General features: G+C 38.0%; 2 protein-coding genes and 1 pseudogene across 2 annotated transcripts; 2 read left to right on the top strand and 1 right to left on the bottom strand.

Annotated features, from left to right (window-relative positions):
• The first annotated feature begins 26,526 nt into the window (after positions 1–26,526).
• Positions 26,527–26,988, top strand: LOC130867127 (uncharacterized protein C9orf85 homolog; annotated as a pseudogene).
• A 20,209-nt stretch (positions 26,989–47,197) lies between these two features.
• On the top strand, positions 47,198–62,255 carry LOC130866853 (zinc finger protein 431-like). Its single transcript, XM_057758467.1, has 7 exons — positions 47,198–47,255; positions 51,690–51,879; positions 53,959–54,007; positions 59,153–59,279; positions 59,483–59,543; positions 60,872–61,053; positions 61,138–62,255. Exons 1-7 carry the CDS (start codon positions 47,198–47,200, stop codon positions 62,253–62,255), a joined length of 1,785 nt encoding a protein of 594 aa, XP_057614450.1.
• Positions 62,256–64,364: 2,109 nt separating this feature from the next.
• Positions 64,365–64,802, bottom strand: LOC130866943 (40S ribosomal protein S19-like). The gene has a single exon (XM_057758604.1). It carries the CDS (start codon positions 64,800–64,802, stop codon positions 64,365–64,367), a length of 438 nt encoding a protein of 145 aa, XP_057614587.1.
• Between the last annotated feature and the right edge of the window lie 7,287 nt (positions 64,803–72,089).

Genomic DNA, 72,089 nt, shown 5'->3' with positions numbered 1-72,089 from the left:
TGTGCTTCAAAACACAGCACAGTGTTTCCTTGCCATTCCCTCCCCCATCAAAGATCTTTTCTAGATCTCCCAAGGATGCATTTCAATAGCACTTGCCCCTGATTTAAATCAGACATTGTTGTAATCTTGCACTCCATAGGAACTTTCCATTTTTACTCCTGGACAAAATGTGGTTAGCTAGATTGTACAGTGCACTCTACTAGGTGGCTGGAGTTATTCCCTGTAGAATAGGTGGAAGGAAGCACTGAATATTAACAAACAAAGAAGTTTTCAGGTCACAAAAGGAGATGTTTGTTCTGGGGCTTCATGCTGAGATCGGATGTACTGAAGGTAATTTTTACCTGGTATCAGCAATTTCAGACAACCATGAGAGAAAAGCAAGAACCAGATCTCAAACAAGATCTTACCCCAATCTGAAGGCTAGATGATGGATCCGTGGTGTTTCAAGTTTAATACTGAAATGCAGAGCAATGTGGAAACTTGAATATGTAGAAAATAATGGTGCCAGGAAGAATGACTTACGTGTACTGTTCTTAGCCAGCACATCTTCCTCCATGGACTGCTACATAAAAATGTGCAGTTGCATTATTCAAGATTCTCTACATGAACAGGACTGGTAGAATGAATCTCACCATTAAAGTAGAAAGTGGGCTTAATAGACTGTCTCCCAAGCTCTGTTCCAGGTCACTTAAAAATAGCTGCCTAGCAATGGAAATTTGAAGGATACAAGAGATTACTTCTCAGTCTTTTCTCTAAGATCAAGTGAAGAATGTAGCAGTTCAGTCCATGAGACTCTATGTCTAAGTTGATTTACAGGATACATCACTATTCCAAAGAAGTCGGCTCTAATGCTAGTAATGGAATCAACATGGTAGCCAGAGCTACTGGAAGGAGGCAAAAAGAGAGAACCTTCTTCTTTAATATCCTTTATATGTGTCTGCTGCCATGAGAAGGTGAGATCCAGGTTAAAGGTGGATCATAGTCATTGTTTGGTTCATTATTTTTTTTTTGTTTTCAACACAGGATTTATCTGTGTAGCTGTGGAACTCATTGTGTAGACCAGGCTTTCCTCTACCTCCTCAGTGATAGTGTTAAAGGTGTGCACTACCACCAAGCAACTAAGGGTGGATCTTATCATCTCAAATAATCTAGATCAATAAAAGGTCTACCCATTTCAAAAACTTCAATTAAGTAAAGCCCCACTCAGATATAACCATTTTTGTGTGTGTATGAATTAATCCCAGAGGTAGTCAGTTTGACTACCAAATATAACCATCTCAACTGCCAAATGAGAAGAAATGAGAAAAACCTCTTGCCTGCATGGGAGTTGTTTCAAAAGCAGTTTTTTCCTTGACAATGGAAGCATGGGGATTTTACTTAGGGAGTCTGAGCATGCTCATATAATGTTCTTCCTTTTCTTTGGCATGCCCAGTTAACAAATCTACCTCTGCACATGATGATAATGTAGAGTCATTTAGGTGCATTCTTACGTCAGAGTCATGGAGGAACATAGGAAAATTACAAAAACAATAGAAAGAAATATCTCTATGTTCATATTGCATCAAAAGGTCTTAGTTGAAAATCAAGTAATTGACGCTGTGAAAAGTAGACTGTCAATCTTGATGCTTGACCAAACAGAAATGTGCCAACATCATAATTCTCACAGACATAGAAGATAGAGATCAAAAAACCAGAAAACTTCAAGAAAAATTGCCTAACAGCCCTCTATATAATGCTCCTGGATGAACGGTTATGATGACCTCTATTAAATCCAATGCAAAGCTGCTTTTGCTCTGAGCAGGGTTACTAGCAGAAGGCCACAGTTGTTTCCATGCAAGACAAGAAGCAGTCCATTTTTAACTAGCCCTGGCTTGTAGTTTGCCTCAAGGGTATGACATCAGTGTAGAGAATTTCATTCATTCTTTTTAATAACTTTTAAAAATATTTGGTTAATTGGTGTTTTCACTAAATGTGCCTGTGCACAGTATGTACAGAGGTCAGAAGAAGGGAGGAGATGCCTGGGGCTGGAATTAGAGCAAATGGCTAGCTAAAATGCAGGGTCCAGGAACGGAATCAAGGTCCTCTGTAAAAGCACCCAGTGCTCTAATTGCTGAGCCATCTATCAAGCCCCCATTTTAATTTAAAAGTTATCCTCATGAGTTGTTAATTAAAAAATATTACATCACTTTTTGCTTTCATCTCTTCATTCCATCCCTGCCCCCAAAACCTTCCAACGTCATCCCTGTCAAATATGGGTGAATAAGTAGGCTGAAATACATGAATGCAACCTCCTTCTTCCATTTTTTGTTGGATGTGTATATATAATGCACTAACTACTCATATTGGTTTTTTTCGAGACAGGGTTTCTCTGTGGTTTTGGAGCCTGTCCTGGAACTAGCTCTTGTAGACCAGGCTGGTCTCAAACTCGCAGAGATCTGCCTGCCTCTCCTCCTGCTGGGATTAAAGGTGTGTGCCACGACTGCCTGGCTGACTACTCATATTGGATAAACAATTAAGGAACTATTCCCTTCTTCAGGCTAATTTTCTCAAATGGAGGAGAATTGTACTTTTTAATCATCTTCAGGTTTCTGACCTTGACTAGGCAACCTTGGACAAGAAACATAACCAAGAATAGAAAACGTAGGATAGAGAATACACTAGCTAAGAGGTATGCTACCTGCAGATAAGAGCACTGGGTATTCTTCCAGAACATCCAGCTTCTATCCCAAGTACATACAGAAGCTCTCTAGTATCTTTACCTCCAAAATCAGGGGTTCTGAGACCTTCTTCCAGATTCCCTGGCTTCCATAAGAAGAGGAGACTTGCACCATAAAAATTATTTTCCAAGCTGTGTGTGGTAGTAAAGTTTTTTAGTGCCAGTAATCTGGACACAGAGGCAGGAAGATCACTATGCACTTTAAAGCCTGTGCTACATAGTTTATATGCAAACATAAAGAGAAACACACAGGAAAAAAAACTGAATAATATACAAGAAAAGAAGCACTGGAGAATTGGAACAAGATTTTTCTTGAAGTCATCTCAAGTGTCTGCTACTGGTGCCCAAATAATCATTTCCAAAACTAAATATGGTCAACACTATCCTGAGTGAGGTAACCCAGTTCCATAAAGGTGAATATTGTATGTACTCACTCATAAGTGGATTCTAGCCATAAATAAAGGACATTGAGCCTATAACCCGTGATCCTAGAGAAGCTAAATAAGAAGGTGAACCCAAAGAAAAGATATTGGAAGGAGACAAGATTGCCAGGCAAAAATTGGAAACTAGGGGGTGGGGTTGGGGTAAGAGGATATAGAAAGAAAAAAGTGAGAAAGGGGGATGGGTTCAAATGATATTAAAGCAACAGAATTAGAAAGGAATAACAACCTTTGGCAGTGTGGTATTTCCAGATTACTGTGAGGAAATTGAATTGCCTCAATGTGAGGGAAGTAACAAGGATTATGTCCAGGATGCAGCAGATCCTTTGGGGTGTCTCCATCTGAAATTGTGCCTTGTGATTAAAGTTAATGGGAGATGACAACAATCTAACACAATAAGTATGACAAAGGTCACATATTCATCAGGAATGAAGGAATAGGTCACTTCTCTCGGAAAAGGTGCAAGACCATGTGAAGTGCTTGCAGAGGGTGAAAGAAATACAGAATGTGTAGTAGAGATGGCAGTTCTAAATACCATCTAAGGCCGTGTGACCATTGCAGAAAAGAGAACTTTAACTGACCTGAGTGCTTCTGTTGTATTTTGTTGATAATGCATTTGTACAGTTATTGATATGTTCTTTTAGTTTTCTAATCATATGTTTCATTATCAATTATGAGTATATCTGTGGTATTAGAAATAATTTTTGAAATAAAAGAAAAATGTGCTCCAAGTGACATTGCCATTCTTCTAAAAAGATAATGCATTTGCTTATTTGATATGCTTATGCTATGTTTAGGCATAATTACAACGTGGTTATTAATTTTCATTTGGAAATTAATAAGTTGATATAATTGTATGCCAAATTGACAAGTGATTGATTATGAAAGCTGCTTTTGGTTGTTAACTTTGCTACATTTGGAATGATCTATAATTCCAAAAAGGAGAACACAGTTGTGATCTAGAACTTAAGGCAAGAAAACATGCCTTTGACTCAGATACTGAGGATGGATGACCCCTGCCTTTAATCTAGACCTTGAGACTGGAAGGCACATGCCTAGTCTGAGTTCATATTCTGCTCAAAGGAATGTGGGCTGTTATTTCTCTCTCTGCTTTCCCTCTCCTTGTCAGCACATGTATTCACTGTCATTGAAGTCTACTTCTTTGGGATTCCAGCATATACACTAAACAACTGAGACACCCTGTCTTGTAGGACTGAGTAACTACTAGATCTTGCACTTTCCAGTCACTGACAGCAATTGTTGGAGTGCAGCCTTTCAGTTATTCCAGTAAATTGCCATATGCACACACACTTAGACAGACAAGAGACAGACAGATATATAGATGGAGAGAGATATTTAGTCCTTAAGTTCTGTTACTCTAGAGAACACTGACTAATATACTGTCATTTTTAGTCAATTAAATTTTTAAACTTCTAGTTCCTAGCTTTTTTATTTATGCCATAATTACACACCAGAAGTACTTTTACCAAATACTTCAGTATTACATTATATACAAATGAAGAAAATAACCTTTCACGCAGTAATACTCAAAAGAGTATGGGGAAAATGAAGTGTAATATTGAGTGTTATTTCTGATGAAAAATTTATCAAACACTATGAGCCATTAGATCTATGGCAAGATTTAATCATTTGTTTTGATCAAATTGAAGCTTGTACATTCTATTTATCTTTAAATTTTATCTTGTTGTCATTTATTCAAGTCTATTAAAATTTAAAATTAAGTAAATGGATGCTTGAAAGGGATATACCACCACTAAAGCTTAAACCACAGCAAGGTAAAATCCACTGATATTTTTTATTGGATGTGTTGAATTAACAAACTGAAAATTTTTTCCAAGATAGATTTTCCTCATAATTTCTCAAATCCCTAGCTAGTAAATCATTGTATATTTAATACAAATATTTTAAGATTATTTTAACAGGCTCACATATTTAAAAGAGTGAAGAGTGCTTAGATAGTATTTCTTCCCTTGAGAATTATGAAGTTGGAATCTACAATAAGTGCTAATCAGTTCTCCGTTTTTATTTTAGGTATTGATTTCAGCATTCCCAAACAAATGGGTAGACCTTTGTTAGGTTTAAGAAACAGTAAAAAGAAAAGCAGTTTGAAACATTTGAGGAGGGGAAGTTTTCTTGACCAGGGTCTCACAAGATACTTTAGCCTGGTTTGAATCTATTGGTGATACTCCTGCATCAACTTGCTATCTACTGAATGAAATCTAAAGTATGAACCACCAAAATTAGCATGAATGATGTTTGTTTAATGTTTTTTTCATTTTTATTAATTAATGTATTTAATTATTAAAGATTTCTGCCTCTTCCCCGCCACCACCTCCCATTCCCTCCCCCTCCCCCAATCAAGTCTTCCTCCCTCCTCAGCCCAAAGAGCAAGCAGGTTTCTCTGCCCTGTGGGAGGTCCAAGGACCACCCACCTCCATCCAGGTCTATTAAGGTGAGCATCCAAACTACCTGGGCTCCCACAAAGCCATTACGTGGAATAGGATCAAGAACCCATTGCCATTGTTCTTCAGTTCTCAGTAATCCTCATTGTCCATTATGTTCAGCGAGACCGGTTTTGTCCCATGCTTTTTCAGACCCCGGCCAGCTTGCCTTGGTGAGTTCCTGATAGAACATCCCTTTTGCCTCAGTGTGTGGGTGCACCCCTCGCGGTCCTGAGTTCCTTGCTCGTGCTCACTCTCCTTCTGCTCCTCCTTTGGATCGTGAGACTTCAGTCCAGTGCTCCAATGTTGGTCTCTGTCTCTGTCTTCTTTCATTGCCTGATGAAGGTTAATATTCAGGAGGATGCTTATATGTTTTTCTTTGGGTTCACCTTCTTATTTAGCTTCTCTAGAATCACGAATTATAGTCTCAATATCCTTTATTTACGGCTAGAAACCAAATATGAGTGAGTACATCCCATGTTCCTCTTTTTGGGTCTAGCTTACCTCACTCAGGATAGTGTTTTCTATTTCCGTCAATTTGTATGCAAAATTCAAGAAGTCATTGTTTTTTACTGCTGAGTAGTACTCTAATATGTATATATTCCATACTTTCTTCATCCATTCTTCCATTGAAGGACATCTAGGTTGTTTCCAGGTTCTGGCTATTACAAACAATGCTGCTATGAACATAGTTGAGCATATATTTTTGTTGTATGTTTGGGCATCTCTTGGGTATATTCCCAATAGTGGTATTGCTGGGTTGAGAGGTAGGTTGATCACGACTTTCCTGAGAAACCACCACACTGCTTTCCAAAGTGGTTGCACAAGTTTGCATTCCCACCAGCAATCGATGAGAGTGCCCCTATCTCCACAACCTCTCCAGCAGAGGCTATCATTGCTGTTTTTGATTTTAGCCATTCTGACAGGTGTAAGATGGTATCTTAATGTTGTCTTGATTTGCATTTCCCTGATTGCTAAGGAAGTTGAGCACGATCTTAAGTGTCTTTTGGCCATTTGAACTTCTTCTGTTGAAAAGTCTCTGTTCAGCTCAGTGCCCCATTTTATAATTGGATTGATTAACCTTTTATGGTCTAATTTCTTGAGTTCTTTATATATTTTGGATATCAGACCTTTGTCAGTTGCGGGGTTGGTGAAGATCTTCTCCCAGTCAGTGGGTTGCCTTTCTGTCTTAGTGACAGTGTCCTTTGCTTTACAGAAGCTTCTCAGTCTCAGGAGGTCCCATTTATTCAATGATGTCCTTAGTGTTGTGCTGCTGGGGTTATACGTAGGAAGTGTTCTCCTGTGCCCATGTGTTGTAGAGTACTTCCCACTTTCTCTTCTATCAGGTTCAGTGTGTTCAGACTGATATTGAGGTCTTTACTCCATTTGGACTTGAGTTTTGTGCATGGTGATAGATATGGATCTATTTTCATTCTTCTACAGATTGACATCCAGTTTTGCCAGCACAATTTGTTGAAGATGCTCTCTTTTTTCCATTGTATACTTTTAGCTCCTTTATCGAAAATCAGGTGTTCATAGGTTTGTGGGCTAAAGTCAGGGTCTTCTATTCTATTCCATTGGTCGACTTCTCTGTTTTTATGCCAGTACCAAGCTGTTTTCAGTACTGTAGCTCTGTAATAGAGTTTGAAGTCAGGGATGGTAATGCCTCCAGACGATCCTTTATTGTATAAGATTGTTTTGGCTATTCTGGGTTTTTTGTTTTTCCATATAAAGTTGATTATTGTCTTCTCCAGATCTGTGAAGAATTTTGATGGGATTTTGATGGGGATTGCGTTGAATCTATAGATTGCTTTTGGTAGAATTGCCATTTTTACTATGTTCATCCTCCCAATCCAAGAGCAAGGGAGGTCCTTCCATTTTCTGGTGTCCTCTTCAATTTCTTTCTTCAAAGACTTAAAGTTCTTGCCAAATAGATCTTTCACTTCCTTAGTCAGAGTTACCCCAAGATATTTTATGCTATTTGTGGCTATCGTGAAAGGTGATGCTTCTCTGATTTCCCTCTCTGCTTCCTTATCCTTAGTGTACAGGAAGGCAACTAATTTTTTGGAGTTGAATTTGTAACCTGCCACATTACCAAAGGTGTTTATCAGCTGTAGGAGTTCTTTGGTAGAGTTTTTGGGGTTGCTTATGTATACTATCATATCATCTGCAAATAATGAAAGCTTAACTTCTTCCTTTCCAATATGGATCCCCTTGATCCCCTTATGTTGTCTTATTGCTATTGCTAGAACTTCAAGCACTATATTGAAGAGGTATGGAGAGAGTGGACATCCTTGTCGTGTTCCTGATTTTAGTGGGATGGCTTTGAGTTTTTCTCCATTTAATTTAATGTTAGCTGTCGGCTTGCTGTAAATAGCTTTTATTATATTTAGGTATGACCCTTGTATCCCTAATCTCTCCAAGACCTTTATCATAAAGGGGTGTTGAATTTTGTCGAATGCTTTATCAGCATCTAATGAAATGATCATATGGTTTTTTTCTTTCAGTTTATTTATATGGTGGATTACATTGATAGATTTGCGTATGTTGAACCAGCCCTGCATCTCTGGAATGAAGCCTATTTGATCATAATGGATAACTTTTCTAATGTGTTCTTAGATTCGGTTTGCCAGTATTTTATTGAGAATTTTTGTGTCGATGTTCATGAGTGAGATAGGCCTGTAATTCTCTTTCTTGGTTGGGTCTTTGTGTGGTTTTGGTATCAGGGTAAATGTAGCTTCATAAAAGGAATTTGGCAATGACTCTTCTGTTTCTATATTGTGAAATACATTAAGGAGTATAGGTATTAGCTCTTCTTGGAAGTTCTGGTAGAATTCTGCATTGAAACCATCTGGTCCTGGGCTTTTTTTGGAAGGGAGATTTTTGATAACTGTTTCTAATTCTTTGCGACTAACAGGTCTATTTAGATCATTCACCTGGTCTTGGTTTAGCTTTGGTATATGGTACTTATCTAAAAAAGTATCCATTTCTTTTGCATTTTCCAGTTTTGTGGCATACAGGCTTTTGTAGTAAGATCTAATGATTCTCTGAATTTCCTCTGTGTCTGTGGTTATGTCCCCCTTTTCATTTCTGATCTTATTTATTTGCGTGTTCTCTCTCTGTCGTTTAATTAGTTTGGATAGGGATTTGTCAATCTTGTTGATTTTCTCCAAGAACCAACTTTTTGTTTCATTGATTCTTTGGACTGTTTTCTGTGTTTCTATTTTGTTGATTTCTGCCCTCAGTTTGATTATTTCCAGTCTTCTACTCCTCCTGGGCGCGTCTGCTTCTTTTTTTTCTAGAGCTTTCAGGTGTGCTGTTAAGTCCCCAATGTATGCTTTCTCCGTTTTCTTTAAGTGGGCACTTAGTGCTATGAACATTCCCGTTAGCACTGTTTTCATCGTGTCCCATAGGTTTGAGTATGTTGTCTCTTTGTTTTCATTAAATTCCAGGAAGACTTTAATTTCTTTCTTAATTTCTTTCTTGACCCAGGTGTGGTTCAGCAGTTAACTGTTCAGTTTTCATGAGTTTGTCAGCTTTCTGGGGGTAGCATTGTTGGTGCCTTCTAACTTTAATCCGTGGTGATCTGATAAGACACAGGTGGACACTGATATTTTTTGTGTCTGTGGAGGTTTCCTTTGTTTCCAATATGTGGTCAATTTTCGATAAGGTTCCATGAGCTGCAGAGAAGGTGTATTCTTTCCTATTTGGGTGGAGTGTTCTATAGATGTCTGTTAAGTCCATTTGATTCATTACCTCCTACAATTCTTTTAATTCTCTATTAGTTTTCTGTCTGATTGACCTGTCCATTGGTGAGAGAGGTGTGTTGAAGTCTCCTACTACTAGTGTGTGTGATTTGATGTCTGCCTTGAGTTTTAGCAGTATTTCTTTTACATAAGTGGGTGCTTTTATATTAGGGGCATAGATATTCAGGATTGAGACTTCATCCTGCTGAGTTGTTCCTGTTATGAGTTTAAAGTGTCCCTCTCGATCTCTTCTGATTGATTTTAGTTTGAAGTCAGTTTTGTTAGAAATTAGTATGGCCACACCTGCTTTTTTCTTAGGACCATTTGCTTGAAAAACCTTTTCCCAACCCTTTACTCTGAGTAGATGCCTGTCTTTGTGGTTGAGATGAGTTTCTTGCAAACAGCAGACTGTTGGATCCTGTTTTCGTATCCAATCTCTTAGCCCGTGCCTTTTTATTGGTGAATTGAGACCATTAATATTAAGTGATATTAATGACCAGTGGTTGTTAACTCCGGTTATTCTTATTGCTTTCGGTAGAAGAGTTTGTGTGTCTCCCTTCTTTGAGTTGTGCTGTTGAAGGGTCGCTAGATGCCTGGGTTATTGTAGGCAGTGTTGGCAATGTTGGATTCCTTGGGTTGTGATTTTCCTTCTATTACTGGGCTGGATTTGTGGCTATGTACTGTTTAAATTTGTTCTTATCCTGGAATGTCTTGTTTTCTCCATTGATAGTGAACGATAGCTTGGCTGGGTATAGTAGTTTGGGTTTGCATCCATGGTTTCTTAGTTTCTGTAGTACCTCTATCCAGGACCTCTGGCTTTCATGGTTTCCATAGAGAAGTCAGGTGTAAGTCTGATCGGTTTACCTTTATAACTTACTTGGCCTTTTTCCTTTGCAGCTCTTAATATTCTTTCTTTGTTCTGTATGCTTTGCTTTGTGTTTTGATTATTATATGGTGAGGGGACCATTTTTTTTGATCCAGTTGTTTGGTGTTCTGTATGCTTCTTGAATATTCAAAGGAATATCTTTCTTTATGTTGGGAAAGTTTTCTTCCATAATTTTGTTAAAAATGTTTTCTGGACCTTTGAGCTGTGCCTCTTCTCTTTCTTCTATCCCTATTATTCTTAGGTTTGGTCTTTTTATTGTGTCCCATAATTCCTGAATGTTTTGTGATGAGAATTTGTTGGTTTTGGTGTTTTCTTTGATCAGTGCGTTTATTTTCTCTATGGTGTCTTCAGAATCTGAGATTCTTTCTTCTATCTCTTGTATTCTATTGATTATGCTTGTTTCTGTTCTCTGCTCATTGACCTAAATTTGCCATATCCAGCTGGTCCTCAGTTTGTGTTTTCTTCCTTGCTTCCATTTCAGTTTTCAATTCTTGGACTGTTTCCATTACCTGTTTGATCGTTTTTTCTTGGCTTCCCAGGGTATCATTTACGTATTTACTCATTTCTTCAAACTTTTTGTTATACTTCTCATCCATTTCTATGAGGGCGTTTTTTACATGTTGTTTAAGGGACTCTATTGCTTTCAAAAAGTCAGTTTTTTCCTCTTCTCCTGTGTTAGGGTGTTTAAGTCCTTGTGTCGTAAGATCATTGTGTTCTGGTGTTTTCATGTTGTTTTTCAGATTGTTGGGTGAATTCTTGCCTTGGCGTCTGCCCATCTCCTCTTACCGATGCTATCTACTGGGTTTGATTTAATTGTAGCGGGGCAATTTGCTCTCAGTGCGGGCTTCACTGTTTCTTGCCCGCACTATCCTGCATCCAGTGCCTCCGCCGCCCAGACTTGCCTGCCTGCCGGTGCCTCCGCCGCCCGGGCCTGCCTGCGCGCCGATGCTTCCGCCGCCTAGGCTTGCCTGCCGGTGCCTCCGCCAACAGGGCCTGCCTGCCGGTGCCTCCACCGCCCGGGCCTGCCTGCACGCTGGTGCTTCCGCCACCTAGGCCTGCCTGCTGGTGCCTCCGCCACCTGGCCTGCCTGCCGGTGCCTCCGCCACCCGGAGCCTGCCTGCGCGCCGGTGCCTCTGCCACCCACACTTGCCTGCCTGCCGGTGCCTCCGCCGCCCGGGCCTGCCTGCGCGCCGGTGCTTCCGCCGCATAGGCCTGCCTGCCGGTGCCTCCGGCTCCCCGGACTGCCTGCGCGCAGGTGCTTCCGCCACCTAGGCTTGCCTGCCGGTGCCTACGCCACCAGGGCCTGCCCGCCGGTGCCTCCGCCACCCGGGCCTGCCTGTGCGCCGGTGCCTCTCTTAATATTTTTTTTTTTGAGACAGGTTTTTGCTATGTATACTAACTGGACCTGAAAGGTAAAATCCTCCTGTTCCCATATTCAATGTATTGGGATTATTAGTGGGGAACAATGTGCCCAGCAGAAATCTGCCTCATTTGTCAAGCTCTGATCACTTTTAAGGCCCTCAGCCTTGAGCTGGGGAGATTGCTGAGAATCTAAAATCACTTCCTGCCCAAAAGATGATCTCAGTTATATTCCCCATACCCATGGGGTTTGGGGGAGGCAAGAAGTGAATGTGACTGTTGTGTTGCTTCTTTGTTCTGTCAGCTTTACCCAATATCTGACTCTGGGATTTTACTAATACTACTAATTAGCATCACACTTCAATCAATCATCTAGAATGTCTTACCTAACTACTTATTTCTAAAGGGCACTACTTTAGTAAGTTTTCATGCTTCTTCTTGTCCAGCCCTTTCTCTGCTGGGATTACATATTCTTTAAAGTTGGTCCCTGAACTCAATTTGTACATATTTCATCTTCATTTGGAAGTTTGCATTATAATCCAGTGAAGAAGGAGGGCTCCCATTTACCAGTCTTTTCTTTTTCTCACTGATCAGTTAAGGCCCAGCCATGAAGCAGTTGCAGGACTTTTTAGCACTTGGAAACAGAAGCAGGATTAGGTTTGCAATGGAATTCTCAATGGCATAGTGTGTGGCCAGCCTAAGTTACAGGAGATATTGTTCAAAACATAAATAAGTAAACCAGAGACTTGATAAAAATGGAAAGAAATCCTTAATAACCTGGAAACAATGGGGAATAGGAAGAAATAAGAGATTAGAGCAAAGATACATTTAAAGAAATTCTAAGATAAAAATTGAAACTCATAGTTTGTTTTAAAAACCATGTAGCTGAAAAAACCATATAGGTAGACTTTGAAAAACACAAAAACATTCTCTGGCAGAGGAAATGGCATTAATAAGATATTATTCCACCCTGTGCTTAAATGCAATGTTAGCTGCTGGGACCTGTCACCTGACAAACACAGGTAGAGCTAATGGATACAAACATGACAAACAAGATGATGTCTGTATATGAGAGCTCCTTTTTGGAATTTCAATATTCATTGGCTCAATTAACCTTCCCACATTGTACACCCAAATCGGGCCTGCCTTCATTACATGACATTGATCAATACATGCTAGGAAATTACAAAATAACTTATCCATCTACAATCATATCTTATTTCATAATGGAGACTTCAAAGCTGTTTGCCTTTAGTGATTTTCCTATAGTATACATAGCTTGTCTATACTATTAAGGTCTGAAGGCAAAAACCATGCTCCACACAAATCCTTTTTCTGTTACTGAAATGAACAGTTGACTCCATGACAAAAATTGAAATTTTACAACTCGGTGGTGACTGAGATCTTTAATCTAAAAATTTAGTTAGTTTAATCACCAGGAAAGCGAGGTCAATTCCCTGGGGGGCAATGGAGTGGGATCAAGGCTACCTGAGCCAACAAAAGAATTTTTGTCTCAGAAACATTTTTCTACAAGACTAAAATTAATATGCCTTCCCAGGAATAAATCATTCCACAAACTTAAATATTTAATTAACATAAATTGCTGTAGCAACAGCCTGCATCTACTAGTGGTTAATGCTAAAAAGAGGAGCCAGCCTGGAACACATTTTGCATTCCACATAAGCTGTCATCTTGAAGTTTCTTTCTAATTCAGGACCAAGGTTATACTGTGAACAACATAAAAAGGGACAGGAGAAGTCAGGTGGTGGTAGCACACATCTTTAGTCTGAACTCTAGGGAGTGAGAGGCAGACAGACCTCTGTGAGTTCAAGGCCAGACTCATCTACAAGAGGTAGTTGCAGGTCAGGCTTCAAAACTACAGAGAAACCTATTCTTGAAAAGCAAAACAACGAAAGGGGGAGGGAGACGAAAGAAGGCATTTCTAAACAAGCAGGCAGATGGAGATTTACAGAGCAAATCTATTGTTCTGATCAGGCAAGATCTAAGAGATACATTTAAAAGATATATCAACATACATAGGAAATAGAACACAAATACAAAAATATGGGAATGTCCTGTCCACATTGTAAAAGATTGTCTTAAATGAACAGCTATTTTGAGCTCTTCTAACTTCAGAATAAGGCTTCTTTTGACACTGAAAATGGTGGTTCAAAGGAATACCAGACATACTTCTAAGAAGGACCAAGAATAGTTCATTTTAACTAGCCCTGACTACTATTTGTTTCAAGGCTGTGAAATTTACTCTAAAGGATTTCATTCTTTAAGCTTCATTTTATACGTATGGATATTTGCCCAAATGTGTCTGTCTCAAGACCTGCAGAGGCCAGAAGAGGGAATCAGATCCCTTGAACCTGAGTTACAGGAGGTCTAGCAACATAACCTCTGCCATCTTCAAAAACAACCATTGCTCTTAATTTCCAAGCTATCTCTCAAATCACATTTTTATTAAAAATGTATTTTCACATATTTTAATTAAAATATATTACATCTCTTTACCCCTCTTGTGTCCTCTCTCTATCCATTTCCAAATATTTCTCTTTCAATTCCTTCATTGTTAAATATGTACTAATAAGTATGGACAAATTTGTGAATAGAATCTGCTGGGTCCATTTCTGTTGGTTGTGTGTTATGCTTTCAGGATTGAATACATTCATTTGAACACACAAATAAGGAGATCATCCATGTCTGAAGTTAATTCACCCACTTGCAGTAAAGTTTTACTTATTATTGAGCAACATGATTCTGATCCTTAAGTGTCCTAGGCTCCCTTTGACAGAAAACATTATTAAAACTATGTCATGGGTATTTATTAATATTTATGTATTTTTAATATTATTAAGAATATGTAAACATGAAGAAAACCTATTTTAAACATAGAGTCACCTACAAACCTTTTTCTTAAACATTTGCCAATCTGTTATCCTAAGGCCAGAAGAATGCACCAAATCTTCAGACTCCTGCACAGGGTTCTGACCAATCTGATGTGTGTGCTAGAAATCAAAGATTGGTACCCAAGAGGACCAGTACTCATGAGACAACTCTCTGGGTCCCAGATATGTCATTACAAAGCTGCAGGTGAAGGTGACCCACTCTCCCTTCTGTCTCTCATCAAGTGAAAGATAAAGTCACCTCTGGATGGTTGTCAAAGGATCCCATGGACAGAATGTGAATGACATTTACATATTCCTTCTTATTTTCATTGTTAAGATAGCTCTCTCTATGTGAGTAAATATAAAAAAGGATGGTTTAATTCAGTCTGAGTCCAGCCAAATTTTATCAGGAAAGGTTCCATAATTTGAAGTAGGTTTTCTTCTGGGACTTTTTTGAGACAAATATGTCTACATAAACATGGATGCCAGGAATTTATTATGAGGAACAAGAAGGCCTCTATCCCTCAAACTCACTGAGATTGGCCCCACACACACTCCTGTATACAGTGATTACAGCCTTACACCTCTAAAACCAGCTGAAATATGTATTTTAAAGAACATATCATTGAATGAGAGAAAAAAGAATAAAATAAGTTTTAAAGGGTAGCATGATTGTTTTGATGTCAATATTTAGTCTAAGAGTGAGTTTGTAATAAGCTTAGGCTATGGTAAAAACATTTATAAGTTTTATTAATCTTCTGGATCAATTGTTTATGAAGTGGCTGTTGTGTATTTGGGAGTTTTTGGTGGGGCAGAAATATCTACCTAAAATGGCACCCAATGAAATGATAGGATAACAGTGTAGATTATTGAATCTTCTCTACAAAGAATAAAGGGGGACATAGATATTATGAGACAAAAGGGTAGATTGTTAAATCTTTTTAAAATGCAACTACTTATTTAAATATTTTACATTGATATGGATGTTTGCATTTGATAGAAATTTGACATTACTTTTGTTCAAATATACTGTCTATACATATACATTCTTGTTCAAGATATTGTACCTAATACAACTTACTTAACAATGTAATGAAAATATCTAGTCCTTCAAAGATGTTATTATCAACTAATTAGGATATAAAATACTGCATGTTAGTAGTTTGTCATTTATTACAATTGATATTATACTCAAGTTAGGTATTTATAAGGTTACACAGAATTTTATTAGCTGATTCAAATGTAGATACTTTAGAGAAAATGTTTGATGAAGTGAAGAAAATTTTATATCTTTGGGTATTACAAATTAGTACTGAAAATATACAAAGAGATTCTATTAACTATTTAGGACATAAAAAACATCTATAAAAATTTGATCCCAAAATTTAAAAATTAGGAGAGATCAACTGTGGGCTTCTAATGACTTTTAAAATTTCCTGGAAGGTATTGCCAACATATATTTTGGATTAATCCAGCAGCATTTATAATTAAAAGTCTTTCAGCTGCTGTTGCTCCTTCCTCAGCATTCCAACAATTCAAAGACAACAAAATAACATACATTATCCAGACTCTCTGTGTATTTTTCATCTTTATATGTGGTTTTATTTAAAACTCTATTTTTTCTTTTTGTTTTTAATATTTTTTTTGACAAAGGGTTTCTCTGTATATATCTAGATGTCATAGATCTCATTCTGTAGACCAGGTTGTCCTTGAATCAAATCTACCTGCCTCTGTCACTCAGTATGGGATATGAAGTCATGTGTCCCCACAACCAACTACTCTCTTCCTTTTTTTAGGACTTTATCATTTTATTTCTTTCCCAAGTCTACATATATTTTTAAACACACAAGAAACCATTTTAAGTTTTTTTCATTTGAATTTATCTTTAATGTATATCTCTCTTTTTTTGACCAAATGAGTCTATAATTTGCTAAGCAATATGGCTACGGATAAAACCTTGGCTTTGACAGCTGGATCCACATGATTCCTGAGCTTTCTGAGAGTCTAGCCTCATGGCTGAGGTACTGGCAGGAGCCATGCTTATTGCCATAATACTATAGAGTTTCAAGGTCCCTATCACCACCAAGAAGCATGAGGGTGACTGTACATAAGACACAATTTAAGTGTTTGATGTGGTGCTTCTTAAAAGGGCTGCAAGGTTTTTACAGCTAAAACTGAATCAGGAAGCTTCTCTTAAATGAGAAATGCTTGCCTCTATCAAACAGAGCCCAGCTAAGAAAATGCTGATACTTAGAAACCATGCTTAACTCTGTTCTTTTGTGTCTAGAATTAATTTCCAAGCTCTCTCATGTTTCAATTGGATTTAGTTATCCATGTTGACAACATTAGTTAACAGAGGTTTCAGTTTCACCTGATTCAATAGCCATTCAGTCCCCCAAAACAAACAGAGGTCTACATTGATTTTAAACTGGTGTGCCTATTAGATCATGCTTCCTATTAACCCTTACATCCTACAATCACCCATAATTCTTGTCTGTGTCAGCCACATGGCGTGGTACCTTTAGTCAGCAAGGAAATCTCATCTTATATCCTCTGTCTCTGGGTGATAACTGCAGGCTGAACCTTTCCTCTTCCCAGAATTCTCCTGCTCTGATCTGCCCTGCCTATACTTCCTGCTTGGTCACGCAGCATATACTTCCTGCATGGCTACTGGCCAATCAACATTTTGTTAAAACAATACAATTGACAAATCTTTAAAAAGTTCATGACCAGCCGGGCAGTGGTGGTGCACGCCTTTAATCCCAGCACTTGGGAGGCAGAGGCAGGAAGATCTCTGTGAGTTGGAGACCAGCCTGGTCTACAAGAGCTAGTTCCAGGACAGGCTCAAAACCACAGAAAAACCCTGTCTCGAGAAACCAAAGAAAAAAAAAGGCCTGTACTAAAAAGTCTATGATCATTGCCCCACAGCAAACTTCATCTAATTTAGAATCAAAGGAATAGGTAAGAAACAGTTCAAAAGTACCCAAGTTACATGATCAAATACCTGATTTCAGACTAGGAGAAAAAGTAGCAAGAAAGGTATGAATAATAGTCCCTGAGGGGACCTGGTAAATTGCTCATAGTTCTTGATACAAAGAGATCAGAATTTTGGTTTTTAAACTCTTATTAGTATTTTTGTCTATTACACTAAAAAAAAGAAACACATTTCAAAAAAAAACAGAATGGAGACAATTGGGAATGTCCATATGTCGCTTTCCATAGAAGACAGATAGTTTTTCCTGAAATTTCCTTTGCAAATGTAATGGAAGCTGAGAGGAATTCACCGTGGTGATAGAATGAGACAGTGACAGCAAAGACATGAAATGAATCGGAAGTTTGTAAACTTTCTTCAAATTTAGTACCAGTGCATCAACCCTCGCTAGGTTTCGTGTTTCATACAGAAGTTTAAGAGAACACACTAATTCTAATTCATGCAAAATTACATCTGAAAACTCAGTCAGTTGAAACCATCCTCCTTTAATTCAGAATGAATTACTTAGAATAGCTAGTACAACATTGGACCCATTTCCCCTGTGTGGTTATGCAAGTGTAAAGATAGTTTCTATTGTATGGAATCACACAATATAATATTACCATATTTTCACACACACAATAAAAGGACATAAAGAAATACAAGTTTGGCCAGGAAATAGTGGTGCATGCTTTAAACTCCTGCACCTGGGAGGAAGAAACAGGCAGATCTCTGTGAGTTTGAGAACAACCTGCTGTATGGTTTGTGTGCCAGCAGAGCCAAATATACAGAGAAAGCCCACCAATGTATAATTATCAAAATGCGAAACATAGAGAATGAAGAAAGAATATTAAGAGCTGCAAAAGATAATGGTCAGGTACAATATAAAGGCAGACCTATCAGAATTCACCATGGAATTTTCCATGAAAACCATGAAACCACGAAGGCCCTGGACAGATGTGCTGAAGGCACTAAGAGACCACAGACACCAGACCCACCAAAGCTTTCAATCACCATCAATGGAGAAAAAAAGATATTCCATGGCAAAACCAGATTTAAATAATACCTATCCACAAATCCAGTCACACAGAAAGTACTACAGGAAAAACTCCAACCCAAGGAAGCTAACTATAAACACAGGCAACAGATAACCTAACATCCGCAAACCCCAAAGAAGGGAAACACACAAACACCACTATTGAAAAATACCAGGAACTAGCAATCACTCGTTATTTACATCTCTTTATATCAATAGACTCAATTAACCTATAAAATGGCACAGACTAAGAAAATGGATACAAAAGCAGGATCCATCCTTTTGCTTTATACAAGAAACATACCTAAACCTCAAAGACAAACATTGCCGAAGAGTAAAGTGTTGGAAAAAGATTTTCCAATCAAATGGACCTAAGCAGCACACATGTATAGGTATCCTAATAGTGAACAAAATAGACTTCAAAGTAAAGCCGATCAGAATAGATGAAATAGGACATTTCATTCCCATAACAGGAACAATCCATCAGGATGAAGGCTCAATCCTGAACATCTATTCCTCAAATATAAGAACACTCACACATGTAAAAGAAACATTACTAAAGCTTAAATCGCTTTACAAGAATAGTAGGAGATTTCAACACCCCACTGTCCCCAGTGGGCAGGTCATCCAGACCGAAACTAAACAAAAAAATGAGACAACTAACAGATGTCTTGACTTAAATGGACTCAAAGACATCTACAGAACATTCCATCAAAACACAAAAGAATATACCTTCTTCTCAGTACCTCACGGAACCTTTCTAACATGTACCACAAACATAATAACAGAGCAAAGCTCAACGCACACAAAAATGAAATAACCCCCTGTGTCTTATCAGATCACCATGTTTTAAAGTTAGGATTTAACAACACTAATCACAGAAAGCCTAAAAACTCATGGAAATTGAACAGTGCTCTATTAAACCACCCCTAGGTCAAGGAAGAAATAAAGAAAGAAATTAAAGACTTTGTAGAATTCAACAAAAATGATGGGACAGAATACCCAAATCTATGGGACACTATGAAAGCAGTGCTAAGATGAAAGTTCATAGCACTAAGTGCCTACATAAAGAAAGTGGAGAAAACTCACACCAGTGACTTACCAGCACACCTGAAAGCTCTAGAACAAAAAGAAGCAGACTCACCCAGGAGGAGTAGAAGATAGGAAATAATCAAATTGAGGGCTGAAGTCAATAAAATACCAAAATTAAATTAAGACCAGAAGAACAATTCAAATCAGCTTATAACCTGCAAGGAAAGAGAAGTCATCAAAAGCCTTCCAACCAAAATAGCCCAAGGAAAGACAGTTTCAGTTCAAAATTCTGTCAGAACCAAGAAGTAATAATTATACTCCTCAAAGGGTTCCACATAATAGAAACAGAAGTAAGATTGCCAAACCCCTTTTATGAAGCTACAGTTACCCTTATACCAAATCACACAAAGATTCAAACAAGAAGAATTCCAGACCCATCTCACTGATGAACATAAATGCAAAAATACTCAATAAAATACTAGCAAATCAAATCCAAGAACACATCAAAAAAATCATCTACCATAATGAAGTCAGTTTGATCTCAGAGATGCAAGGGTGGTTCAATATACAAATATCTATTCAGGATCCTTCCCTATTTAAGTTCCTACCATGACATCCTTTAATAGTGAACAACAATAGGGCAGTATAAGCCAAATTATCCCTTTTCTCCCAATCTTGCGTTTTGCTCATTGTGTTTAATCACAACAACAGAAACCCTAATTAAGACACCATGATTGGTTGATACGTATGAGAGACCTGCTCTTCTCTAAAGTTAAACAAAGAAGAGAGATTTGGGGGAAGGTTGGGACAGACAGCAACGGTGGGAGGAAACACAGCAGTCAGGATGAAAAAATAAATAAAAGATAAATGAAAGAGAGGAATGAGAAAAACTGAGGGAAGAGTGGGTCACGGGGGGCTGGAGAGACGGCTCAAAGGTTAAGAGCATTGCTTGCTCTTCCAAAGGTCCTGAGTTCAATTCCCAGTCACCATGTGGTGGCTCACAAGCATCTGTAATGGGGTTTGGTGCCCTCTTTTGGCCTGCAGGCATACACACAGACAGAATATTGTATACATAATAAATAAATACATAAATAAATATTTTTTAAAAAGTGGGTCAAGGAAAGATAAAAATTTAGTGGGGCAAATGACAAATCCTGTGGCTCTATCTCAGGTACATGGGCTTCATTTTCAAAGGGCTTAGAAAGTTCCATCCATGCTGAAGCACTCATCTAATTGATATTAAACAAGAAGAAATGAGGAGTCAGAGAGCAGGGTAACTAACTGAAAGATCAGAGAAGCAGTTAACCAGCAAATAGTGACTACCACCTCTTCAGTTTCTCCATGTTAGTAAAGTGCTAATATTCTCTTGGGCCTGCCTTAGGAATCCTGACTCCTATCTGTCCAGAGTCCTCCAGAAAACCTCTATGGTAATTTTTGGTCAAGTAATGATTAACTCTGCTGTGACCCTAAGGAAGGTTTATTATCAGAATATAATCAAAATATCACACATTTCCCTATATGTCTATTTAAAAAGGGAAGGTTTTAACTAACACAGTAAAGCTATATACACTAAATACAATAACTATATATAATATATACAATGAAGAATTATACTAATAATGTCCAATCTATTTCCATCTGGTAAATTTAGAGAAAACGTTTGATCATCTATCCTAACTTAGTAAACCCAAGGTGCTGTACATAAATTACTTTTTATACATTTTAGTTCATTTTTTTCAATTTGTTAACATGCATAATTATAATTATTAAGTCTTTAGTTCCGTCAGAGAACTCAGAGAGATATAATATTACCTGAGTAAACAGGAAGTATAAAGCAAACAACATTTAAAATGAAGAAACAACACCACCTGTCTATGTAAAATAATTTTTTGTCAGGTTGTAGTGCTGCATGCCGTTAATCCCATCACTTTATAGGAGAGGCAGGTAGATCTCACTAAATTAGAGGCCAGCCTGACCTGCAAAGTGAGTTCCATGAAAGCCAGAGCAACATGGAGGAATCTGTCTTTAAAAAGGAAACAAAATGTCTTTTTGTTTCACCTTGAAAACACACCTAACATGATTATAATAAGTTACTGTTAGGCCAATTTATTCTTTTGAAGGGGCATATTTTATTTGGATGATGTGTTATTTTTTTAGATACCTCAATTGTCTAGTTGTTTTTAGATTCCTTAGTTCAATGTTTTCATACTTTTGTAAAGACAAAACAAAACTCTGCTGTAACCCTAACTTTATGAGGATTTATTGTTGGAAATTATATTTAATCAAAAGGAAAACATCTGTTAATCTTATGAATTAGTTAAGATTGAATGATAATGCTCTCTGATAAACTATTGTTTCTTTTATTCAAAAGAACTTTTTGTTTGAAGCTAATCTTTAAGGATTGAAGTGGTCTCTATAACTTTAATCCCCAATTTAATACAAATCGTGGTTTTTATTCTGAATGCAATGAATCTTTAAAGCATACAGGTTGGTTTAATATAGCAGGGCTTTTTCATTATCTAATGTCTCCCCACAGGTGTTGTTTCCTTTTTACTAGCATTTAAAACTGTAAAAGTTAATAATCTACTGTGTAACCTATCTCTGTGGTCTTAATTCCTCCTTTCTATTAACTGAGAATATATTTTAAGATGCCTGATAAAGTGTTAAACTAATTAATTTTTTTCAATATCAAAACAACCTAAAAAATGATTTAAAATCTGCTTCCTGCTACTTGGAATAAAGCAGAATATGTGGATTGTGCCCTATCTACCTGTCTAACACACTGCACACCTGAGAAATCTCTGCACATCAGAAACTCCTTCTGTCCCCTGAAACTAAGCTTCACTGGATCACACCATTGCAGCTAGTGGTAACACCATGTTAAAAGCACTCTACTCAACTATTGCTCTACCAGTTCCTAAACAATTTGCAATCTTTATAACACAAACCTGAAATTGGAATGCAATATTCAGAACTTCTAGAAACTAAACCTTCAGTTTTCTAATCTCTCCTCCCACTGTACAACAAAAGCAGTGCCCATGTGTGTACTCTGGACAGAGATACAACCAGCATCATTTCCTTCCATTCCAGGGCTGCAGTATTTCTATACACAAAGAGGCTCAGAGCCACTGCCAACTGGAACCACACGGACCAACATAACTACAGTCTAGCTCATGGTACTTCCAAGGATCAGCAGAAATGACATTTCAACAGACCTGCTCTGAACACCCCCCACCCACTTATTACAGGATTGCTTATGGTATTTCTTACCACCCCGTACAGCAGAGACAGAAGAGAATCATGAAATGAACTCACAAACAGTCTCCCACTAGTACTCTATATTTTTAACCCTTCCCAGAATCCCTCACTGGCTAGGGCCACCCAGCTGATCCTCTTAATATTAGCAGCTCCTCTACGGCAGGATCAGAGATCAAATGACTCAGACAGCACAATCCTTCCAGTCCTGCCCTTCCAGCCCAGCAGACAGGGCCCCAGTTTAGACAGTTTGTATTTAGTACACATTTTCCCACTCTACTAGAGCACACCCTCTTCCTCATCTAAAGCACAGGGTCCTTTGTGTGCACATTCCATTACATACCCACTTTCCAGTTCAGCCATCCCATTGGCTCAGAGATGGGAAATCCTGCAGACAAACAGGTCACATTCATAAAGCACTGTTACTGTGTAATTGTGGTTACTTTGTAACTGTTGTTAAAGAAGAACAGACCAGGAATTAGAAAACAATCCAGGGATCTTAGGCGTTGGAGGCAGCAAGGAAAATGTAAATATGGTCAGTCCCTTTCCCAGATTCCTTTTTTCATTGGTCTGTGGACTGCCAACAATGGTCAGTCAGGACATTCATAGAGCATCTACAATTGACTACCTGAATCCACATAGCTAATCTCAACTACTTATGAAGGGGAAAATTTTCCCCCTCAATCCAACTCTCCTTTTCTGTACTGTGTCTCCACCAGCTTCAATAAACTATTCCTCCTATTGTAGTCTGAGGACAGAAGGAATGCCCCATATGCAAATCCTTTCCCTGCAACTGCAATGCATAGTCAACTGCATGACTCACATGCATAATTTTAAAACTGTGAGGTTGTACAGTCATTTTTTGTAGGAATTTTGAAAGTATAATATACAGGACAGCAAGGTCATTGTCCTGGGCAGCAGCAGACCTAGGGCACCTGAATCAACATAAGAGAACTTGTCTCAGCAACTGTTTTTCTAACAGGATGGAAATGCAGCTGTTCTAGAATTAATATAACTTTCATTGAGAAATCACTTCACACACTTACGGTGCCAAACTGTAATGCCTCCTTGAAAGGCTTGATAGAGGTTGTTTTTTGATATGGGGATGTGCCTGGTGTCTGGTTTTAAATCAACAGTGGATTCTTTGTAATGGTTTGTAGACAAATATCTGGACAATCCAGTTGAACAATGTGTACCTTGGTATCCTAAACTCTAACAGCCCTGATTAAAATACATTTATCTTTTGGGTGATTTAGAGGCAGTCTTCTCTCAGCTAAATTCTACTATTTGAGACTAAACTATTTCCAAGGCATTGGCGAATCCTTTTCATCAGCAATTCTCCTCTTCTATGTTGCAGTTTAGAAGTGCAGCTCTACCCAACAGGTGAGATGCCTTGACACCGTCCACATAGTTAAACATTAATGGAGATTGTATGTAAAGGTTAAATATGCAAAGTGCTCAACATCGAGAAGATGCTGAAGATACTAGGCTTCCTTGACTTTGGCATATTGAAGTTGACAAGAAAGATGTTTGTACACAGCGCACCCTGCTCCCAATTCTCTAAGCGGATTAAGCCCAAAGCGCAAAGTTATTCAGAGGTCTGTCCCTAGGTCTAGGAATTAACAGGACCATGTGGGACTTCACAATGCAGGATATCTGGCGGCAGGTTCCCACACCGATCCTGCCAGGACAAAACATACTGTCTCCCGCACCTCACCCTCTGCTTCTCCCCATCTGGAGACAGCATTCCCCCACTCACCATGTTATGGTTTCTCAGCTCGCCAAAGCTCTCAGTTTATCAACTCCCTGCAGCAGCAACTTCACCGGAACACAGGAAACCACAGGTGCCAGCTCCTCTGCAAAATTGAGACTGAATACAGAAACCCGGAAATGCCCTGCATAACATCTGACTGGCAGGTCATCTGGAGGGCCTGATTGGCTAGTGAGACCTGAGTGACAAGAACACGTCCCACAGGACTGAAGTGTACTTAAAGAGACAGCACAGAGATTTCGGGCCATTCCATCCACCTGAGTCAAAGATCATTTCTTGTTTGGCTGAGATATGCATTTCAATAGCACTTGCCCCTGACTATAAAAGCCGACATCATCATAATCTTGGACGCCATAGGAGCTTTCCCTTTTACCTCCAGACTACGACGTGGCCAGTTAGCTTGTACAGTGAGTTCACTGTGCTGTGCTAGGTGGGTACAGTGAACTCCTGTCCCACAGGGGAAAGAATGCCCAGAATATTAACAGATAAAGAGAGTTTTAAGGTCACAAAAGGAGATGTTTGTTCTGTGGTTTCATGTTGAGGTCAGATGAATTGAAGGTACTTTTTACATGGTTTTCACAAGGATTCACACAACAGAAAAGAGAAAAGCAGGAGCCAGATCTCAAACAAAATGATAAGTCTTTACCCCATCAGAAGACTGGATGATGGCTCCATTGCTTTATGGGTTTTATTACTGAAATTCAAAGCAAACTCCAGGGAAATGAATAGTAATAAAAAGAGTACTGTTCATGGAAATGTGAATATGTAGAGAATATTGGAACTAGAAGGAATGTCTTCATGAGCATTATTGTTAGCCAGCACATCTTCCTCCATGGTCAGGTGGATAAAATATACAACTGTGGTATTCAAGATTCTCTACATGAATAGGAAAGGTAGAATGAATCTCAACATGTATGTAAAAAGTGGGCTTATTAGAATGTCTCACAAGATGTGTTTCAGATTGTCTGAAAATACCTACTTATAAATGACAATTGAAGAATCCGGTAGATTGCTTTTCAGCCTTTTCCCAAAGATCAAGTGAAGAATCCAGTAGTTGTTCAGCTGATGAGGTTTGATGTCTCAGCTGCTTTTAAGTATTCACCAAAATTTCAAAGACGTAGTCTCTAGTACTGGTAAAGGAATGAGCTTGGTAGCCAGAGCAAGGTGACAAAAAAGAGACTTTTCTGCTTCAATATACTTTCTATGTAATTGCTGCTACCAGAAGGTGAGAAGGTTAAAGTTAGATCATAGTCTTGTTTGATTCAGATTTTCTTGTTTTGGTGATTTCAAGACAGGATTTTTCTGTGTAGGTGTGGAACTCGTTCGGTAGGCCAGACTGGTCTCAAACTCAAAAAATCCCAGTGCCTTTTGTTGTGACCAGATTATGACCCCCAGAGAGATAGACCACCAGAGAGGCCCAGACTATAATAAGCAAGGTTTAGTCAGCATAATGCAAGCATGTTTGGAACTCATCTCCATCCCCTTACAGCAAGGTAGAGAGGAGTTGTATCTCCTCTGTGGGGTAAGCTTTTAAAGGCATAACTACAAAGAGAATCTTTGATGCTGCTTTGGCATGGGTACAAGGAGTTTTGCTCCCTCCCATTCTGTTATGTCAGCTTTCTCCTTGTTCTTAGAGCAAGGAAACTGTTCTTGCGTTAGGCCATCTTTAACAGCCTGTACCAGGTGGATGGCTGGGCTGACCTAAGTGACCTTCTGCTTGAAATCTTGCAGGTGGGAGAGGGGAAGGTCACTATCTTCCTGAGAAAACATTCTGCTAGGAAATTTCTTCTCACCCTTTGATAATAAGGGATGAGGGTACCACACCTCTTGCTCCTGAGTCATGGTGTTAAAAGTGTACATGGCCACCAAGCAGCTAAAGGTGGGACCAATTATCTCAAACTATCCAGATTAATGGAAGAGTTTCCCGTTTCAAAACCTTTAAGTAGGCTTGTGATTTGGTGATGAGTTCCCAGAAAGGCAACGTGGCTCGCTCCAGGCCTCAGAAACACCAGAATATGTTCACCTTCAAAAATGACAAGTTTGATAAGTGTGCTCAGACCAAGAAAATTAATGCAAAACTTCATGATGGAGTATGTCAGCGATGCAAAGAAGTTCTCGAGTGGCGTGTAAAATACAGCAAATACAAACCACTGTCAAAGCCTAAGAAGTGTGTTAAATGTTTACAGACGACAGTAAAGGACTCTTATCACATAATATGTAGACCATGTGCCTGTGAGCTTTAAGTTTGAGCAAAATGTGGAACGAAAGAAGACATTGTTATTCCCTTTAATAAAGAACCAGAAATTTCAGAAAATACTGAAAATCAAGGTTCTACCTGTAGACGAAGCTGCAGAGGGGAGGAAGACAGTGACGAGGATTTAGACACTGGCACTGACTCAGATGGGGAAGATGGGGACTCTTAGGTGACCTGACAGCACCGAGGTGACTGCAGAGGGTTGGCAGACACAGAGACATCCAATGTGGAAGTCCGAAAAGGCTGTCCAAAACAGGCAGAGCTGAAGCATGAGCAGTATAAATTATTTATAACATTCGAATAACAGAAACTTTCAGGTTTTCACAATAAAACTTGAGCTGCATATACAGAATATGTATGGAAACTTCCTGTGGTCTGTTGTACAATCTATGGAAATTGTTTAGAAAAGCATATTATCTAATGTCAAACTATTCGGTGTTGAGAATTGCTGGTTGTACAGAACTATCTCTTGGAAAATTAAGATGATTAACTCATAGTGAGTACATTTTTATAACCTGACCTCATGTGTGTAACTTCCTTAGCAAAAGCCCCCTCATATCTTACAAAGCAAAACCATTTATTTTTATACACAAACGCACATAAAATCAGGTATAATGATCTTCCTTCAAAATATTTTTATATATGCCAGTCCATTGTTTTTACCTTTTCCAGTTTGGAAATACATACTCAGAAAAAATGTGTGGAGTATATAATTAATAACTGGAAGGAAATTAGCCTTCATACTCAATGGAGATACTCGCAGTGTCAGACGCTCCAGTGATGCTCTTCCATGTAAGCTATTACATTGCTCTGAATTCTCACTTTGCTGCCAGTGGTTCTACTTGTGGACAGTGTAGGTTAGCTTTGTGTGATTGCTGAATGTGTGTGTATGCTTAAAATCCAAAAGCTATAGAAAGGTGGTGAGGCAATACAATGAACTTTTCCACATTCTGTTCATCGATTCTCAATTTTAATGTTTTATTATGCTTTCTTTGTGTCTTAATCTCCACATATGTATATATGACATGTATGTATGTGTATATATGTGCATATATATTTTCTGAACCATTGAAATAAATGTGAAACCCTGGCTTTAAAACAAAAACAAAAAACAAAACCTTTAAGAAAAATCTCTTTCAGGTATAATTAATTCATTGTGTATTAGTTAATTCCAGAGGTAGTCAGTTGGACTACCAAAAATAGCCATTATAACAGCCAAGACAAAAGAAATGAGAAAAAATTATTGCTTGCAGGAGGCACAAAGTGCCCTGGAGTTATTTTCAAAATAGTGTTTTTCCTCAACAAAGGAAGAATGGGGATTTTACTTAGGATGTCTGAACATGCTCATGTAATATTCTCCCTTTCCTTAAGCATGATAAAATAACAAATCCACTAGTGAACATGATTACAATGTAAAAACAGATATTTAGGGACATTCTTACCACAAAGTCTTGTATGAACATATTTAAATTAGACAAATGATGGAAAGAAATGTCTCTGGCATGTTCATATTTTACCATAAGGTTTTACTTGAAAATCAAGTAGATGACACTGTGAAAAGCTGATTGTCAATCTTGATGTTTGATCTAAAAGATAACTGTACCAACACCATATATCTCACAGACACAAAAGATAGAGAACACAAAACCAGAAAACTTCAAGGAAAAGTCACCTAACAGCCCTCTATACAGTGTTCCTGGATGAACGGTTATGATGATCTCTGTTACTCTCAGAGCAAAGCTGCTTTTGCTCTGAGCAGGGTAGCAAGGCAGAAGGCCACAGCTGCTTCCAAGAAACGTAAGAAGGAGCCCATTTTAACTAGCCCTGGCTTGCTGTCTGTCTTAGGGTCAGGACATCACTGTAGAGAATTTCAATCTTTCTTTTTTCTAACTTTAAAAATCTTTAGATATATAGTATTTTGCTTGCATGTGCCTATGCACAGTACCTACAGAGGGCAGAAGAAGGGATGAGATACCTGAGACTTGAATCAGAACAAATGGTGAGCTAGCATGCAGGGGCTAGGAATGGAATCAGGGTCCTCTGTGAAAACAGCCAGTGCTCTAATTGCTGGGCCATCTATCTAGCCCCTCTTTTTAATTTATAATTAATCTTTAAAAATTGTTAATCAAAGACAATACATCATTTTTTATCTCTTTATTCCATCTCTGCCACAAATCCCTTCCAACTTCATCCTTGTTAAGTGTGGGTAAATAAGTATGCTAAAATACATAAATATGTCATGCTCAAATCTGCAAAGTCTCCAGAAAGCCAACAAGGAGATCAAGTCCTATATATAAAAGCAAAGAGCCTTTATTTTATGCAAGTTTACAAACTCGGTCTCTCTGCATGCCTAGCGTATTGGAATAACTGGAGAGGCCTGAGCTGAGTTAGAGTTGGGGTTTTATAGTTGTAAACGTGGGGGTGAGGGGTTTCTAAGGTTCAGGACCCCTGATTGGCTGACATTTGCCTAGGGGTGTCCTAGTGAGTGTGTGCTGGCAGATGATCCTATCTACAGCTGTTGGAATGTTAAACATTTCCTTTGGATGGTCTATTTTTGGTGGTGCTTGGGTAATCTCAGTTTATATTGATATGGATATTTGTAAATTGATACAAATTTATAGTTGTTTTGTTAGAAAATTACATATATACATATGTATATGTTTCTAATCTCAATCAAAGTATTGTACCTATATACCCTATTTAACAATTTAATGTAAATTTGTACACCTTGAAACCTATTATTATCAACTAATTAGAATATCATGAAATATAAATTAGTAGTCATCAAATACAATCCATCTTGTAGGTATATTTTCAAGGTCAAGCTGAGATATATTTTAGATAGTCTATGACAATTGGGCATGACTTACCATGGGTATGGTTTTCTCTGTAAATGTGACCAAAAAAAGGGAGTAGAAGTTTATGTTCTCTCTTTGTTAGTCAGAGCTGGTGCAATCCTGGCTGTTGGTCATCATAGCTCTTGGGAGAATTACATGACAGGAACATCTATAACAATGGCATCTACTTTGTTCTCTATTTCTGAGTTTATTTTTCCTTTGAACCCTGAATAAATTGTTAAATACACTTTTGTGGGTTTTCACTTTAATAGGAAGCATGGTGGTGTGCATGCAGACTTGATACTAAAGAAAGAGCTGAGAGAGCTACATCCAAATCACTGGCAGCAGGTAGTGAAAAATACTTATATGTCCCTTGACCAAAGAATGAACAAGGAAAGTGTGGTACATTTACACAACTGAGTACTACACAGTAAAATAATGAAATCTTGAAATTTGCAGGCAAATGGATGGATCTAGAAAACACTATACTGTTTGAGGTAACCCAGACCCAGAAAGAAATATTGTATGTACTCACTCATAAGTAACATTTAGACATAAAGCGAAGAAAAACCAGCCTAAAATTCACAATTCCAGAGAATCTAGACAATATGTGGAACCTAAAAGAGGCATACATGAATCTAATATGGGAAGTAGAAAAAGACAAAGTCATGACATATGTTAGTTCTCAAGCACAGTGGTGTTTGTTTATACAGCTTGTTGCCATGTAATAGAAAAGAGTTTTTTCAATCCTCTGCTATTGACATGATATTTTTATGAATCCTGATGTCATCATCACATTTCCAAACAATAATTATTCAGTTTCTACATTTCCTTATGCTAGAGGACCTGACAGACCCATGTGGGATCTAATGTGTGTTATGTATATAAGAAAAAGCCTATTCCTGATTATATCTTGAACCTGAAGAAACAATGGAGTCAATTCTGCATCATGGGGTATAAATTCTGTGGTTTCAATATGCAAAATTACTCTTTTTGCATATTGCAAATCAATAACTATGTTGAGAAGTCCTTTAAAATCCCTTAGTACAGAAAATAGAAAACTAAGACAAATAACTATTAAAGGGGCTAAAGATAATAAGACACACAATAATTATGCTCTAAACCTACATCATCCAAACCTATCCACAATCACAAAAGTTCTAATCAATTGATTGTTCTTGCAGAAGGCCCAGCATAGGTGTGGCATTCTTCTGGGAACAACTGTTAACAGTTTTTTAGTCCTGTGTCATTAGGCAGAAATTCACAATGACTGGAAAGGTTACTGAGAAGTTTCTTTACGACATGGGGACTAGAAAGCAGAGAGAAGGAATACAGGAAAGGCCAGGGAAATATATAACTTACATAGCACATCTCCAGTGACCTACTTCCTCCAACTATACTCTAAAGATCACACTAATCCAGCTGGGCGGTGGTGGCGCACGCCTTTAATACCAGCGCTCGGAAGGAGGAGGCAGGCAGATCGCTAGGAGTTTGAGGTTCAAGGCCAGCCTGGTCTACAAGAGTTAGTTCCAGGACAGGCACCAAAAAACCACCGAAAATCCTGTCTCAAAACAAAAACAAAAACAAAAAATAAAACAATAAATAAATAAATAAAATAAAAATCGCATTCTAATGTGTGGCCAAAATTTTCAGATAAAATCTGAAATACCTTGGGAAAGGTATCTAAACACAAAACTACATAGACAAATGTAGCTTCTCGGTAACTGCCTTTTCTTTGGTGGGCTATGCTAGAGTTTAGTGATCAGAGTCTTGCCTCCTTTTACAGATGGCTTTCTGAATCGGCATTTGCAGAAAATAGACAGTTCTTTTAAGAAACATTAAGTTTACTCGTACGGTGTCTTCTTTCTTTTGCTGACCTGAGGGCCTAGGTTATGAACCTTCTGGCCACACCCCTGTATTTCTGCAAATCCAAGAATGTGTGGAGCCCTGACTTGATTCTCCAGGACAGATATACTCCGGTGTTAAGGTCATGTGTTTGTGGCTGCAGTCCACCTTTGGTCATTTATTCAACATGACTGCATCTTGAATAGTTTCTAGACAATATTATTGGGAATTACCTTCAACACCTTCATAAAAATGTCCTTTCTTAGTCAGTACACTGATCTCCTTTGCTTCTGTGCACTATATCATATAGAAATTTACCATAAAGTTCTGTGTTCAAAGATATGATTCCTGACTTTTACTGTGAAATGGTATTTTCCCCATTTTTAATTCTGTGTCCAATTTCTTAATAGTTCAGAATTTTGAGTTATTTAAATGCATGATGATTATGGTCTACAAACAAAAGTCAGGATAAGAGAAAATTTTGAACTGTGAATACAAAAGTGATGTGTTTACTGTCATTAGTAGAAGGTGCCACCAATAATTGATAACAACATGACTGCTCTTTCTGGTGAACCAAGAATGATCCACAACCTCATAGAATGATCTCAAGCAAGGGTACACCTGATAAGTGAGTTTTTATGTTCCAATTATGTTCAATTGCTTTGCGTAAATAGCCAACTATCTTTTAAAGACTTACATTTTCTGCTTGTTTCCTGATTATTTGTTTTGTACTTTTCCCTCATTTGAGGAACATTTGGGCTCAGGAATTCTTTAAGAACAAAGACTAAGTTACTTTCCAATACTATCAGTCCTTTATTTCTTCTGGGCCAAGGATGAGTTAAGATGAACTTAGATCATCCTTTTATACCTTACTATTATTAATGACATGTTCATGAGGCTGAAAAGAAGGCTCAGCACTTATAACATTGGAGAATCATCCAGAGAATCTTTGATACCCAGCACCCACAAGCGCTCACAACTGTCTGTACCTCCAGTCACAGGAGAGTAGACACTGTCTTCTGGTCATCACTAGTACCCGAGATACACTTGCTATACGCACTGGTCAAACTCCTACATCTAAATTGAATTTCATTCCTTTTTAAGGTAACAGACACATGAAGAAAACCTAGTTAAAATATATAATCAAATACAGATCTGTCTTTTCAGTATTTGCCCATTTTGTACCCTAAGCAGCCATAAGAATGCACCCGGTCTTCAGGACCTCCAACTACAGGGAGTTCTATCCAATAAGATATGGTGCTATGAGTCAAACTTGGGTACCCAAGAGGAATAGTACTCAGGAGACAACTCTCCAGGTCCCACATGTGTCATAATTCTTCAGGTAGAGGAGTCACACTGTTCCTTCCGTCTTTTATCACTTGAAGTCCACTGTAGGTGGTTATCAAAGATTCAATGGATCGAATGTGAATGGAATTTCTATATTGCTTCTTATTTTCATTGTTAAGAGAGCTGTCTCTATATGAGGGAATATTTAAAGTTTGTTGAAATCCATTTGACTCCAGCTAGATTTTATTAGGAAAACTTCCTTAACTTGGGATAGGCTTTGTCTTTTTTTTAATATTTATTTATTATGTATACAATATTCTGTCTGTGTGTATGCCCGCAGGCAAGAAGAGGGCACCAGACCCCATTACAGATGGTTGTGAGCTACCATGTGGTTGCTGGGAATTGAACTCAGGACCTTTGGAAGAGCAGGCAAAGCTCTTAACCTCTGAGCCATCTCTCCAGCCTCCATGGCTTTGTCTTTTGTGATCTTTTTGAGATAGGATTTGTCCACATAGCCATTGATGCCAGGTATGCATCATGTGGAACAGGCTGGCCTCAAACTCACTGAGATTAGACCCACCCACACTCCTGTGTTCTGTAATTAGAGCCATGCACCTCTAAGTTGAGCTGAAATGTTTTTAAAGGACATATTGAGTCAAAAAAACATAATGAAAGACTTAAAAGGGAACTTCATTGTTTTGATAAATAACAATATTTCTTCAAATTGTATAATTTAAATGGCCAAACCACTTCATATGTTCACAATCATGAGTCATTTTTATTGCATTGTCAATTCTATCCATTTAAAAATGTTTGAGGGAGGCAGAGGCAGGCAGATCTCTGTGAGTTTGAGGCCAGCCTGGTCTACAAAGGGAGTTCCAGGACAGGCTCCAAAGCTACAGAGAAACCCTGTCATGAAAAAAACAATAAAAAAATAAAATAAAAATGTTTGAAGTGTGTTTTTGGAATATACCTGTGCCACGCTGTGTATGTAGCACAGATAGGAAAACTAACAGTGGTCTATGATCTACTTTCACTTTGTGAGTTTTAGTCCTTAAACCTAGGGAGTCAATTGACTGCAAAAACACTCAAAGACACTTCCTTTGGTTTAAAAATTATTTGTGAATGAGATGATGTAGAAATGTGTGTAAGTAACTGATGAAGTCAACAAATATGAAAAAATTTGTAAGAGTATTAGGGTAAACAAGATATAGAAGCTAGCTTATCAGATTTAAAGGCAATGAACTTTAATAAATGATGCAATTTTCTCGCCTGTAATTTTGGTTCTGAGAAAGTATAAATACATGTCTTGTTCTCAGAATGAAGAAATTAAAAAATCTGTGCTGGTAAGAATATTTTCACATGCATAGCGGATTGACTATTCAAATTGTCCCATGTCCTCTATTCTTGTATGAAATTACATTTACAATTCAAAAAGAAAATAAAACTCAAGAAAATAAAACTTAACTGTTGTAATATCTCTTCTAATTGAATTTGAGCACCAATGAGATGACTCAGTGGCAAAAGACTCTGATGGGCAAGACTAGAATCCCAACCTCGATTACATCTTGAATTTTTCAGAAAAAATGGATGGAGCTAGAAGACATCATTTTGAGTGAGGTAACCCAGACACAGAAGACAATTATCACATGTACTCAGTCATTAAGTGGGTTTTAATCATAAAGCAAAGAAATCCAGCCCACAAATCACAGTACCAGAGAACTTAGACAACATGAGGACACTAAGGAGACATACAAAGTTCTAATATACATGCAAATTAGAAAAAGACAAGATCTCCAGAGTAAATTGGGAGGATGGGACCTTGCAAGAGGGTTGAAGGGAAGGAAAGAGGCAGGAGGAGAGCACCAAAAAATGAATAGCTCAATAAAGATCAAAAAATTATAAAAGAAAAGAACATTAAGTTATGGTGTCAGATAAACAGTTGATTGCTGATTATACTACTTTATTACATCTATAAAAGATAAATGAAAATAATTCTTTGAATACACATAAGGTATTTAATGTTTCTTCTTATTTATTTTATCAGTCATTTTAATGTGAATATTGTCAAATCCTGTTGAAAAACCACACACATTTGGAGTTCATCATCAACCCTTGGACTTGTATACATGGGGCAGACATATGAGCACCATGAGCTCAAAATTAACCCTAAATTTTTACTGACATCCAAGCTAGGATTAATAACAAACAAAAGCTGAAGGGAATTTCTGAAAAGATAAAAATCAAAACCAGAAACAATCCAAAACATTTACTTGAAAAGTATGTTTCCACATGGCCTGACACTTCAATAACCAAAGTATGATGGGTTTACCATTCTATACATTATAGCAGAAAAAATATCCATCACTTGGTAAAGGCACAATAAAAGATGAACAAAATCCATAGAAGTAATATAAAGATTGCAAAATAGAATTCACTAAATGGATTTGCCACACATATAGCTCACTTTAGTACGTACTTCAAATATTTCAATGTAGAAACCACAATGCAATGATCTCCACCAGTCTTGATTAAACATGGTATGTAATTTACTTCCTTCAAGGCTAGGATAAAAAATTTTACTTAAAGCTAAAGAAAACTGTGATGTCTAAAGAAATTAACCAATTGTTGTCATGAATTGAACTTTCTTTTTTCTAAGAGTATGTTCCTATTTCCAGACTTCAAAAAGATATAAATAGACTTAAAATATTTAAGGCACTAGAGTCATGACTAGGTGAGAACTAATGTCAGATGTTTGACAGCTTCTGGTAATTTCTTCTGCAATAATATCCAAGGTATTATCTTTATGTGGATACAGAATGCACATTCAAATATACACAAGAGACACACACACACATCACATAAGACAATAAAAACAACTTTTAAGCCGGGCAGTGGTGGCGCACGCCTTTAATCCCAGCACTCGGGAGGCAAAGGCAGGCGGATCTCTGTGAGTTCGAGACCAGCCTGGTCTACAAGAAAACAACTTTTAAGACAGTTTTTCACTCATGAACACTTTTCTCCTGTAAATATTCATTCATTTCTGTAGAAGAGGAGCTGAGAGTCATCGTACAGCTTACTTGCACAATGAATTGGTTCATGTAAAGAAAAAGCAAACTTAGACTTGAAGTAAAAGATATTAATTCTTCTATGAAAGTTTTCCAGGCTGGGCAGTGGTGGTGCACACCTTTAATCGTAGTACTTGGGAGGCAGAGGCAAAGGCAGGTGGATCTATCTCTGTGAGTTAGAGACTAGCCTGGTATACAATAGCTAGTTCCAGGACAGGCCCCAAAGCTACAGAGAAACACAGGCTCAAAAACAGAAGAAAAAAAAAACAAAAAGAAAGTTTCCCAGTAGAAATATCTGGTGCTGATCTCCTCTACTCCCAAGGGAATATTTCATAATATATGTCCAATTCTTCTGTCATCTTCTGAACTAAGTAAGTTCCGAAACAGAAGCATCAATTGTATCTTGGTTCAACTCCAGGAGTTTCTGAAACATTCCTGTAAAAGAGGTATTCACATAAATCTTGAATCAAATTTGAAAAGGAAGAAAACATGAGTATGAATACCTCTGCCAAGTGTGGAAAGGGGCAGCTGTACACTGAATGAGCATATGGCTCAAATAGGACTTCTTAACAACAAAGAGTAAAGGAGATTTTGATGGTGGGAATTTGCTGGATTTCAGTCCCTGATCCTGAAAAAGCTCAGGGATGGGCTTGATTTTATGCTGAGGGATTCGTTGCTTTTGTGCTCAGTTGGACAAGGATAGAGTTTGTCCCCTTTTAATATTTTATCTGTTTTCAGAGAGATGTTGTTTCCTTAACTACTTCTAGATTCAGAGACAAGGTGCTTTCTTTTGGCTCTGGTTTCAGGACCAATGCATGTTTCTTTGAATACCCTTTCTCCAACCAATAATACTTCATAAAATATTTGTCCATTAGTTTACTACTTCAAACTAAAATAAAAAGAGGTATCATGATGCTTGAACAAATTGTTGACACTATAAAATTCTTTTTTATACAATAACTGATTTTCGTTAAAGAATAATTTACAATAAGCCCTCAGTTTTTTCCTCAGGTCCAAAGATTATGGTAATATTCACAAACTTAATCAGATTGATCGCACACAAAAAGTCTTATTCCTTTATGAAGCACAAAACATTCTGGCACTGATTTTCATAGAGTATCACTACAGTATGATTTTTCTCATGTTTTTAAAGAACACACACATTAAACTCAGAGTTTCTCTATAGGAAGTCTTATTATACATATTTGGAGATGATTGGGAAAAAGGATTCTTGACAGATCCCATTCACATGTATCTCTACAGTATGTGTTCTTTTATGCAATTGAAGATGATTGTGACATGCAAAGTCCTTACCACATTGATGACATTCATAGGGTATCTCTCCAGTATGTGTTCTTTTATGCAATTGAAGAGCACAGTTGTGAGCAAAGACCTTACCTCATTGATTACATTCATAGGGTTTGTCTCGAGTATGTTCTCTTTTATGTGTTTGAAGATGACTGTGTTTAGCAAAGGACTTACCACACTGATTACTTTCATAGGGTTTCTTTCCATAATGTGTTCTTTTATGAGTTTGAAGACTACTATGTTGAGAAAAAGCCTTACCAGACTGATTACATTCATAGGGTTTCTCTCCAGTATGTGTTCTTTCATGCAATTGAAGATGATTCTGATGTGCAAAATATTTACCACATTGATGACATTTGTAGGATTTCTCTCCAGTATGTGTTCTTTTCTGATTTTGAAGAGCACAGTTGTAAGCAAAGGCCTTACCACACTGTTTACATTCATAAAGTTCTCTCCAGAATGTGTTATTTTATGCAATTAAAGTTGACAGTGATATGCAAAGGCCTTATCACACTGATTACATTCATAGGGTTTCTCTCTAGTATGTGTTCTTTTATTCTTTTGAAAATGACTGTGATTAGCAAAGGCCTTACCAAGCAGATTAAATTCATATGATTTTTCTTCATTATGTGTTCTTTTATGACTTTGATGATTTTCATAAAGAACAATGTCTTTAATATCTAGACTATATTCATAGGGTTTCTCTCCAGTGTATGTTCTTTCATGCATTTGAAGATGACTGTGATAAGCAAAGGTATTAGCACATTGCTTAATTTCACAGCATTTTTCTCCAGTATGTGTTTTTCATTTCTTAGAAGGTGAATGTCATAAGACAAGGCTTTATCACATTGAGAATATACTGAAAACTTCTCTCCAGTTTGATTTCTTTCAATCCTGCAAGGATAATTGACACACGTAAAAGCTTTACCACATTCAATGCACTGTTGAACCTCATATCTGTATGTATTAATTTCATAGTTTGTTCCAATTGTAAAAATGAATCAAATATTAAGGTCTTGTAACTTTGTTTAAAATCATGTTTTCTTCTTTTATTAGGGGTCAATTTGCATCTGGAAAAATATTTGTGATGATAAATTCCTTTGTGTCATGGTTTACCATTTCATTTATACCTATCCCTATATTTTTTCTATGATATTTTTCACATTTTTGAAAAGAACTGCATACACTGAGTTCCTTAACAACTTTACTGCATTCATAAATTTTACTACACTATGAATCATTATACATTGGCTAAGTGAACTAAGACACCAAGAAGTATTTATAGACCTAGAACTCATAAGGCTTTTTTTTTGTAATGTGAGGTTGTTTATGTATTAACAATGATGGTAGAAAACCAACTACTTGTATACTTGGATTTAATTGAACAAGTTTATTATCCATGGGAACTACAGTTTATCTTCTAATTTTTCTTAATGAGACGTATGCTACATCTTTCCATATCCATATTCTCATATGCTTGTGTCAAGAGTAACATGTGATATACATAGTAAAGGAAGAATAGTGAATAAAAGATTTCCACATTGAATCCTCGTGGTTTGACTTGCTGTTCCTCATAGACTTGTGGTATAGATATTAAGGTTTCTCCACAACAACTGCCCCTTGACCCTTGACTCTAACTGCCACTTTCACTAAACTTAGCAAGTCACAAAAAGTCTATGAGTAATCCAAGTCTTACCATAGGCTATTGATTTAGTAGGAAGTTTGCAGCTATGCCCATCACTGAAATATGTATACAGATTTTATCATGAGTAGCAAGAAAGAAATGGACTGGCAGATCTACTACATAGCTCTCATGTTGTTATGACTCAAATGGTGATATCTGTTTAGTCATTGCTTTCTTGTCTTTTTCTTAAATGAATGCCTTGCAAATGCAATTCACATATGAGAAATTGAGGAATATGTGGATTTGTGAGAATTTAATAACCATCAATGCATTTAAAGCTGTGCTTATTTACACTGTTGCTTTTTTTTTTTTTTTGGTTTTTCGAGACAGGGTTTCTCTGTGGTTTTGGAGCCTGTCCTGGAACTAGCTCTTGTAGACCAGGCTGGTCTCGAACTCAGAGATCCGTCTGCCTCTGCCTCCCTAGTGCTGGGATTAAAGGTGTGCGCCACCACTGCCCAGCCTACACTGCTGCTTTTGATTAATTGTTCCAGGACACATTGCAAACTGGTCAGAGGCACATTGTTATAGACTTGCACAAGAAAGTTACCTTGCGGGTCTTGTAGAACATTGACTATGTTCTTCAGTGCTACAGTCCTCCAAAATGTACCCTGAAATACAGTACCAGAATAAGTATGTTATAGTATTTAATATTGCACAACAATTAGCTCATTATCTTTTTTAAATTAATTTATTTATTAAAGATTTCTGTCTCTTCCCCACCACTGCCTCCCATTTCCCTCCCCTTCCCCCAATCAAGTCCCCCTTCCTCGTCAGCACAAAGAGAAATGAGGGTTCCCTGCCCTGTGAGAAGTCCAAGGACCATCCACCTCCATCCAGGTCTAGTAAGGTGAGCATCCAAACTGCCTAGGCTCCCATAAAGCCAGTACGTGCAGTAGGATCAAAAACCCCTTGTCATTGTTCTTCAGTTCTCAGCAATCCTCATTGTCCACTATGTTCAGCGAGTCCGGTTTTATCCCATGCTTTTTCAGACCCAGGCCAGCTGGCCTTGGTGAGTTCCCGATAGAACATCCCCATTGTCACAGTGTGTGGGTGCACCCCTCGTGGTCCTGAGTTCCTTGCTCGTGCTCTCTCTCCTTCTGCTCCTGATTTGGACCTTGAGATTTCTGTCTGGTGCTCCAATGTGGGTCTCTGTCTCTGTCTCTTTTCATCGCCTGATGAAGGTTAATATTCAGGAGGATGCCTATATGTTTTTCTTTGGGTTGTCCTTCTTATTTAGCTTCTCTAGGATCATTAATTATAGGCTCAATGTCCTTTATTTATGGCTAGAAACCAAATATGAGTGAGTACACCCCATGTTCCTCTTTTTGCATCTGGCTTACCTCACTCAGGATAGTGTTTTCTATTTCCATCCATTTGCATGCAAAATTCAAGAAGTCCTTGTTTTTTACTGCTGAGTAGTACTCTAATATGTATATATTCCATACTTTCTTCATCCATTCTTCCATTGAAGCACATCTAGGTTGTTTCCAGGTTCTGGCTATTACAAACAATGCTGCTATGAACATAGTAGTGCATATACTTTTGTTGAAGGATACAGCCTCTTTTGGGTAAATTCCCAAGAGTGGTATTGCTGGGTCCATGGGTAGGTTGATCCCAAATTTCCTGAGACCGCCACACAGCTTTCCAAAATGGTTGGACAAGTTTGCATTCCCAACAGCAATGGATGAGCGTACCCCTTTCTGCATAGCCTTTCCAGCAAAGGCTATCATTGGTGTTTTTTATTTTAGCCATTCTGACAGGTGTAAGATGGTATCTTAAAATTGTCTTGATTTGCATTTCCCTGATTGCTAAGGAAGTTGAGCATGACCTTAAGTGTCTTTTGGCCATTTGAACTTCTTCTGTTGGGAATTCTCTATTCAGCTCAGTGCCCCATTTTATAATTGGGTTGATTAGCCTTTTACGGTCTAGTTTCTTGAGTTCTTTATATATTTTGGAGATCAGACCTTTGTCTGTTGCTGGGTTGGTGAAGATCTTCTCCCAGTCAGTGAGTTGCCTTTTTGTCTTAGTGACAGTGTCCTTTTCTTTACAGAAGCTTCTCAGTCTCAGGACATCCCATTTATTCAATGAGGCCCTTAATGTCTGTGCTGCTGGGGTTATACATAAGGAGTGGTCTCCTGTGCCCATGTGTTGTAGATTACTTCCCACTTTTTCTTCTATCAGGTTTAGTGTGTTCAGACTAATATGACGTCTTTAATCCATTTGGACTTGAGTTTTGTGCGTGGTGATAGATATGGACCTATTTTCATTCTTCTGCAGATAGACATCCAGTTTTGCCAGCAAAATTTTTGAAGATGCTCCCTTTTTTCCATTGTATACTTTTAGCTCCTTTATCGAAAATCAGGTGTTCATAGGTTTGTGGGTTTTGGTTGACTTCTCTGTTTTTATGCCAATACCAAGCTGTTTTTAATACTGTAGCTCTGTAATAGAGTTTGAAGTCAGGGATGGTAATGCCTCCAGACGATCCTTTATTGTATAAGATTGTTTTGGCTATCCTGGGTTTTTTGTTTTTCCATATAAAGTTGATTATTGTCTTCTCCAGATCTGTGAAGAATTTTATGGGATTTTGATGGGGATTGCATTGAATCTATAGATTGTTTTTGGAAGAATTGCAATTTTTACTATGCTGATCCTCCCAATCCAAGAGAAAGGGAGATCCTTCCAATATCTGGGGTCCTCTTCAATTTCTTTCTTCAACGACTTAAAGTTCTTGTCAAATAGATCTTTCACTTCCTTGGTCAGAGTTACCCCCAAGATATTTTATGCTATTTGTGGCTATTGTGAAAGGTGATGATTCTCTGATTTCCCTCTCTGTTTCCTTATCCTTAGTGTATAGGAAGGCAACAGATTTTTTGGAGTTCATCTTGTATCCTGACACATTACTAAAGGTGTTTATCAGCTGTAGGAGTTCTTTGGTAGAGTTTTTGGGGTTGCTTATGTGTACTATCATATCATCTGCAAATAACAAAAGCTTAACTTCTTCCTTTCCAATACAAATCCCCTTGATCCCCTTATGTTGTCTTATTGCTATTGCTAGAACTTCAAGCACTATATTGAAGAGGTATGGAGAGAGTGGACATCCTTGTCGTGTTCCTGATTTTAATGGGATGGCTTGGAGTTTTTCTCTGTTTAATTTAATGTTAGCTGACGGCATGCTGTAAATAGCCTTTATTATATTTAGGTATGACCCTTGTATCCCTAATCTCTCCAAGACCTTTATCATAAAGGGGTGTTGAATTTTGTCGAATGCTTTTTCAGCATCTAATGAAATGATCATGTGTTTTTTTTCTTTCAGTTTATTTATATTGTGGATTACATTGATAGATTTGTGTATGTTGAACCAGCCCTGCATCTCTGGGATGAAGCCTACTTGATCATAATGGATAATTTTTCTGATGTGTTCTTGGATTTGGTTTGCCAGTATTTTATCGATATTCATTAGTGAGATAGGCCTGTAATTCTCTTTCTTGGTTGGTTCTTTGTGTGGTTTTGGTATCACGGTAACTGTAGCTTCATAAAAGGAATTTGACAATGACTCTTCTCTTTCTATATTGTGAAATACATTAAGGAGTATAGGTATTAGCTCTTCTTGGAAGTTCTGGTAGAATTCTGCATTGAAACCATCTGGGCCTGGACTTTTTTTGGAAGGGAGATTTTTGATAACAGTTTCTAGTTCTTCACGACTAACAGGTCTATTTAGATCGTTCACCTGGTCTTGGTTTAGCTTTGGTATATGGTACTTATCTAAAAAAATGTCCATTTCTTTTGCATTTTCCAGTTTTGTGGCATACAGGATTTTGTAGTAAGATCTAATCATTCTCTGAATTTCCTCTGTGTCTGTGGTTATGTCCCCCTTTTCATTTCTGATCTTATTTATTTGCGTGTTCTCTCTCTGTCGTTTAATTAGTTTGGATAGGGATTTGTCGATCTTGTTGATTTTCTCCGAGAACTAACTTTTTGTTTCATTGATTCTTTGGACTGTTTTCTGTGTTTCTATTTTGTTGATTCCCTCCCTCAGTTTGATTATTTCCAGTCTTCTAGTCCTCCTGGGCATGTCTGTTTCGTTTTTTTCTAAAGCTTTCAGGTATGCTGTTAAGTCCCCAATGTATGCTTTCTCCATTTTCTTTAAGTGGGCACTAAAAGTGCTATGAACTTTCCTCTTAGCACTGCTTTCATCGTGTCCCATAGGTTTGGGTATGTTGTCTCTTTATTTTCATTAAATTCAAGGAAGACTTTAATTTCTTTCTTAATTTCTTCCTTGGCCCACATGTGGTTCAGTAGTTAACTATTCAGTTTCCATGAGTTTGTCGACTTTCTGGCGGTAGCATTGTTGTTGCCTTCTAACTTTAATCCGTGGTGATCTGATAAGACACAGGTGGACACTGATATTTTTGTATCTGTGGTTTTCTTTGTTTCAGAGTATGTGTTCATTTTTCGAGAAGGATCCATGAGCCTCAGAGAAGAAGGTATATTGTTTCATATTTGGGTGGAGTGTTCTATAGATGTCTGTTAAGTCCATTTTTTCATTACTTCCAATAGTTCTCTTAATTTTCTATTAGGTTTCTGTCTGATTGACCTGTCCATTGGAGAGTGAGGTGTGTTGAAGTCTCCTACTACTAGTGTGTGTGGTTTGATGTCTGCCTTGAGTTCTAGTAATAGTTCTTTTACATAAGTGGGTGCTTTTATATTAGGGACATAGATATTCAGGATTGAGATGTCATCCTGATGAATTGTTCCTGTTATGAGTATAAAGTGTCAATCTCGATCTCTTCTGATTGATTTTAGTTTGAAGTTAATTTTGTTAGAAATTAGTATGGCCACACCTGCTTTTTTCTTAGGACCATTTGCTTGAAACACCTTTTCCCAACCCTTTACTCTGAGTAGATGCCTGTCTTTGTGGTTGAGATGTGTTTCTTGCAAACAGCAGAATTTTGGATCCTGTTTTTATATCCAATCTCTTAGCCTGTGCCTTTTATAGGTGAATTGAGACCATTAATATTAAGTGATATTAATGACCAGTGGTTGTTTACTCCAGTTATTCTTATTGTTTTTGGTAGTAGAGTTTGTGTGTCTCCCTTATTTGAGTTGTGCTGGTGAAGGGTCGCTAGATGCCTGGGTTATTGTAGGCAGTGTTGGCAATGTTGGATTCCTTGGGTTGTGATTTTCCTTCTATTACTTTCTGTAGGGCTGGATTTGTGGCTATGTATTGTTTAAATTTGTTCTTATTCTGGAATGTCTTGTTTTCTCCATTGATAGTGAACGATAGCTTGGCTGGGTATGGTAGTTTGGGTTTGCATCCATGGTCTCTTAGTTTCTGCAGTACCTCTATCCAGGACCTTCTGGCTTTCATGGTTTCCATATAGAAGTAAGGTATAAGTCTGATCGGTTTACCTTTATAAGTTACTTGGCCATTTTCCTTTGCAGCTCTTAATATTCTTTCCTTAACCTGTGTATTTTGTGTTTTGATTATTATATGGGGAGGGGATGTTTTTCCTTGATCCAGTCTGTTTGGTGTTCTGTATGCTTCTTGAATATTCAAAGGAATATCTTTCTTTATGTTGGGAAAGTTTTCTTCCATAATTTTGATAAAAAATATTTTCTGGGTGTTTGAGCTGTGACTCTTCTCCTTCTTCTATTCCTATTATTCTTAGGTTTGGTCTTTTTATTGTGTCCCATATTTCCTGATTGTTTTGTGATGAGAACTTGTTGGCTTTGCTGTTTTCTTTGATCAGTGCGTTTATTTTCTCTATGGTGTCTTCAGAATCTGAGATTCTTTCTTCTATCTCTTGTATTCTATTGATTATGCTTGTTTCTGTAGGCTCTGCTCATTGATCTAGATTTTCCATATCCAGCTGGTACTCAGTTTGTATTTTCTTCCTTGCTTCGATTTCAGTTTTCAATTCTTGAACTGTTTCCATTACCTGTTTGATCATTTTTTCTTGGTTTCCCAGGGTATCATGTACGTGTTTACTCATTTCTTCAAACTTTTTGTTATACTTCCCATCCATTTCTATAAGGGCGGTTTTTACATGTTGTTTAAGGGACTCTATTGCTTTGATAAAGTCAATTTTTTCCACTTCTTCTGTGTTAAGGTGTTCAAGTCCTTCTGTCGTAAGATCATTGGATTCTGGTGTTTTCATGTTGTTTTTCAGATTATTGGGTGAATTCTTGCCTTGGTGCCTGCCCATCTCCTCCTATCGAAGCTATCTAATGGGTCTTTTAAAACCGGATCAAGTTTCCCTGCTGGGCAGGGGCTCCTTTTACAAAATGCCCTCATTCTGTTCCTGGCTCCTCTCGAGGGCCAAGATCCCTCTCACCCTTCAGAAGTGTCTTCAGGAATAGGACCAGGCTCCCCATTTGCCAGGGACCTTGCCTTCAAAAGGCCTACCTCTTTGATTTAACTGTAGTGGGACATTCTGCTCTCAGTGTTATGCGCCAGTCCCCGCCGCCTGCATCTGCCGCTGCCTGTCTTAGCTCATTATCTTAAGTGCACTTAAGAACTATGATTGTGTTATTTATCTCATTTTCTTTTTTCTAAATCAAATTACATAACAACATTATAAGCCAAGGAAAAGTTGTCTCCATATTTTGAAACATGAAGGAAATTCATTTATACGTATAGTAGTGAGGTTCTTGAAGGTCTCCAGCATCACATCTTTGTAGAGATTTTTCTGGGAAGGATTCATCAAAACCCACTCTTCCTGAGTGAAGTTGATATGTAGATCATCATAGGTCACTGCCTTCAAAAATATACCACACATGTGTACAACATAAGCATGACAGTGACATCATTGGAAATGCATACTTGTTTGAAAGTATAGTTGTATGATTCTGGTGTTTCCCACTCTTGTTCCGTGATATAGTCAGTTACTTTAGAAATAAATTGAAAAGGAGAGTCAATTCTGTCATTTCTATACACTTTGAATGGAATTTCACCTTATAAGAACAATATCTATTAACAGGGTGAGACAAGAAAAAAAATCAACAGTAAAATGTATCCATGAGAAATCTGTATGAAAAATTACTCATTACAGAAAGGAAAAAAGATAGACAAATGGGTGTATTGGTGTATTGTGCCTTTAACCACAACACTCAGAAAACAGAGGTGGGTATATTTGTCTCTGAGATGAATGCCAGTCAAGTCAATAAAATCAGGTCCAGGAGAGGTGGTAGTATATATTAAGACTTTGTCGCCCTTGAAAACCTCAATAAAACAAACAATGGGACAGAAAAACTACCATGGTTTAATTGAAGTTTCTACAAAGAGTTGTTTTCACTCCAGTTCTGTAGTCATCTTCCAGACCCTGAAGTACCTTAATATAAACTGCAATACCAATAACATTTTGAAGAAAAAGAACTTCCTGTATAAAACAGTTACAAGTGGACAGATGAAAACAGTAGAAATATAAATGTTGCTCATAAATAATCAACACAGACCTGGAGAGAGGGGAGATTAATTCAGCACTCTTGCTGATCTTGAATGGAGATGGACCAATTTGCCTGTCCTTACATGGGGATTACAACTATCAATTTTTCCAGGTTCAGGATTTCTGATATCCTTTGATCACTCTCATGACCAGGTATCCATATGGTACATACCCATGCAGTCATATAAAACAGTCATATTGCCAGGCGGTGGCGGCACACGCCTTTAATCCCAGCACTTGGGAGGCAGAGGCAGGCGGATCTCTGTAAGTTCAAGACCAGCCTGGTCTACAAGAGCTAGTTCCAGGACAGGCTCCAAAACCACAGAGAAACACTGTCTCAAAAAACCAAAATAAATAAATAAATAAATAAATAAATAAATAAATAAATAAATAAAAATAAAACAGTCATATTGATTTAAAAACATCAAAGCAAGAAGATATTCATACAAGTGTATTTTATGACTCAAAATACTCAGGCAGTATTAATGCTATCAATCGATGGAATGGCATCCTAGCAATCTGAGTGATATTCTCTGTCAAATTTTAAAATTCAAGATAAGCATAAAGCTCGGCACAGTAGCATATACTTGACATAAAAAAATACCTGCATTCAGCGCCATCATCCAATAACATAGAAACAAATAGAGCCAGGAATGATGCCTCCCTTTAGTTTCAGGAATTTAGAGCCACACAATTACTCAGATAAGCAAACAAAACAATTAAAACAGCAGGTTACCAAACTCTTGAGCACTGAATAACAACTGTTTCTGCTCTATCTTATGTTATTTAGAAGTTGACTAGGAAGGAGTTTGGGAACTTCCTGCTCCCAATACTCTAAGGAGATGAAGACACAGAGCAAAGCTATTCAGAGGCCTGCCCTTAGGCCCATGAGTTAGCAGGGACCATGAGGGTCTTCACAATACGGGGAATATGGCAGCAGGTTCCCACCCAGACTCATGGAGGTAATACCATAGTGTCTTCTGCACCTCGCCCTCTGCTCCTCCCCATCAGGAGACAGCATTCCCTCACTCATCATGTTGTGCTTCTCCATTTTGCCAAAGTTCTCAGCTCGTCATCTCTCTGTAACAGCAACTGCACCTGAGAACAGGAATCCACTGGTGACAGCTCCTCTTCAAAGCCAAGACTGAAGGGGGCTGCTCGGAAGAGACCTGCACTGCTTCTGACTGGCAGGTCACCTGGAGTGCATGATTGGTTAGTGAGTCCTGAGGGGCAAGAGCACTTCCCATAGGGCTATAGTGTGCTTAAAGAGACAGAATACTGGTTCCTGTTTCCTGTCCAATCCATTCACCCCAACAGAGAACTTCTCCAGTTCTGAAAATATATGCATTTTAATAGCACTTGCCCCTGGCTACTAAAGCAATCAATATCATCTTCTTGCACTCCTAGGAACTTTCTCTTTTTTTCCATCACACTAAGGTGATTTGTACAGTGCACTGTGCTAGGTGGGTGGAGTAATTTCCTGTGCCACAGAGGTAAGGATGCCTGGAATACTAGGAACTAAAGAGAGTTTTAAATTACAAAATGAAATATTTGTTCTGTGGCTTCATTCTGAGGTCAGATGAACTGAAGATAATTTTTACATAGTTTTCACAGGGATTTTATACAACAGAAAAGAGAAAAGCAGGAACCAGATCTCAATCAAGATGATTAGTCTTTCCCCATTGGAAAGCTGGATGATGACTCCATTGTTTATGGATTCTATTTCTGAAATTCAAAGCCAATTCCACCAAATAAATAATAATAAAAAGAGTAGTGTTAGCTGGACTGTGGTAGTGCACACCTTTAATCCCAGCACTCGGGAGGCAGAGGCAGGCGGATCTCTGTGAGTTCAAGACCAGCCTGGTCTACAAGAGCTATTTCCAGGACAGGCTCCAAAACCGCAGAGAAACCCTGTCTCGAAAAACAAAAACAAAAACAAAAAAAAAAGAGTTGTGTTCATGGAAATTTGAATACGTAGAGAATAATGGAGCTAGAAAGAATGTCTTCATGAGCACTATTGTTAGCCAGCATATCTCTTTCAATGGTCAGGTGGATAAAATATACAACTGCAGTATTTAAGATTCTCTACATCAACAGTACAGGTAGAATAAATCTCAGCATTATGTAAAAAGTGAGCGTATTATAATGCCCGACAAGCTGTTGTCCAGGTAACTTAAGAACAGCTGCTTACCAATGGCAATTGAAGAATTCAATAGCTTGCTTCTCAGCCTTTTGTCTAAGATCAGGTGAAGAATCCAATCATTGTTCTGCCCACAAGGCTCTGTGACTCAGCTGGTTTTAAGTATTTAACAAAATTACAATGAAGTAGGTGCTAATGTTAGTAAAGGAATGAGTTTGGTAACAAGAGCTAGAGCACAGAGGCAAAAAAAAAGACTTTTCTTCTTCTTCTTCAAAATATTTTATATGTGACTGCTGCTACCAGAATGGGAGATGCTGATTAAAGTTAGGTCATAGTCTTTCTTTGATTCAGTTTTTGTTTTTTTGGTTTTTTTTTGTTTTTTTTTTTTTTTGGTATGATTTCAAGACAGGATTTCTGTGTGTATTTGTAGAACTCATTCTGTAGGCCAGACTGATCTCAAACCAGGAAATACTACTACCTCTGCTCATGACTGATGGTGTTAAAACTGTGAACAGACATGGGCTGGAGAGATGGCTCACTGGTTAAGGGTACACAGACACCAAGAAGCTTAAGGTGGATCTTATCATCTCAAATTATACAGATTAATGGAGGGTTGTTTAAAGTAAAATCTCTCAGGTATAATCAATTCTTTGTGTATAAGATGATCCCGGGGTAGTCAGTTTTGACTACCAAAAATAGCCATTTCAACAGCCAAGACAGAAGAAATGAGAAAAAAATTCTTGCCTGCAGGAGGCACAAAGAGCATGGGAATTGTTTTCAAAACAGTGTTTTCCCCAAGAAATGAAGCATGGGGATTTTATGTAGGGAGTCTGAACATGCTCATTCAATGTTCTCCCTTTCCTGAAGCATGCTCAGTTACCATATCCACTTCTAACAATAATCACAATGTAAAAGCAGAGACATTTAGGGACATTATCCAACTTCACCAAAAGGCAGAGAGAGAACATCCAAATTAAAATCATAAATGAAAAGGTGGATATAGCAACAGACACTGAGAAAATAAAGAGAATCATTTCATCATACCTCAAATCCTGTATTCCACAAAATTGAAAAATATAAGGTAAATTGACAATTTTCTGAATAGGTACCACATATCAAAATTAAATCAAGACCTGGTGAACAATTCAAATACACCTATAACCTTCAAGTAAATAGAAACAGACATCAAAAGCCTCCCTTCACCTAAAAAAAAAAGCCGAAGACTGGATGGTTTCACTGAAGAATTCTACCAGAACTTCAAAGAAGAGGTAACAACTATACTTCTCAAATGGTTACATAAAATAGAAACAGAAGGAACATTTCCACACAAACATTTCCATTTTATAATGTTAAAGTTACCCTGATACTAATTCCACACAAAGAATCAGAAAGGAGAATTATATGCCAATCACCCTCATGATCATTAATGCAAAAATACTAAATAAAATACTGACAAACTGAGTCGAAGAACACACCAAAAAAATTATGCACCATGATGAACCTAGCTTCATCCCATGGATGTAGAATGGTTTAACATATGAAGCATATGGTCTGTCAATGTAATCCACCATATAAATAAATTGAAAGAAAAAACATAATCCTCTCATTAGATGCTGAAAAAGCATTTGGCAAAATCCAACACACCTTCACGATAAAGGTCTTGGAGACATCAGGGATACAAGGAAGATATCTTAACATAATAAAAGAAATATACAGAAAACATAGAGTAAATTAAATGGAGAGAAACACAAAATGATCCCACTAAAATTAGGAGCAATTCAAGGCTGTCCTCTATCACCATACCTAGTAAACATAGTTCTTGAAATTCTAGCTAGAGAAAAAAGAAAACAAAAGAAGATCATGGGGATCCAAACTGGAAAGGAAGAAGTTAAGCTTTTGCTACTCACAGATGATATATTAGTATAAATAAGTGAGCCCACAAACTCTATCAGGGAACTCCTACAGCCCATAAATACCTTCAGTAATTTGTCAGGAAACAAGATCAGCTCAAAAAAAAAAAAAAACAGTAGCCCTCCTATATAGAAATAAAAAAGAAGCTAAGAAAGAAATCAGAGGAGCATCACCATTTATAATAGCAACAAATAATTTAAAATATCTTCAGGTAACAATAACCAAAGAAGTGAAAGACCTGTTATTTTAAAACTTTAAGTCTTTAAAGAAAGAAAATACAAGAAAATGGAAAGATGCTCTTGGATAGGTAGAATCAACATAATAAAAATGGCAACCCTACCAAAAGCAATTAATATATTTAATGCAATCTCCATCAACATCCCAAGATGATTCTTCACAGACCTTGAAAGCTTACTACTCAAAATCATAGAAGAAAACAAAACACACACAATAGCCAGTCTTGTGGACTGAACAATTACTGAATTCTTCACTTCATCTTAGACAAAACATTGAGAAATGATGTCCTGGATTTTTCCAATTACCATTGGTAGGCAACTATTTTTAAGTTACCTGGACCACAGCTTGTGAGACATTCTAATAAGCCCACTTCTTACAATCATGGTGAGATTCATTCTACCTGTTCTGCTCATGTAGAGAATCTTGAATACTGCAGTTGTATATTTTATTTACCTGACCAAGGAAAGAGATGTGCTGGCTAACAATAGTGCTCATGAAGACATTCTTCTTAGCTCCATTATTATCTATGTATTCAAATTTTCATGAACACTACACTTTTTTATTATTATTCATTTGCCTGGAATTTGCTTTGAATTTCAGGAATAGAACGCATAAAGTACTGGAGCCATCATCCAGCCACCAGTTGGGTTAAGACAAATCATCTTGTTTAAGATATGGTTCCTCCTTTTCTCTTTTCTGTTGTGTGAAATCCCTGTGAAAACCATGTTAAAAGTAACTTCAGTTCATGTGACCTCAGCATGAGGCCACAGAATAATCATCTTTTGTGACCTTAAATTTATCTTTAGCTGTTAATGTTCTGTGCACCCTTCCCCCTGTAGGACAAGAAATCACTGCTTCCACCTAGCACAGCACAGTGCACAGTACAAGCTAGCTAGCCACATTGTGTCCTGGAGGAAAAGGGGAAAGTTCCTATGGAGTGCAATATTGTGACAGTATCTCCTTTTGGAGCAAGGGGCAAGTGCTATTGAAATGCAAAGCTTGGCCAATCAAGAAAAATTTTTGACTCAGGTGGATGGAATGGCCAGGAACTACTGCTCTGTGTCTTTAAGCACACTGTAGCCCTGTGGACAGTGTTCTTGCTACTCAGACCACACCAGCCAATCAGGCCCTCCAGGTGACCTGCCAGTCAGAAACAGTGCAGGGCTCTTCCGGGCATCCACCTTCAAACTCGGCTTTGTGGAGAAGCTTGTGCCAGTTGTTTCCTGTGCTGTGGTGAAGTTGCTGCTGCAGGGAGATGATGAACTGAGAGTTTTGGTGATTTGGGGAACCACAACATGGTGAGCGAGGGATGCTCTCTAAAGATGGGGAGGAGCAGAGGGTGAGTTGCAGGAGACAGCATGGTGCATCCTTGTGGGATCTGTGTGGGAACCTGCCGCCATATTCTCTGCCTCATGAAGTCCCATGTGGTCCTATTAATTCCTAGACCTAGTGCCGTGTGCTTAATCTGCTTAGAGAATTGGGAGCCGGGTTCTGTGTGTACAAACATCTTTCTTCTAAACTTCAATAAACCATACTCAGAGAGGCCTAGTTTCTCCAGTATCTTCTCAAGATTGAGCACTTTGCATTTAACCTTTCATAAATCTCCATTTGTGTTTAACTATGTGGACGGTATCAAGGCAGCTCTCCTGTTGGGTAGCACTGCACTTCTAAGCTGCCACGTAGAAGAGTTGAATTGCTGATATAAAGGATTTTCCAATGCCTTGGAAATAGTTCAGTCTCACAAAGTAGAATTACCTGAGGGAGGATTGCCTCTAAATCACCCAAAAGATAAATGTGTTTTAATCAGCCTGTTAGAGATTAGGATGCTAGGGCACACTTTGTTCAACTGGATTGTCCAGATATTTAGCTCCAAATTACTACAGAGAAGCCACCACTGATTTAAAACCAGACATCAGGCACATCCCCATATAAAAACCCCTCTAGCAAGCTTTTCAAGGAGGCATTACATGTTCCTAAACAACCTTAAGGCCTGATGTTGCTCAAAGTTCCAGTTTTCTTCTTTAGGAAAGCACTGTTCTTCCAGATGGGTTTTATTTATTCCCTCAGGCAGGGAACAGGGACATTCCTAGGAGATCTAGTAACAGCCTGGGGGCTAACCTTGTGAGTTTCCCTAAGGACCTCATGTATTGATTATAAAACACAGCTCCTTCTCTAAAACCAGGAATATGCTTTGGAGAGCTGGTAATGGTCTGGTGCCAAGGCCTTTGTGGAGGGGTTCCTTAGGCCCTAAGAACCCAACCCTTTCACCATATGGAGCTATGGTTATCAGTCCCCAGGCCAGTGTGCTCTTAGTAAAGTTCTTGAGATACCCTGTGTTCCAATTGAGTAGAATTGTCTGATTAACATCCCCCCCAAACTCACATGATATTGTTTAATGACTTCTTAGGGTCATCTGAGGAATTGTCAATTGAGTGTGTGCTTAGATCAGAATGTCTGGTTTCTGTCTGAAAGTGATTATGTTGATTGATGATTGATGTTGGAAGAAGACTCTTCCACTGAGTTGGCAATGTCTCTAAGCAAGTGGGCCTGGGCTGATTAAGGGGGCTAGCTGAGCACAAAACAGTGACAAAGCACAAGAGAAAACCAGGAAAGAATGGTTCCAAAGCTTTTGCCTCCAGTGATTAACTTGAATTTCTATCTAAGCTCCCACAGTGGTGGATTCTGACTTAGGCGTAACAAACAAATAAACCTGTCCATTACCAGAGTTGCTTTAGGTTAGACAATTTAATCACAGGAACAAAGGAGCAAGTTGGAATAAAAATGGTACCATAAAAGTGGTTTTGTTGCTGCAATGGACTTGGGAATATTGACTGTGGAAGAATTTTCAACCTAACAGGACTTTAGATGGCAAAAGTCATAGAAAACTCTACACAGCTTAACTGACTGTCATTGTAGGGCCTTAAAGACAGGAGTGTTGTGAGTAGTGGCAGGCAGTGGAGGTCAAGGTTATAGGATTTTAGTGGACAAAAGGCTCTGCAGGGAACAAAGGAGTTGGATTGGCCCATCTACCCTGAGAGACATGTGTCTTAGTTATTTCACATTAAAATCCATGGCTCCTGGAGCACAGTATGTTTTCTTAAGTTGCTGACATGGTGATGCACTCCCTCGAGCAGTGAGTCATTCAGGCTAATCTGTGTTTCTCTGGGTAATCCCTTAGTGGTCAAGGAAGTATGGAAGTTCAACAGTACAGTTGGTCTGAGACCACAATCCTGTATTCCCTGTATAGTTTGCCGTCTTCAAGATATCCTGGCAACTACACTGTATTGATCCTGGAAATTGCCATTATTTTCTGTTTCTTATAAAGATATAATGACTCTGATTGCTCTCATAACCTCATCTTGTTCTGGTCCCTCCAGCCCAAGCCTGGCTTTATTCCTTGTGGCCCTACTGATTTATTTTGGCCTGGTAAGTAAGTGCAGGAGCTTAGAAGACTTCATAAAAAGTTTGCTGGAGATCAGCTGTGTGACACTTTGGCCCCCAATCTTTCTTAATTTTTCCATGTCCTAAGAAAGTGACTAAGGCAGAATTAAAAATTATTGGACTGATACCTTAGACAAAATATTATTTCTGCTGGATGGTTATTGCTGCTGACTTCTTCAAATCTACAGTGCAAAAGAAACATAAAAAGAATGAAAAAAATCTATGTTTTTTTGAGGAAAAACACACTAGGTTGTTTCAGATGGCTGTCCAGTAGTGAAAACAAGAGGGATTTTCAAGGATTTTACACAACTAAAGAGAAGGCCCTTGCTTTACATTTAAATCTTAATAAGGAGCCCTAAAGTGTAAGGCTCTATCCAGCTAAGTTCTTAATTTATGGACAGAATATGCAAAGTAATTCCTTTTATCGAAGCAACATCATACAGAAACTGCAGTAAATTTTGTTCACGCATAGTTGGATACCCCATATGGTCTGTCCAACAGAATTCAGCTGGGGGTTCCCTGGGAAGGGATGCTGAGCTTGAGGAAATGTTAGATTAAGAGAAATGAAGACAGAAACATAAAACAGACTGAGAGGACTGAAAGTCAATATGAAAGAGCCCCAAGTTTATTTCTCAGCCAGTATAAATACTGGATATTTTATGAGTTATTCTATTTTATTTTATATGTGTTGGTGTGTAGGTATCAGATCTCATGAAACTGGATTTACAGATATTTAGGAGCTGTCATGTGGGTACTGGGAATTGAACTCAGGTCCTCTCAAAGAGCAGTCAATACTGTTAACCGCTGAGCCATCTCTCCAGCCCAAATCTATTCTACTTAGGAAATTTACTCGACATGAGACATAGCTTGTGCAAGACTTCCCTAATCTGTTTTTATGTTTTCTGCCTTATACTTTTCCCATCCTTCACATCCCCTGGAATCTCCATCTTGTAACTCTGGATAGAAATGTACCAAAATCAGAGCCATCAACTCATTTAAGAGGCTAATGAAAAGGTTGTAAAAATGGAAGAAATGTCTGACATCTCATGATTCTGTCACTGAAGATGGTCTTACTGTTTAAGGTCACTGGTTTATGTAAGAAATAATGCTGGGAAGACTTTGCTGTGTAAGTCTTCCATCTGTCCAGGTGGGTAGACTTTTAGCCTTCCACCCCTATTTAAATTGTTCAGAGTGTGGAGCCTGAACCTAAAAGACATAAGTATAAAAAATGTGAAATGCAAAAAATTATTCTAGCCTGGGTCCTCTTTGAGCATTAGTCATAGATGTATGTAAATATTATTAAATGATTTTTTTCTTTATTAATCTCGCAAACATGTAGAGTGATTTCTCCCTAGGAAGTCATATTAATTCTAGAACTGCTGTACTTCTAGTATTTCAGAAAATTTTTTAACACTATCTATTTTATCTTGACATAAAAGTATTTGGTCCCTGTCTTCTCCTCTCCTGAGCAATGACCTTGTCCTACATTACACCTTTTTTTTTGGATTTTTGAAACAGGGTTTCTCAGTAGCTTTTGGTTCCTGGAACTAGCTCTTGTAGACCAGGCTGGCCTCGAACTCACAGATATCCGCCTGCCTCTGCCTTCCTCGTACTGGGATTAAAGGCGCGTGCCACCACTGCGCGGAAACAACTTTAAAATCTTAAATGATTCTACCACCAGTTTCAAAGTTATAAATTTGAGTTATGAAACTGAATATCCATTGCAGGTAAAGGAAAAGGATTTGCATGTGGAGAGTGGTTTCTACCTCAATCAAGAATAGAAGCAACAGTTTTGAGTGTGCACTGCACAGAAAAAGAGGGCTGCTGGAGTCACAATTATGAAAAAGAACCTGATTGTAGTTGGAGAGCAATTTCATTACTTTCCATCATTTGTTACTTGTTTTTTTTTCTTTTTTATGAAGACAGACCAGAGTGGTAGGTGCAGTATTTGGGAAGATCAAAGAGATGCCATGTATTCAGTGAAGGTGAAAGAAATATCCCAAATCATTACATGTAAGCCACAACCTCATGGTGATACATAGACGAATAGAAATGGATGAATTGAACATGTAAAATCTAACTAGGAATATGCCTGAGCCATTGGACAAACACTGTTGTAATTATATAGTTTGTGTGTGATTATTTTGGTGTAGGCAGCCAAAAGATGAAAGTGTAGTCCCCATTTACTTTATGACACCAAATGTTTGGCAACTAAGTCCACATAAACCCTAAGAAAGTTTAAAACAAGGGATTCTAAAAACACAAAAATGGGGGCTGGAGAGATGGCTCAGAGGCTAAGAGCATTGCCTGCTCTTCCAAAGGTCCTGAGTTCAATTCCCAGCAACCACATAGTGGCACACAACCATCTTTTTTTTGAGGTCTGGTGCCCTCTTCTGGCCAGCAGGCATACACACAGAATATTGTATACATAATAAATAAATATTTAAAAAGAATAAAAGCACAAAAATGGAAGTCAATTGCAGCTTTCAATTACAAAAACACTCCTCATCAGAAAAGGATTACAAATACACAGTAAAAACGTTCAGATAAAAAGGCTTCTGAGTGGGTGATAGTTTATTTGATAAATGTCCATGGGCTTAAGACAGAGAGGATAAATATAGACAGAGTCATAGATTAAAAATAGTTTTTTAAGGAATTTACACTGAGGTACTTAAAGAAAAAGTAAGTAAAACAATTAATGGGCCTTGAAAAGATAGAAAATACACACAGAGTCTGGGTTACACATTGTGCTTTCTTTGAGTTTTTGGACTGCAGAGAGAGAGACATTTGATTTAGGGGCTGCTATGGTAACCCCACATATATGTTAAAGGTATCTTGACTTCAAAATTTGAGCCTAAGGGCTTGTTACTTTGGAAAAGAGGCTCTGCTTTCGCTGCCACAGAACTTACAGGCTAATGCTATGCCCTGGGTTTTTTGATTGAGTTGAAAACGATTATATCATTAAAGTTTTCCTTAGTTATGGTGTGTGTAAATTATATATAAAAGTTTAGACTCACAAATGATGGAGGGGGTCTTGTATTAATCTGTTGCTTTCATTGGTTAATTAATAAAGAAACTGCTTGGCCTCTGATAGGGTAGAATTTAGATAGGCGGAGTAAACAGAACAGAATGCTGGGAGAAAGAAGCCGAGTCAGGAGTCACCATGATTCTCTCACTCCAGACAGACTCAGGTTAAGATCTTTATTGGTAAGCCAGCTCGTGGTACTACACAGAATATTAGAAATGGGTTAGATCAATATATAAGAGCTAGACAATAAGATGCTGGAAGTAATGGGCCAGGCAGTGATTAAAAGAATACAGTTTCCATGTAATTATTTCAGGTAAAGCTAGCCGGGTGGCAGTGAGAAGCAGCCCTGCCGCTCCCATCTTCAAAACACAAAGATAAGATAGATTTCACCTTAATTTGCCAGTTTTTCCTTTGCATTTATCTATTTTTTTTTTAATCTCCCGAATTCCTTCAGCTTGCATTCTTTTACTTGCTTCTATTCCAATTTTCAGTTCTTGAACTGATTTATTCATTTCTGTCAACTGTTTGCTTGTTTGACTTTCATTAAGGAGTTTATTATTATTCTCCAAGATTTCATTTATCTTTCCCTTGCTTATTTTAACGAATTCATTCACTTCCTTCTTAAGGACACATAACATCTTCATAGTTGATCTAACTTATTTGTACATGGACTGTGTTTGAATATTCAGGGTGTGCTGTAGGAGGAGAGTTTGAATATGGTAGTGACATATTGTTCTGTCTGTTGTTAATTATGTTATGCTGTTGCCCAGGTGTCTGGGTTTGAGGTGACTGCAGGTCTAGGTGCCAGTATCTCTGTTTGTCTTTGTTGGATGCATGTTTGGTTCTTTGGTTTCTATTTACTCTTTGGTATTCTGGTCTGTGTTGCCTATGATAGAAGTAGCTTTTTTCCCCATTTTGCAGGCTGGAAGTCATTCAGTAGGCATGACATTCGTACTGCCTAAGCATTCGGAGTCATTGAATTATAGGTGCATGAACTTCTTCCTGCTTATTATGCTTACTTTACATTTTTAAAATTAATATAACTATTTTATGTATGGGCATGACTATGCACCACATGAGTACCTGGTCATCAACATGATCAAAGGATCTAAGAATTTGTGAACTTGGAATAATGGATAGTTATGATTCCCAAATAAGTACTGGCAATTCTGCCACATCTATTCAAGATCACCAAAAGCTAGGTACTACTTAGTCATCCCTCTCCCAGCCTGGGTTTATTATTTATGCCCAAGATATATATTGCTAATGTTTCATCTGTTCATTTGTAACTGTTTTAAACATAAAACTCCGTTTGTAAAATGTTATTGGTATTACAGTTTAAATTAGGGCACTTTGGATGTTTGGAAGATAAATAGAAAAGTGAAGTGAACACATATGTTTTTGTAGGAACTTCAGTAAAAACCTCTGAGTTCTTCTGTTCTTCTTGCTTGATTCGCTGATTTTTGCAATGGAGACTGCCTTTTTTTGTTTGTTGTTTGTTTATTGTTTATTTGATTTTTGAGACAGGGTTTCTCTGTAGCTGTGGAGCCTGTCCTGGAACTAGCTCTCCTAGAACAGGCTGGCCTCAAACTCACAGAGACCCACCTGCCTCTGACTCCTGATTACTGGGATTAAAGGCATGCATCACCACTTCCTGGATGATAGGGTCTTACTATGTACTTCCACCTGTCCTGGACCTGATTGCATAGACATGTCTGGCATTTAACTCATAGAAAAACATACCTGCCTCTGCTTTTGAAGGTCTGATCTTAAAGGCATGAGTCAATACACCCAGTTTGTCCAACTTATTTTTCTATTTGTAGTTAGTTAATCTTCATAAAAATTTCTCATTTGTACTATGAACTGTTGATCTGTTTCCTTGTTTCTCTCTGCTAATATATATTGTTCCTGTAAGGTGATATCTCATTTAAAGAGTACAGAAATGACAGAGAAGACTCTCCTATTCAATTTCCTTCTAAAATTACTGTGTATGTCTTGGAATATGATTAGGGAACAGCAGAATTACATGACTATCCTATCAAAGAAGTATACATTTACAATGTTGTCACTATCATGTCACTATCATATATGGCATATTTTAGAAGGCAGTGACCTATGATGATGTGCATATCAACTTCACTGAGGAAGAGTGGAATTTGCTGGATCCTTCCCAGAAGAATCTCTACAAAGATGTGATGCTGGAGACCTACAGGAACCTCACTACTATAGGTAAAAATAAATTTCCTTCATGTTTCAAAATAAAGGGACAACGTTACCTTGGTTAATGATATTCTTCAATAATTTGATTTAGAAAGCAGAAGAAGAATGAGATAAATAAAGCAGGCATGGTTCTAAAGTTTACTTAAAATAGCTACTTAAATGTTGCACAATATTCAATATTATAACATACATTTTCTGGTACTGCATTTTAGGATATATTTGGGAAGAACATAATAGTAAAGAACATTGTCAACGTTCTAGAAGACATGAAAGGTAATTTTCTTGTGCATGCCTAAAACAATGAGCCTCTGATGAAATGATAATGTGTCCTAGAAGATTTAAATAAAGGCAACAGTGTGAATAAGCACAGTTTTAAGTGCATTTATGATTATTAACTTCTGAAAAATATAAAATTTCATGTAGGTGAATTGCATTTTCAAGGCATCCTTTTAATTAAAAAGACACGTGAGAAATGGCTAAACAGAAATCACCATTTGAATCATTGCACCATGAGAGCTATTCTGTAGATCTGGCAATCCATTTATTTCTTGCTACTCATAATACAAAATGTGTATACATTGAAGTGATGATAAGTATATCTGCAAGACTTTTTACTAAACCGAGAACACATAGTAAATCTTGTAATACTCATATACTTCTTATTACTATATTAAGATTGGTGACAGAAGCAGTTAGAGTTAAGTGGCAGTTATTGTGAAGAAACTTTAATACCTCTACCACACATCTACGAGAAATAGAAAGTCACACCGTGATAATTCAGTGTGGAAATTTTTTGTTTGTGATTCTTCCTTTACTGTGTATACCACATATTACTCTCGATGCAAGCCTATGAGCATAGGAATATGGGAAAATGAAGCATACCTCTCTCTAAAAACAATTAGAAGATAAGCATTAGTCCCCATGTTGAGTATCCTTGCTGAAATTGATTCAACTATATAAATAATTGGTTTTCACACATCACTGTTAATACATAAACAAACTCAGAGTTCAGAGAAGCCACACAAGTTCTAGAATTGTGCAAATACTTCTGATTGTCCTAGTTCAGTTAGCAAATGTAGTATGATTCACAGTATAGGACAATTTAAGAATGTAATAAAGTTGTTCTGAGGTTATCCAGTTCTCTTCAAATATGAGAAATATGTCAAAAAGAAAAATGTTTCTGTAAGCCAGGCGGTGGTGGTGCACGCCTTTAATCCCAGCACTCGGGAGGCAGAGACAGGCGGATCTCTGTGAGTTTGAGACCAGCCTAGTCTACAAGAGCTAGTTTCAGGACAGACTCCAAAAACCACAGAGAAACCCTGTCTCTAAAAAAACCAAAAAAGAAAGAAAGAAAGAAAAATGTTTCTGTAAAGATGAAAAGGTAAGCCATGTAATAAAGGAATTTATTATGACAGGTATCTTCAAAAATGCAAAACAACTTAATTAAAGAAGAAAGCATGAGTTTAAACAGGTTTAAAACCTTAATATCTGATTTCTATTTACAATTGGAATAAATTATAAAATTAATACATAGAGATATGTAGGGTTCAATTCAGTATTGAATGTGGTAAAGCTTTTATATGTTCCAATTATGCTTGCAGGATTGAAAGAAGTAATTCTGGAAAGAAACGTTCAGTACATCCTCAATGTGTTAAAGCCTTGGCATATGACAGTCAGCTTCAGAGGAATAAAAGAACACATGATAGTAAGAAACCCTATGAATCTAATCGGTGTAATAAAGTCTTTGTTCATCACAATGCTCTTCAAATGCACAAAAGGACACATACTGAAGAGAAACCCTGTGAATGTAATCAGTGTGGTAAAGCCTTTGCACAGCCCTGTAATATTCAATTGCATAAAATAAGACATACTGGAGAGAAACCCTATGCATGTAATCAGTGTGGAAAGGCCTTTGGAGGGCCCCATACCCTTCCATTGCATAAAAGAACAAATACTGGAGAGAAACCCTATGAATGTAATCAGTGTGGTAAGGCCTTTGCTCACCACAGTGCTCTTCAAAGGCATAAAAGATCCCATACTGGAGAGAAACCCTATGAATGTAATCAGTGTAATAAGGCCTTTGCTGAAAACAGTCATCTTCAAAATCATAAAAGAATACATACTGGAGAGAAACCTTATTCATGTACTCAGTGTGGTAAGGCCTTTGCATATCACAGCAATCTTCAATCGCATAAAAGAACACACACTGGAGAGAAACCCTATGAATGTTATCAGTGTGGTAAGGCCTTTGCTCAACACAGTGGTCTTCAAATGCATGAAAGAACTCATAGTGGAGAGAAACCCTATGAATGTAATCAGTGTGGTAAGGCCTTTGCACGTCACAACAATCTTCAATTGCATAAAAGAACACACACTGGAGAGAAACCCTATGAATGTAATCAGTGTGGTAAGACCTCTGCTCAACACAGTGCTCTTCAAATACATGAAAGAACACATACTGGAGAGAAACCCTATGAATGTAATCAGTGTGGTAAGGCCTTTGCTCAACACAGTGCTCTTCAAAGTCATAAAAGATCACATACTGGAGAGAAACCCTATGAATGTAATCAGTGTGGTAAGGCCTTTGCTGAAAACAGTACTCTTCAAAATCATAAGAGAACACACACTGGAGAGAAACCCTATGAATGTAATCAGTGTGGTAAGTCCTTTTCTCAACACAGTAATCTTCAAAGGCATAAAAGATCCCATACTGGAGAGAAACCCTATGAATGTAATCAGTGTGGTAAGACCTTTGCTCAACACTGTCATCTTCAAAGGCATGAAAGATCCCATACTGGAGAGAAGCCCTATGAATGTAAAGAGTGTGGTAAGGCCTTTTCTCAACACAGTAATCTTCAAATGCATAAAAGATCCCACACTCGAGAGAAACCCTATGAATGTAATCAGTGTGGTAAGGCCTTTGTTCAACACAGTGCTCTTCAAAGGCATCAAAGAACACACACAGGTGCGAAACAGTATGCGTGAAATGAGTTGGAAAAGTCTTTTCATGTCTTATTCATCTTCAAATGCAGAAAAGAAAACAGATTGGAGAGAAACTTGTGAATGGAATTTGTTTTTCAAATCCTTTGTCATAATAATCTCCAAATACATGAAACAAACCATCCTGGCGAGAATCAGTAAACTTAAGGAGTGTAGTCTTCAAAAACATGAGAATAATCATACTGTAGTGAAAAAATAAACTTAGTGTGGTATATGTTTTGCAGTTTTTACATGTTAAAAACTCTTTGTGTGTAATCAATCTGATAGTGTTTACGTACCTGAAGCCATCACCCTTACAGTCTATTAACCAACAGTATTTATTCTGTAAAAAAAATGATAGTGTCAACAATCTTTTCAAGCATTATGATACCAGCTTTTATTATATTTGCACCAGGAAACTGATGGACAAAACCTAATTCGTGGGTCTGGAGAGATGGCTCAGCAGTTAAGAGCACTGCCTGCTCTTCCAAAAGTCCTGAGTTCAATTCCCAGCAACCACATGGTGGCTCAGAACCATCTGTAATGAGACCTGGTGCCCCTTCTGGCCTGAAGGCATACACACAGACAGAAAACTGAGACTACTGTACACATAATAAATAAATAAATCTAAAAAAAAACCTAATTTGTGATTTTATAAAATCTTATGGGAAGGAGATAGAGCCAGGATAAGAATCACAACCTGGTACTGAAATGCGATACAAAGGAAAACACTTTGCCCCTAAATCCAGAACTGGTGAAAGATACAACATCACCCTGAAAACAGTCAAACATAAAAAACAGACAGTGAAAGAAATCTGCTTTGACTCTCAAACCAGCGCCAAAGAAATACATGTTTTCCAAGACATGGTTTCTCTTTAGCTTTGGAGTCTGTCCTGGAACTAGCTCTTGTAGACCAGGCTGGCCTTGAAATCACAGAGATCTGTCTCTGCTTCCCAAGTGCAGGGATTAAAGGCATGCCTCACACCCAGGCAGGTGGCTTTCTAATTTTCTGAGAAATAGCCATACTGATATCCAATGTAGCAGACTGAGTTTGTAACCCCATCAGAAATGGAGGAGTGTAGGGCCCGGGTCTACCCTTGTTCTGGGGTGCATCTTGGGGACAGTTTCTGGTCAGCCAGCTAACTAAAGCATTCTGTTTGTTCCTGTGCTCCCCCTGCCCTACCTGGTGATTAGCTGTAAGGCATTGTTGACTCCATCTTTGGCATGGTAATTTCCTACCTGCCTGGGAGGAAATCCTTGTGTAGCAGCTAGGTACATAAGGATTTCCCCAAGGTTGAATAAACGGCATTCAGCTGATCTCCTTTCAAATGACCCAGGTCTCTTTGTGTGTTCTTTCAATTTCCAGGCCCTTGCCTGACTCGTGTACTGTACAGTGGCGCCTGAATTGTACCGAGGGGGTAACACAGAATCGGGTGTTACAGAGGAGTGTTCCCTTAATCTCATATCCTCTCCAGCTTAAGTTGTCATCAATGTTTTTGTTTTGATCAGAGTTGTTCTGATTTTTATTTCTCTAATGGCTAAGGAGTTTGGAAATTTCACTAAGTGTCTCTCAGTAATTTTAGATTCATATGTTGAAAGTTCTTTGTTTATGTCTTACTCCATTTTTATTGGATTATTTGTTCTTTTTATGACTAATTTTTTTATTTCTTTGTATGTTTTCAAGATCAGTCCTCTGTCCAATGTGGGGTAGGTGAAGATCTTTTCCCATACTACAGGCTGCCTTTTTTGTATTTCTGATCATGTCCTTTGGTTCACAGAAACTTTTGTTTCAAAAGGTCACATTTCTTAATTATTTGTCTCAGTGTCTGTGCTGCTGGGGTTATAATTTGAAAGTGGTCTCTTTTGCCAGTGTGTTCAAGTATACTTCCTATGTCTTATATGTGGTTTAGTGTATTTGGCTTTCTGTTATGGTCTTTGATCCATTTGGACTTGCGTTTTTTTCATGATGATAGATGTGGATCTACTTTCCTTCTTCCCTGCCTTGATATTCAGTTATGCCAGCAAAATTTGTTGAATATGCTTTCTTTTTCCATCATATATATATATATATATATATTATGAATGAGGCAATTTATTAACCCAGCATCCTTTGTTCTAATGCTTCTTGTTGGCAGCTGCCACCTGTCCACCAATGCTGTCCAGATCTCTCTGTTCCTCAGGTGTTAGTTTGTGGCCACCATCTTGGTCCTTTTCCACCATTTTCAGTCCCTCCAGGGCTTGGAGAATGTGGCGGACCACACTCTTGGAGCCTCTGCTGAAATGGCTGGGCCTGACACCGTTTCTCTGCCATCCTCCATAGATCTTGGTCATGGAGCCAACCCCGGCACCACCATGCTGGTACAGGTGGCATGCTATAGAGGCAGCTCGTGTGTAGAACCAGTTCTTATCATAGGGGGCAAGCTCTTTATGTTTGGCCAGCTTGACTGTGTCCACCCATTCGGAGACTTTCAGCTTCGCAGACTTTTTGAAGAAGGCTGCCAGAGCTCTGACGAACTCCGGCTGGTTAACTTCTTTTACAGTAACTCCAGGCATCGTGCGGCCTCCATGATGCTAGCCAGGGGAAAGGACTCATCTTATATTTTTTGATTCTTTGACAAAATTCAGATGTAGAATGTAGTAGGTGAGTGAATTGATATCCATTGGTCCTCCTGTCTGTTTTTGTGCCAATACCAGGCTCTTTTCAGTACTGTAGCTCTGTAGTAGACTGAAGTCAGGGAATGTGATGACTCCAGAAATTACTTTTTGTATACGGTTGTTTTGGTTATCCTGCAATTTTTTTTTTGCTTTTTTATATGAAGTTGAGTATTTTTATTTTGAGGTCTGTGAAGAATTTTTCTGATATTTATATGGGAATGGTATTGAACCTGTAGATTGCTTTTGGAAAGGTTTTCATTTTTACTATCTTGATTTCTACCTAACAAGGGCAAGGGACATCTTCCCATTCTCTGGTGTCTTCTTCAGTTGCTTTCTTCAAAGATTTAATGTTCATTTCCTAAGGTCCTTTCACTTCTTTAATAAGTTATTCCATAATATTTTATATTATTTCTGGCTATTGTTAACGGTGATGTTTCCATAATATATTAATTCTAGCCATCTTTTTTCAAAAACTTTTCCTTGTAACCACCTTCTATCTACCTTCCTGATGACCACTCCCAATCTTCTGATAACCATAATTATACCCCAACTTCTAAGGGAACTTTTAAACAAAACATACAAGTAAACGTATGAGAGATTTGACTCTTTATGCATCTCATATTTCACTTAATGGTATCCTTTGGGCTTAAAAACATCATTGAATTTTATGATTATATGGTTCTGGTTTGAGAGCCAAATTGTGTTTCTTTCACTAGCTCCCCCCCCCCCTTTTTTTAAATGTTTTGGCTGTTTTCAGGGAAATGTTGTTTTTTTTTTACCTAGTTCTAGACTCAGAAACAAAGTGCTTTTCTTTGGCTCTGGTTTCAGGCCCAATGTTGGAATACCCTTGTTGTAGCCCATAATACTTCATAAAAGGTTTTATCAAATACAATCCTGGCTCAAACTAAAATAAAAAGAGGTATCATGATGCCTAAACAGATTGTGGACACTATCACATTTTTCTCTACACAAAGCTGCTTTGGTGTGATGGCGTATATGAATGCAGGCAGATTATAAAAATATATACAGCTTTAATAAGACTTACAGGACCACAGGTTCCCACAGAGAACAGGAAAAGCAGAGCAAAAGGGCTGCTGGGATCACGCCTGGCAGATTTATCAGTAAACATTAGCCCAAGGTGAACATGCCCCCAATGGGTGGGACTATATCCCTACATCTCCCCCTTTTGTCTAAATAAGATAGAACTAAACCAAATACAACTATATACAATAATAACAAATAATAAATATAACAAACAATATTGAGAAGAAAAGTTTTGCTAAACATTCTATCTCAAGGAGTCTAAATAACATAGAGAGTAACTACAATTATATAATCTTCAACTCCATCAAAGATCTGAGAAGGGAATAAATATTACTTAACAAATGAGAGATATCCAAAATGTGCAACAATTGACAGAGACAACTGACTACCTGGGCAATCACCCAAAGTCTCGTTTGCAATGTTGGGTCAACCAACTTTGGCTAAGGCCTAACATAACTGACATACCATTCTTAGAACTATCCTACCCTGTCTTGGCAGGATAAGACAATCCTGTTTCATCCACTTAGGGATATTCTGTATTTTTGTCAGAAGTTGAGGTATGGGCTTTTCTTAACCCAAAGGCCAGTTCTGCCAAGAAGACAAGCTCCCAATGGAGTGTCTTTGGTGCTCAACGTTCTCTTGGGAGTAGAGTGGCATTGCCAGGAGTAATTGTGTCTCGTTGGCACAGAAATTTTAGGTTAGATTAAAGGCCATTTTCTACAGCTCTTCGAAGAGGCTGAAGATCATACTATCTATACTAAATATAATCTCTATGTAACTAAAAACCTGATTAACTTAAAAATAAATATGACAAACATATAATTCTCAATACCTATCTAACTTGAAGACTAAAAGAATAAACAACTGGATACTCCCTGGGCTCCCTGCAGGGGCTCTACACCCCGCATACTGCCTCTCTCTTCTTGTCCCACCCAGCTTGCATCCAGAACCCTTCTTCCTTCTGCCCCCTTTCCTCTTTGGGCACATAACACCATCCAGCTCAGTCTGTCTGGCGCTGGGGGCAAATCCTCAGGGCAAGTAGGCAGGCGAGACTTCCTTTGTTTCACTGGCCTGCCTGCACCAAGCAAGGTAGGCGCTTTGTTTACGTACTACCCAACCTGCACGGAGATCTGATCTCGGCACCAGGAGAGACAGCAGTGGGGTGAGTTTGTGACCGGTGGCGGCGGAAGCAGCCCTGGACAGGGAACTCTAAAGTTCCTCATCCCCCACCCTATACTCCCTGGGCTCCCTGCAGGGGCTCTATACCCTGCATACTGCCTCTCTCTTCTTGTCCCACCCAGCTTGCATCCAGAACCCTTCTTCCTTCTGCCCCCTTTCCTCTTTGGGCACATAACACCATCCAGCTCAGTCTGTCTGGCGCTGGGGGCAAATCCTCAGGGCAAGTAGGCAGGCGAGACTTCCTTTGTTTCACTGGCCTGCCTGCAACAAGCAAGGTAGGGGCTTTGTTTATGAACTACCCAACCTGTAGGGAGATTTGATCTTGGCACCAGGAGAACCATCAGTGGGAGAGCTAATCTTGGTACCAGGAGAGCCGTCTTTGGGCACGGAGATCTGATATTGGTACCAGGAGAGACATCACTGGAACACCAGGAGAGCTATCACTGCAGAGTGCCATCACTGGGAAGGTACATCAGTAGGCAAGGAGACCTGATCCTGTAAAAGAAGATCCATAGGGGAGCATTCGGAGAAAGAGATGGGCAGGCGCCAATGCAAGAATTCACCCAACAATCTGAAAAACTATATGAAACCACCAGAACCCAGTGACCTCACAACAGGAGGACATGAACAGCTTAACCATGAAGAAGTAGATAAAATTGACTTTATGAAAGCGATTGACGCCCTTAAACAGCATGTAAAAGATGCCCTTATAGAAATGGATGAGAAGTATAACAGAAAGTTTGAAGAATTGAGTAAATCAGTGAATGATACCCTAGGAAACCAAGGAAAAACAATCAAACAGATAATGGAAACAGTTCAAGACTTAAAAACTGATATGGAGGCAAAGAAGAAAACACAAACAGAAGGCCAGCTGGACAGGGAAAATCTAGGTAAACGAATAGAGACTACAGAAGCAAGCATAACCAACAGAATACAAGAGATAGAAGAAAGAATCTCAGATTCTGAAGATACCATTGAGAAAATAAACACGCTGATCAAAGAAAACAGCAAGGCCAACAAATTCTCATCACAAAACATTCAGGAAATATGGGACACAATAAAAAGACCAAACCTAAGAATAATAGGAATAGAAGAAGGAGAAGAAGCGCAGCTCAACGGTCCAGAAAATATATTTAATAAAATTATAGAAGAAAACTTTCCCAACCTAAAGAAAGATATACCTATGAAGGTTCAAGAAGCATACAGAACACCGAATAGGCTGGATCAAAAAAAAACATCCCCTCGCCATATAATAATCAAAACACAAAGCATACAGAATAAAGAAAGAATACTAAGAGCATCAAAGGAAAAAGGCCAAGTTACTTATAAAGGTAAACCTATCAGACTTACACCTGACTTCTCTATGGAAACCATGAAAGCCAGAAGGTCCTGGATAGATGTACTGCAGAAACTAAGAGACCATGGATGCAAGCCCAGACTACTATACCCAGCCAAGCTTTCGTTCACTATAAATGGAGAAAACAAAATTTTCCAGGATAAAAACAAATTTAAACAATACGTAGCCACAAATCCAGCCTTACAGAAAGTAATAGAAGGAAAATAACTAATCAAGGAGTCCAATAATGATCACAATAACTCAGACATCTAGAGACCCTTTACCAGTGCAACTCAAAGAAGGGAAACACACAAAATCTACTACTAAAAAAGTGACCGGAGTTAACAACCACTGGTCATTAATATCACTTAATGTCAATGGACTCAACTCACCTATAAAAAGGCACAGACTAAGAGATTGGATACGAAAACAGGATCCAACATTCTGCTGTTTACAAGAAACACACCTCAACCACAAAGACAGCACCTACTCAAGTAAATGGACCTAAGAAACAAGCAGGGGTGGCCATACTAATTTCTAACAAAGTTGACTTCAAACTTCAATCAATCAGAAGAGATGGAGAGGGACATTTTCTACTCATAACAGGAACAATTCATCAGGATGAAGTCTCAATCCTGAATATCTATGCCCCTAATATAAAAGCACCCACGTACGTAAAAGAAACATTGTTAAAACTCAAGGCAGCCATCAAACCGCACACATTAATCGTAGTAGACTTTAATACTCCTCTCTCACCAACGGACAGGTCAATTAGACAGAAACCTAACAGAGAAATAAGAGAATTAATGGAGGTAATGAATAAAATGGACTTAACAGACATCTATAGAATATTCCACCCAAATAGGAAAGAATATACCTTCTTCTCTGCAGCTCATGGAACCTTCTCAAAAATCGACCACATACTCGGTAACAAAGCAAACATCCACAGTTACAAAAAATATTAATAACCACCTGTATCTTATCAGATCACCATGGATTAAAGCTAGAATTCAGCAACAATGCTACCCCCAGAAAGCCTACAAACTCATGGAAACTGAATAGTCAACTACTGAACCATACCTAGATTAAGGAAGAAATAAAGAAAAAAATTAAAGTCTTCCTTGAAGACAATGAAAATAAAGAAACAACATACTCAAACCTATGGGACACTATGAAAGCAGTCCTGAGAGGAAAGTTCATAGCACTAACTGCCCACTTAAAGAAAACAGAGAAAGCACACATTGGAGACTTAACAGCTCACCTGAAAGCTCTAGGAAAAAAGGAGCAGACTCACCTAGAAGGGGTAGAAGACTGGAAATAATCAACCTGAGGGCTGAAATCAACAAAATAGAAACACAGAAAACAATTGAAAGAATCAATGAATCAAAAAGCTGGTTCCTGGAGAAAATCAACAAGATTGATGAACCCCTAACCAAACTAATCAAACGGCAGAGAGAGAATTTGCAAATTAATAAGATCAGAAATGAAAAGGGGGACATAACCACAGACACAGAGGAAATTCAGAGAATCATTAGATCTTACTACAAAAGCCTGTATGCCTCAAAACTGGAAAATGTAAAAGAAATGGACAGTTTTTTAGATAAATACCATATACCAAAGTTAAACCAGGACCAGGTGAACAACCTAAATAGACCTGTTAGTCGTGAAGAATTAGAAGCTGTTATCAAAAACCTCCCTTCCAAAAAAGTCCAGGACCAGATGGTTTCAATGCGGAATTTTACCAGAACTTCCAAGAAGACCTAATACCTATACTCCTTAATGTATTTCACAATATAGAAACAGAAGAATCATTGCCAAATTCCTTTTATGAAGCTACAGTAACTCTGATACCAAAACTACACAAAAACCCAACCAAGAAAGAGAATTACAGGCCAATCTCACTCATGAACATCGACGCAAAAATCCTCAACAAAATTCTGGCAAACCGAATCCAAGAACACATTAGAAAAATTATCCATTATGATCAAGTAGGCTTCATACCAGAGATGCAGGGCTGGTTTAACATACGCAAATCTATCAATGTAATCCATCATATAAATAAACTGAAAGAAAAAACCATATGATCGTTTCATTAGATGCTGAAAAAGCATTTGACAAAATTCAACATCCCTTTATGATAAAAGTCTTGGAGAGATTAGGGATACAAGGGCCATACCTAAATTTAATTAAAGCTATATACAGCAAGCCGACAGCTAATATCAAATTAAATGGAGAGAAACTTAAAGCCATCCCACTAAATCAGGAACATGCCAAGGCTGTCCACTCTCTCCATACCTCTTCAATATAGTTCTCGAAGTTTGAGCAATAGCAATAAGACAACATAAGGGGATAAAGGGGATTCAAATTGGAAAGGAAGACGTTAAACTTGCATTATTTGCAGATGATATGATAGTGTACATGAGCGACCCCAAAAACTCTACCAAAGAACTCCTACAGCTGATAAACGCCTTTAGTAATGTGGGAGGATACAAGATCAACTCCAAAAAAGTCGCCCTCTTATACACAAAGGATATGGAAGCAGAGAGGGAAATAAGAGAATCATCACCTTTCACGATAGCCACAAAAAGCATAAAATATCTTGGGGTAACTCTAACCAAGGAAGTGAAAGATCTATTTGACAAGAACTTTAAGGCATTGAAGAAAGAAATTGAAGAGGATACCAGAAAATGGAAGGATCTCCCTTGCTCTTGGATTGGGAGGATCAACATAGTAAAAATGGCAATTCTACCAAGCGAAGTTTATAGATTCAATGCAATCCCCATTAAAATCCCATCAAAATTCTTCACAGATCTTGAAAGGACAATAATCAACTTTATATGGAGAAACAAAAAACCCAGGATAGCCAAAACAATCTTATACAATAAAGGAACTTCTGGAGGTATTACCATCCCTGACTTCAAACTCTATTACAGAGCTACAGTAATGAAAACAGCGTGGTACTGGCATAAAAACAGAGAAGTCGACCAATGGAATCATATAGAAGACCCGGATTTTAACCCACAAACCTATGAACAATTGATTTTGGATAAAGGAGCTAAAAGTATACAATGGAAGAAAGAAAGCATCTTCAACAAATGGTGCTGGCACAATTGGATGTCAACCTGTAGAAGAATGAAAATAGACCCATATCTATCACCATGCACAAAACTCAAGTCCAAATGGATCAAAGACCTCAATATCAATCTGAACACACTGAACCTGATAGAAGAGAAAATGGGAAGTACCCTACAACATATGGGCACAGGAGATCGCTTCCTATGTATAACCCCAGCAGCATAGACATTAAGGGCAACATTGAATAAATGGGACCTCCTGAAACTGAGAAGTTTCTGTAAAGCAAAGGACACTGTCATTAAGACAAAAAGGCAGCCTACTGACTGGGAGTAGATCTTCACCAACCCCGCTACAGACAAAGGTCTGATCTCCAAAATATATAAAGAAATCAAGAAACTAGACTTTAAAAGGATAATTAACCCAATTAAAAAATGGGGCACTGAACTGAACAGAGAATTCTCAACAGAAGCAATTCAAATGGCCAAAAGATACTTAATGTCATGCTCAACCTCCTTAGCAATCAGAGAAATGCAAATCAAAACAACTTTGAG

This window comes from Chionomys nivalis, chromosome 26 (genome assembly GCF_950005125.1).
Source record: "Chionomys nivalis chromosome 26, mChiNiv1.1, whole genome shotgun sequence".
NCBI classification, from domain to species: domain Eukaryota; kingdom Metazoa; phylum Chordata; class Mammalia; order Rodentia; family Cricetidae; genus Chionomys; species Chionomys nivalis.
The sequence above is the reverse complement of the archived record's forward strand: the minus strand, read 5'-3'. Positions and strand labels throughout refer to the sequence as shown.

Excerpts from the sequence above, each read along its gene's own strand:
- LOC130866853 (XM_057758467.1), top strand. The coding sequence starts at position 47,198 with ATGAGGGTCTTCACAATACGGGGAATATGGCAGCAGGTTCCCACCCAG. Across the intron at positions 51,880-53,958 it reads ATTTGGGGAACCACAACATG|CCCAAGCCTGGCTTTATTCC; the intron begins GTGAGCGAGGGA and ends TGGTCCCTCCAG. Across the intron at positions 59,544-60,871 it reads CGTTCTAGAAGACATGAAAG|GATTGAAAGAAGTAATTCTG; the intron begins GTAATTTTCTTG and ends TTATGCTTGCAG.
- LOC130866943 (XM_057758604.1), bottom strand. The coding sequence starts at position 64,802 with ATGCCTGGAGTTACTGTAAAAGAAGTTAACCAGCCGGAGTTCGTCAGA.